The sequence below is a fragment of the Molossus molossus genome, unplaced genomic scaffold (assembly GCF_014108415.1).
Source record: "Molossus molossus isolate mMolMol1 unplaced genomic scaffold, mMolMol1.p scaffold_m16_p_1, whole genome shotgun sequence".
NCBI lineage: Eukaryota > Metazoa > Chordata > Mammalia > Chiroptera > Molossidae > Molossus > Molossus molossus.
The window spans coordinates 227,693,204-227,755,712 of record NW_023425344.1 but is presented as its reverse complement, the minus strand read 5'-3'; the positions used below and the strand labels follow the sequence as shown (position 1 = coordinate 227,755,712).

Sequence of the window (62,509 nt, the reverse complement as noted above, 5' to 3'; positions counted from 1 at the left end):
CCAGTTGGGTAATTTTTAAAAATTTGTTTTTTCCTTTATTGATTTGAGAGAGAGAGGAAGGGAGAGGGAGAGAGAAATAGAAACATTGATGAGAGAACATCGATCAGCTGCCTCATGTATGCTGGGGATCGGGCCCACAACCTGGGCACGTGCCCTGACTGGGAATGGAACCAGTGACCCCTTGGTGCATGGGTCAACACTCAACCACTGAGCCACACCAGCTGGGTCAACTGGGTAATTTTTAAACAAAGTGTGGTACATCCATACTGTGGAATATGGCTCAGCAATAAATAGGAACAAGCTATTGATACCCGAAACAACTTAGGTGAATGTCAAGGAAATTAGGCTGAGTGAAAATTGCCACTCTCAAAAGTACACATACTATGTAATTCCATTTAGGTGACATTCATGAGATAACATAATTATAGAGACAAAGAATTGATTACTGGTTGCCAGGGTTTAGGGATGGGTGGTGGCATGGGATGGATGAGAGTATAAAGTAGTGATACAAAGAATAGCACAGTTAGGTCTCTTGATTGTGGTGATGGTTATGCAAGGCTGCATACGATAAAATTGGATTGAACCAAAAACACACACATGCATGCACGTATAAGTGGTGAAATCTAAATAAGCTCTCTCAGTGTACCAATGTCAGTATCTTGGTTTTGATACTGTACTATAGTTGTGTAAGATGTTACTATTGGAGGAGGCAGGGGAAGCGTGCATGGGATGCTGGTGTACATTCCTTTCAACCTCCTGTTAATCTACAATTATTTCAAAATAAATAGTTAAACAAAAAACTTCATTAGCCAGGATTTATAAAATAAAAACATCTATTTAAAAGAAAATTATAAAGTATTACATTACTCTAGCTATAATTGTTAAATGGCTCAGTACAACAATAGTAAAAAGACTGTTTAAAGTCTGCAATTTTTCAAAATAGGATGCAAAAATAATATATTTGGTGGGATCTCTTAGTTTAAAAATATATGTTATTCATATGTATTATATATAAATATACATACATATGCTCACATGTACTTATACACCTATATGCATACACGTAGTATACCATAACTACCTATATTTACATACTGTATCTACATATATCCCATATCTATCTATATCTGTCTATCTAACTCCCTACCTATCTATTTATCTATCTATCTAGGTATGGGTAGGTAGGTAGATATGTGTGTGTACAAGTGATATATATAAAGAAATATACACTGCCTCTAGGTAGTGTTATTACAGGGTTTTTAGAGACCCCTAATTGCCTCAAAAGTCATTCTTCTATAGTAATAGAGTTTTTTGTTTGTTTGTTTTTATTTTTTTTTCTTTATTGATTTTAGAGAGAGAGATAGAAACATTGATGAGAGAGAATATCGACTGGCCGCCTCCTGCATGGCCCACTGGGGATCGGGCCCACCATCTGGGCATGTGTCCTGACAGGGAATTGAACCAGTGACCTCTCGGTGCATAGGCTGACGCTCAACCACACTGGCCGGCCAGTAATAGAGCTTTAATGGCACATAACCACCCAGAATGAAGACATTTCCCAGTCTCCCCAGCAGGTAGATGTGGTCATGTGACTGTGTTCTTACCAATGGGATGGTGTGGAAATGCTGTGTTGCTGATTCTGAGCTTTCCTAGGAAATAGCTGGCAAGAGTCCTTGGCCTTTTCCCCTTTCTCTGGTCTCTGCCAGCTTAGATGATAACAATGCAGGCCACGCTGCAGGGATGCAGATTAGTGAGCTGGAAGGAGTAGAACTCCTTCTCCTCCTGAGGCCTCTATGGAATACAACTCCCATACCAGCCTGTACATTTGGACTTCATGTACCCAAAGCAAAATAAACTTAAGTCTTGTTTAAGCCACTGTTATATTGGGGTTTCTATCACTTGCAGTCACACTCAATCCAAACAAGTACAAGAGTTATTTTTATTTTCATTTGTGTACTGTTCTGTGTTTTCCAAGATTTCTATGATAAACATGTCCCATTTCTAATCAGAAAGAAAAGTTATTTGTAAGAAAAATAAAAGTCTTTCATCAGGCCCATTTTCTCAACCAGGAGCATGATTTTTCCCCCCTAAGTATCCCTATTTCATAGTTTCCAAAATTAATTTGGAGAATATGGTGATTATGATGATAATTCTCAACTGGGGGAAGGAAGACTGACGAAAATATTTGTGTCTTTCTCCTTCTGTACTAAAGAATCTCCTTTAAGGCCATCGGATCACTTCCTTTTCCTGAAGGGCTTTGACTTAACACTTCGGCATGTGAATGCAGTACTGTTTTTATCCTTCTCTGATTGTTTTGGTGGATAAGTCATGTCTCTACGCAACCTGAGAACAAGTGCTATTGTAGTGGACACCTGTTGTTTTTGTTTGTCCTGAACACTCCCTTTCCTTTGGGAACTGCCCCTCCTCATCACATGTCATTCAGGTGGAACTGTCAATCCCAGGGCTTCCTGATGCCCCAAGTAGACCCTAGCCACGGGGATGGCACACCCCTCAGCTGCTGAGTCACCCTACTTCCAAGCTGATTGGCTGTGCAAAGCCATTCAGTCCTTCCCTGAAGAAAGCAGGTTTCTCTCCTTGAGATGATCTGTTATAAGAAAATCAGTTTGGGACTCAGTGGACAGTTTTCCTGCCTCATGGAGAAAGCTTGTCAGCGGAAGAAAGTCAGGCAACTCCTCCAAGAGAAGCAGAAGCAAACAGAGACAAGTTGTAGAGTGAGAGAGAAAGAGCAAATAGGTTGATTATTTGAGATAAGCTGATGTAAGCCCTTAGATCTAGCCAGGCCTGAAGATAGAGCTACCCTTGCACTTCTCAACAAATTACCTTTTGGCTTAACTTTTTGAGTTGCTAGAGCTTTGACTTAAGCTTCTCTTTTGTCTTCCTGGGATCCCAACCCTATTTTCAGCCAAGGTACAAGTTCATTATTATTTGATTGATTCTGCTAGACTAGAAGCTAATCTTGGTCTATACATGGATTTATATTTTTGTGGACTCTGTTCTTGAGATTCCCTGCCACTTGAATATAGTCAGTCGCTAGAAATTTGGAGGGAAATTCTAACGATAGACACAGGTAGTGGTACAGGGCACGTGATTAGAAAAAAAAAAAAATACGCCCTGGCCAGTTTGGCTCAGCGGTTAGAGCGTCGGCCTGCGGTCCGGAGAGACCCGGGTTCGGTTCCCGCTATGGGCACGTACTTCAGTTGCAGTTTGTCCCCGGCCCTGGTTGGTTGTGCGGGTGGCAGCCACTCGATGTGTCCCTTCACATCGATGTTTCTCTCTCTCTCTCCCTTCCTCTCTCTCCCTCCCACTCTATCTGTACAAAAAATGGAAAAATATCCTCGGGTGAGGATAAAAAAATAAATAAAAAAAAAGAAAAAAAAATACTACCCCATTGTTATTAGAGTTACAGATTAACAGATGCTCTTTATAGATTAACATATTCAATATGTAAAAATATTTAGAGCATCTTTTTTTTTGGGGGGGGGGGAGAGAAAGAGATAGAAACATTGATGTAAGAGAGCAACATCTATCAGCTGCCTCCTGCATGCCCCGCAACCTGGGCATGTGCCCTGACCAGGAATTGAACTGGGACCTTTCAGTCCATGGACATGTAGAGCATCTTTATACCAGCACCGTATTGGAAAACAGCCCCTGTACTAGTGGAAACTCATCCCTTACACTTAGAGGATTTTGCCTTTTAGATAAAGACTTTCATATTCCTTACCTCTTTTGGTCTCTAAACAGACCTATGAAGTCGGCTGATTCTGGTCAAGAGATCAGTTATCCCAAAATTGATAGGTCCATCCTCAGTGAGAATTGACCAAGCACATCGGTAGACAAAAACAAATGTGATTCTGCTATGGGAGCAATGTAGTTAAATGTTAAACGTTGAAAAGCTTGGGTTTGGAAGTCATATGGATCACAGTTCAGATCTCAGGTCTACCCCTTCCAACTTGTCTGTCAGTAGAGATGATGATAACGGTGACATTTGAAAGTGGTAGTGATCTCAAAGATTTAGAGACATTGTACTACTAGTGATCTTTAAAGCAGTAGGTCTGGAGTTTCACTTCCGGTCAAGATGGCAGTGTAGGTAAGTGCGGTATCGCATCCTCCCACAACCACATCAAAGTTACTACTAAACTACTGAACAACCATCATTCAAAACCACCTGAAATAGTGCTGAATGGAAGTCCTACAACTACGGAATTAAAGAAGCAGCCACATTGAGACTGGTAGGAGGGGTGGAGGCACGACACCCATGTGTGGCGGATAAAAACAGGAGGATTCCTCGGCTGGGAAGGTCCTTCCTGAGGACTAGGGGCCCCCCTCCCACACCAAGTGCCCTGCTCAGGGTTCCAGTGCCAGGAAGAGAAGTCCCCATAACTTCTGGCTGGAAAAACCAGCGGGAACTGAGGCTCAGGAGACACTAACTGAAATAAAGAATACACAGATTCAATAGTAGAGTAGGAAAAGCTAAGAAGCAAACCATCAATTTGGAATCTAAGGAAGCAAAAAACGCCCAATCAGAACAGCAAAAAGAAAAAAGAATCCAAAAAAATGAGGATAGTGTAAGGAGCCTCTGGGACAACCTCAAGCGTGCCAACATTCGCATCTTGGGGGTACCAGAAGGAGAAGAGCGAGAACAAGAAATCGAAAACCTATTTGAAACAATAATGGCAGAAAACTTTCCTAACTTGGTGAAGGAAACAGACATACAAATTCAGGAAGCACAGAGAGTCCCAAACAAGATGAACCCCAAGAGGCCCACACCAAGACACATCATCATCAAAATGCAAAAGGTTCAAGACAAAGACAGAATCTTAAAAGCAGCAAGAGAAAAGCAGATAATTACCTACAAGGGAGTTCCCATAAGACTGTCAGCTGATTTCTCAAAAGAAACTTTGCAGGCCAGAAGGGACTGGCAAGAAATATTCAGAGTGATGAAAAGCAAGAACCTACAACCAAGATTACTCTATCCTGCAAAGCTGTCATTTAGAATTGATGGCCATGTAAAGAGTTTCCCAGACAGGAAAAAGTTAAGGGAGTTCATCACCACCCAACCATTATATGAAACGTTGAAGGGTCTTTTTGAAGAAAAAGATAAAATATATGAACAAACAAAATGGCAATGAATACATATCTATCGACAATTGAATCTACAAACAAAATGAACAGGCAGAACAGAAACATTCTCATAGATACAGAGAACATTTTGTTGGTTGCCAGATGGGAGTGGGGTTGGGGGAATAGGTGAAAAAGGTGAAGAGATTAAGAAGTATAGATTAGCCCTGGCCGGATTGGCTCAGGGGTTGGAGCGTCGGCCTGCGGTACAGAGAGACCCGGCTTCGGTTCCCACTAAAGGCACGTACCTCAGTTGCAGTTTGTCCCCGGCTCTGGTTGGTCGTGCAGGTGGCAGCCACTCAATGTGTCCCTTCACATCGATGTTTCTCTCTCTCTCTCTCTCCCTCTCCCTCCCTCCTGCTCTATCTGAACAAAAAAATGGAAAAATGTCCTCAGGTGAGGATAAAAAAAAAAGAAGCATAGATTGGTTGCTAGACTGACAAACCTCAAAGGGAAGGGGGTTGGGTGGTAGGAAGAAATAAACCAAAAAACTTATATGTAACCAATGGACACAGACAACAGTATGGGAAAAGGCAGGAGGGGGGCGGGAGTGGGGAGGAAGGGGTCAATGGGGGAAAAATGAGGAACATCTATAATACATTCAACAATAAAGATTAAAAAAATTTTTTTTAAATAAAATAAAGCAGTAGGTCTGGATACTCATTACATAATTGAGATAATCTCTTTAAATCTCCATAAAAGGTGATTTGAATGTAGTTAATAAGGACCTGGTTGTGATTTTGAAGACTAGATAATTCAGAGGAAAGTAACACCAGCTTTTATTTCTATACCTCCTCTCTTTTAAGAATGAATCAGTTACCCCACTCCCTCCTATTTAAAAAAAAAAAAAAAGAATGAGTCAGTTTTTGTAACTCCCTCAGAGCATTCAAAACAGCAGCAGACCTTGCATTATGGGATGGCCTGGTCAGGAAGCCTGATGCCCTGGGTCTGAGCAGCTTCCCGCAACTCTTGGTGCCAAAGTGACACAACGGCTAACCTGCAGACAGAGGCTGCTGGTGGCTCCCAAAGGCCCTAGGCTCACCCTCTCCAACCCGGCTTTCCTCCTTCCCTGGAATAGTTTCTATCTCTGGTTGAATGCCTGTGGCCAGGAACATCCCTAGCAATAGTCATTGTCTAACTTCAGAGTGTAGTTTCAAGAACTGGTTCCCCACCAGAGTGGAAGGGGGAACTTCTCCAGCATGCTCTCTACATTGTACATAATATAGTGAATAGGGAGAAGCCAAGAAGTGAGATCAGAAAGGTCTTTCCAATCTGAGCTAATTTCCCTTTTGGGGGCTTGAATAATGAGAATCACAGTATCCTCCAATTAGTAAGCACCTACATCTAAACTCCCAAAACTCTACAAGGTAAATGTTAACATCTTCATTTTATAGTGGAGGAAGCTGAGGATCAGAGAGGTTAAGTGACATGCCCAGTTACATAGCTAGTGGAATAGAGCTTAGGTTAACCTAGATATGTCTGTCTCCAGAAACTTCCACAGTGCCTCCTAATTCCACAGCATCCATACTCTTCATGTTAGAGTGGGAGGAACGGCCTTTGGGGATCAAACAGGGGACATGTTCCCCCAAGTCTAAGACCTTCAGGATCTTGGTAATATAAGCTCTGTGGCCCTACCCTGTCACATGAATAAGAGGTAATGGATGAGGCGAGAGCCTATGTCAAAAGCTGTGCCCTGGCCTTGCTCAGATGCCCAGCACACACCTGCTGGTGCTGGGGGTGGACAGGGGAGAGCCCTGCTGGGTTCTGAATCACCCCTGCCAGCCCCTTCCCCGTGAAGGGTAAACCTCCCAGGGTTCCCAGGGCTCCCAGTCCCTAGCTGGGGTGGATGGATCTGCGGAGCTCAGTGACCAGTCTCACCCCGTGGGAAAGCCTTGGCCCTGGTCTGCCTGGGAGCCACGGTGGTGCCGCCTCCTGCCCACGGCTTGGCTCAGCAGGTTCCCAAGTGGTTTGGATTCCTCTCCCCCTCCACTCCTACCCTCCAAAGTCCCCAGGGAGTCAGGGAGGCCACTGGCAAAGCTGGTCCTCAGTCCCATTCCCCAAGCCCCCCCTGAACACCTTGGAGCCAAGTTTCCCCAGGGCCACAGGAGGAAACCCTTAAAACTCCCGAGAGTGCCCCTGTTCCTAGGTCTGTTTAGGGCTGGCAGGCCCCAACTCCACTCCACTGCACACTGAGGCTCCACTCTGGGCTGCACTCACAGGGCTTTGGGCATGGGCTGTTGTTTTTGCAGCTGCGCTGGGGCGGAGCAGCAGCAGGAAGGCGTCTCGGGTACTGACCAGTCTGAGAAAGCCCTGAGCCCCAATTCCCACTAGGACTGAGGCAGCCCCTTCAAGCCAGTGACTGTCCTGTTCCTGGGGAAAGGCCCCTGGGCCAGGCCCGAAGTATGGAGAGAAGGCAGAGAAAGAGGTCAGCGAGTAGGAGAGCAAGAGTTTAGGGGAGACCCCAAGTTTTCTCTGAGCCAGCCCTCCCCCAGCAGGCTGTGCTTCTTCATTTCCAACTGCAGCTGGACAGAGCTTCTTCCCCACCACACACACATCTGGGAGATCCTGGAGCAAGCTTCCTTAAAACAAACAACAAACAAAACAAAACAAAAATCTCATTTACTAGGGGCAAAATGTTGGAAACTAAAAAGAATAAAGATTACCCATAATCCCTTTACTCAAAAGTATTCATTGAGAACATTTTTTTTTGTTAATCCTCACCCAAGGATATTTTTTCCATTGATTTTTTTAAAAGAGAGTAGAAGGGAGAGAGGGAGGGGGAGAGAGAAAGAAAGAGAGAGAGAGAGAGACATCGATGTAAGAGAGACGCATCAGTTGGTTGCCTCCTGCATGTGCCCTGCCCTGGATGAGCCAGGGATGGAAACTGCAATCCAGGTAGTGCCCTTGAACAGTAATGGAACCCGTGACCCTTTGGTGCTCTGGCCACAACATACATTTTGATGTATTTCCCTATGATCTCTTTCCTCTTTATTGAGTTAAAATGTATATATAACATAAATTTACCATTTTAACCATTTTTAAAATTTTTATTTTAAAAATATATATTTTTATTAATTTTTAGAGAGAGAGAGAACATCAATGTGAAAGAGAAACATCAGTTGGTTGCCTCTTGCACGTGCCCCCATCAGGAATCAAACACGAAACCTGGGTATGCGCCCTGACTGGGAATCAAACCACCACCTTTTTGGTGTACGGGGCAATGCTCCAACCAACTAAGCCATACTGGCCAGGGCCATTTTAACCATTTTTATGTGTATAGTTTAGTGGCCTTAAGTACATTCACATCGTTGTGCAACCATCACCATCTCCAGAACTTTCATCTTCTCAAACTAAAACTCTGTGCCCATTAAATACTGGCTCACCATTCCCCCCAACCCCTGGCAATCACAGCCCTACTTTCTGTCTCAATGAATATGACTCATCTAGGAACTTCATGTGGAATCATACAGTATTTGCCCTTTTCTGTTTGGCTTGTTTCACTTAGCGCAATGTCCTCAAAGTCCATCTATATTGTAGCATGTGTCAGAATTTATTCCTTTTTAAAGCTGAATAATATTTCATTATACATATATATATCCCATGTTGTTTTTCCATTCATAAATTATTTTTTTCACATAATTAAGATTATACCATCAGCAGTTAGATATCCTGATTTTTTACTCAGATGCTACCATGACATTACAATTTTTTTCCTAAACATAATTTTTAGTGCTTATTCTTTACTTCCTTATGTGAATGGATATAACATAATACACTTAACCAATCTCCTGCCATTGGATACTAAGGTGTCTTCTTTTTCTGTTTGTTTGCAATTGTAAACGACACTGTAGAAATGTTTATGGGCTCTGCGGCAGCCCTGCCTGACTTCTGGCATTCCAGATTATTTCCCAAAGAAGAGGACCAAAAGTGGAATTGTTCATCAAGGTGATAAGCACTCCTCAGTCTCGACAAATAGCACCCTAAACTTTCTAGAAAATTATGCCTATTGCTTCTCCCATGAGCAGTGTAGGAAATACAGAGCCTTTTCCTTCCTTTACCACACATTCATCAAATTTCTGAGCGCCCATGTGCCTGGCACTGAGGAGCCAGGGGTGCTTGCGCTGTGCCTTCTCTTTCCCTGGAGAAAGGTAGAGACCTCCACAAGCAGGGATTTAGGGTACCCGACCATCCTCATGTGCCCCTGAGGCTGCTTTGCTCTGGTGCGCTGACCTGTCCAATCAAGGTGGTAAGTTCTTGATGGCCATGAGACAGAGTGGCTCGAGAGAGAACCAGCTTGAGCGGGGAGCCTACTCAGAGAAATGCCATTGCAGAGCCAGCTGGGTGCAAGGAAGCAACTAGTGGGGTAGGGGTGCAGGGCCTCCATCCTAAATGTGGCATAGGCTTGGCCCAGGACCACTCTTTGACCTTAGTGACCACTCAACCAACCTCATGCAGAAGGATAGTTGTGTAAACAGTAGCCATTTATTGAAGGCTTACTAGAGGCAAAGCCCATTGATTGCTCGCACAAACTCTAGGCCATAGACCCCTCTATTGTCCCCGTTTTCCTGACAAAGCAATCGAGTTTCTCAGCCCTTTGATACCTTGTTCAAGGCACACAGGTGGTGTGCAGTAGAGCTCGGATTCTTATTCAGGTGTTTCTAACTCTAGAGCTTGTACTGTGGACTGTTCTCATTTCCTGCTGCGTCTCACAGAGGCTCTGCTGGGAGCCTGAGGCTAGGGAAAAGAGAGAAAGAGCAGTGGACCAGTGATGGTCTGTGGGGTGGGATTTGGCTCTGCCCTTTCTTCCCAGCTTTGACAAATCCTGGGCTAGAGACCCCTGGAGACTGAGAAGGAGGAGTGCTTTATGCCCCAAGGGGACCTGGCTGGGGTAGGGAGGGGGCAGCTGGAGACCGCGCTGCACACAAAGAGCCTAATTGTGTTATAGACTCTGCTCTTTGGGAAAATAAGTATCACGAAGTCATCTTGTTTTGGACAATCTGGTGTCCCGGAGACCCAAAGCCAAAGAAAACATGGGCTGAGGAACCAGAGCCAGCAACGCTGAAGCCTGCAGGTGAAGCCAGCCTGGCACCCCGAGCAGCCTCTTTGTCCATGGCTCCTTGGGGTCCAGGCAAAGGGCTGGAGGAATTATCCCACGCACAGATGGTAACAGGAGCTCAGAGGAGTCAGAGCCCCTTGCTGAACTCCAGCAGTAGGGCCTGCATGCCGAGGGCCTCCCCACACACAGGGGGCCCTGGGAGGCTCTGAGACCTGCAGAGTCCATGGACTCCATTCTGGAGCATCGAGAGGAGCCAGGTTGGGGGCTGGCCAGGCCGCGGGCGGTCAGAGCACCCTACAAGGCAAAGGAAGGCAGCTCAGTGAGAACCCAGGCAGGGAGGGGTGATCTTTTTTTCCGGAACAGGATTCCCTGTGGGGCGCAGAGCAGAAGTCAGTGGGCTCCAGAGTCTGGGACGTGCCTATTTGACTCTGCTGGGGTCAAGAGGGCGGCCCACTGGCCTGGCCTCACCAGCCAAAGCCAACACAGGAAATGCCTAGCAGACCTCAACGTCCGGGCACCTAATTTATTCTGGCTGCCAGGGAGCACAGCCTCCCCAGGCTCAGTGTAGGCAGCAATGACAGCAGGAGGGGGCAATGGCTTTAGTGCTCAGGAGATGCACAGTCCCCCGGCCCATCCTCGTGGCCCTCTGCCCAGGCAAGAGGAGCAGGGGCAAACGCTCCAGAGGCCAGCAGGCAGCCGGCGGAGCCAGGCGTTACCCTGGCGGGCAGCCACCGGGGTGTTGTTGGGATCCAGTTTCGCACTCCTGCCTCTTGGAGGAGAACTGTCAGGGGTCATTCCCACCCGGACTCCCCAGGAAGGAGCCTAAGGAGCAGACATTTGTTAACGCTGTGTCGCCGCCACCGTGGTGATTAAGGCGCTATAATTGGCCTCACAGCCAGGCAGGGGCCGGCCCGCCAGCCGGCAGCCCCTAGGGTCTGCAGAGCAGGGGAGGGGGCCACCCGGGGAACAACGTGTGCTGTGACTGTTTGCACTGATCGGATTAGTGTGTGAATTGACACTCAATCCTCCTTAGTGATTTCCTTTCTGGGGCCCCAGCCAGGGTCAGAACTGTGGAGGTGGGAGGAGGGCAGGGAGGAGACCTAGGCCTTCCCAGGCCCCTTGGAAGCTGGGCAATAGCTGGGGCAGGCGAGGGTCTCTATCCAAAGTATGGCCTCAGCTTGGCCGAAGACCATTCTGCTGCCTCTCAGTGACCGCTCAGCCAGCCCCGGGTGGAGGGACTGGCCCATCTCTTGGCAGTAGGGACCCTCTTTCCCACATGCCCAGTGGTGGTTGGTACAAGTCAAGCCTTGCAGGTGCAGTGTGTACTCCCAGGCCCAGCATGGTGCCAGGCACAAAGGAGGTTTGCCAAGGGTATTGGCAAAGATCACTCTCCTCTTCCCCAGTTGGGCTGAGTGCCTTGTGGGAGAATCTCGGTGATTCCCTCCTAAGTTTGGGTGATCCTTGTGGGAGCAATTTTCCAAACAGTCTCGGGAATGGACAGCTCTCCAGAGGCCCCCTGGTCCATGTCCCTGTGCACATAAGTGGCATCCTGTAAGCCATCTCTGATGGGCAGGTGCTGTACTCGGCCGCATTCTTCCTCTCTGCACAGCACGTGTGCCCGCTCAGAAGGAACATAGGGTGTTTTCTTCCCTGCCCATCCTCTACGTTCTTTCAGTTTCACGGGTCGGCTCCCTTGGAGGTCCCAGGCAGGGAGGAGGTAGGCTAGGTGTCTAAGGGGAGGCTCCTGGGTCACGACCTTTTCAGAGCCTGTCTTGATTACACTGCAGGCTGAGGTGCAGGCTGAGCTGGCCTCCCACCCGCCTGTCCCCTCAGTCACCTCCTTGAGGGGGGTGCCCCAGACCTTCTGTGAGTAGGAACCAGTCTTGGCTACCCCAGGTTTTGGCTTCATAAAGGGTGTCCCCCTTCAGCTGGTAGACATGCTGGAGGCCAGGTAGCTCGAGGCTGCAGGGGAATGGAGGGCGCCTGCCCTAGGGAGCGAACACAAGCCCATCTGCTCAGCGTTAGGAGGCAGGGGTAGTGGCCAGCGCCCACCAATGGTGTTAGGTAAGAAGTGTCCCTTGAGGCTTAGGGAGAGGGCCACCAGGGCAGGAATGTATGTGCTCCACACATGGGGGCTGGACTGCAATCCTTCCTTCCCTCCTGCCAGTTTGGTTTGAAAACCCCTCCACTGCCAGCTGCCCAGCCCTGCCCAACCCAGGCCTCCCGGCCCCTCGGCCCCTGAGCATGAGCACAGCATGGGCTCCTGGGGACACCGAGGAGGGACACGCTGCATTCCAAGCAGACCCTGCACACTCTGCCCAGCCTGCTGCTTCCTTCTCATTCTTCACCCCTCTCTCCCATCTCTCCTCTCCTCGGGGTTTTCTCAGCCTCTCTGCACCACCATATCTACCCTCCCCGGGAAGAGGCTGGAAACTGTCAGGATGGAAATAAGGCCTGGGACAGCCATTAAACCTTTCTGAACCTCAGTTTTCTCATCTTTAAAATGGGAGTGAGGAATATTCACTCTACTTTCTGCCTTGGAAGGATATTAATGAAGTATTGTTGAATGAAAACTGTAGGACATAGTAAAGAATGTACAGAAGATGGTCTGGAAGGATAGCCAATAAATTTTAGACAGATGTCACCCCTGGGGTATGGGAGTGATGAGGGAGGAAAAGAGCAATACATGTGGAGAAAGGTCATTTTCACTTTTTTATTTTTATTTTTTTTATTATTATTATTTTTTATCTTCACCCGAGGATATTTTTCCATTTTTTGTACAGATAGAGTGGGAGGGAGAGAGAGGAAGGGAGAGAGAGTGAGAAACATCGACGTGAAGGGACACATCGAGTGGCTGCCACCCGCACGACCAACCAGGGCCAGGGACAAACTGCAACCGAGGTACATGCCCTTAGCGGGAACCGAACCCGGGTCTCTCCGGACCGCAGGCCAACGCTCTAACCGCTGAGCCAAACTGGCCAGGGCCATTTTCACTTTTTATTTTTGCATTTCTCTTCAGATAGAGCAGGAGGGAGAGAGGGAGGGAGAAAGAGAGAAACATCACTGTGAGAGAGACACATTGAGTGGCTGCCACCCCCACGACCCTAACCAGGGCTGGGGACAAACTGCAACCGATGTACATGCCCTTAGTGAGAACAGAACCTGGGTGTCCCGGGTCCGCGGGCTGACGCTCCAACCGCTGGGCGAAACCGGCCAGGGCTCACTTTTTACTTAATATTGCTTGGATTTCACTTCAACAAGAATGCACCCTTTCTTGTAATTAAAAATGTCAGGGTTCTGTCTTAAAGGGTCATTGCTCATTTTAAATGTTAACATAGGGTTGTTGAATGAATGAATGCATGCATGCATGCGTGCCTAGTATGCGACTGGCTCAGTACATGCGTTTCTTTTCCCCTGTAAGCTAACTCTGACTCCAGTTTTCTCTCCTCATTTATCCACCTTCTTTTCCTGAAGGGGTTGAAACAACATCACTTCCAACACAGCATAAGGGAATCCAGAAGTCCCAGTGAGGCTGCAGTAGAATGTGAGGGATGGCTTGGAGGCGGCACCCCCCGCCACGCCTCAGTCCCCGGCAGGCCACTAGGGCCAGCCTATGCAGCTCAACTCAGGACCTGCTTCCAATTACCCATGAAATCTGAGCTGGAAGAGACCTATTAAAGCCCCATTTAGTTTGATCCCCCTGGGGGCCAGGGATCTTTTCCAGCGACATCCCCCTCCTTGTCCGACTGGGACTCCAAGCCCTTTGGATGTTATCTCCTCCTGGGTCAATATTGTGACAACTCCAGCTGTGACCCAGGCCACCCTGGAGCCAGAGCTGATCTGGGCCTGTTGTAGTGCAGGAGGCCCCAAACCCAGCTCACTCCCTACCTTGGAGCTCCCAGAGGTAGAAGGGGGCAGCTACAGTAAGACCACCCCATTTCCAGCCAGAGCCCCATCTGACCTGTACCCCTCTTCCCAGGCTGGTCTGCAGGTCACCTGATTAACTCTGGGCCAACCTGGTCATCCCATGGGAAGCTCTTACTGGTAGGGACCATCTTTCACATATTCCCAGTCGTGCTTGGTACAAGGTCCCATGTTTCATAACACCCGTTACATAAGAAATAATAAATAATGCTGATTAATGACCTCCTCCTCTCGTCCCTGGGCTTGCCTGGGTCAGACCTCCCAGGGAAGGCACCGGGGCTTCAGGAGGAGGAGGAAGGGAGCCCAGCGTGTGGAGGGGCACCCGCCCTCTTTTCAGGTTTACCCCAAGCTCCTCTGCATGTCCTTCCCCGTGGCCACTCACTTGGGAGCAAGAGGAAGCTACCGAGAAAGGCAAGACAGGGTCCCAAAGTCCCTCATTAAAGGGGACCCAGCACCATGGAGCCCAAGGCTCCTCGGGCCCCCTGCCAGGGCCTCTTATGCTCAGAGAGCCTCAGCCCCCCGAGGACCACCCTGGAAGGGTCATGCCCACTGAACCGCCATCTCCCTGCCCTGCCCAGCGCCCCTCCTGGGCTGGAGGCCCAGGGCTGTACTCCAGGGACCAACTAGGACTGGGATGGGCCTTTGGGGGTGGTCTTCTGGGAGATTTGTGGCTTCTTTCCTGAATTTTGGAGCAGGGAGGAGTGAGGAAGCCGCTTTGGGGGCAAGGCTGGGGCAGCTACTTGGAGGTGAGAGGAGGGCAGCAGGAAATGGAGGGTAAGAACGTTCCAGAGGGAAGGACCCCAGGAGCAGTGCCCAGAAGTGTGCCTGACCGGTCCTCTCCCTAGACGCCCCCCTGGGGCCTCTCACGGCTGCAGAGCACAGAGCCAGGACAGTGGCAGGGGCTCCCAGCAGTCCTGCAAGCCAGTCTCCTGCCTCCTTCCCCTCCCGGCCCTGTGGGTGAATATGTCCTGCTGTTGTGGCCTTTGTCAACGAAGGGCGCTCCTTCCTTAGGTCTAGCCTAAACTTCCTTGCTGTACTTAAAAATTATTTTTTTCCTTTATTGATTTTTTTAGAGAGGAAGTAAGAGGGAGAGAGAGATAGAAACATCGATGAGAGAGAACATCAATTGGCCGCCTCCTGCATGCCCCCCACTGGGGATCAGGCCCACAACCTGGGCATGTGTCCTGACCGGGAATCGAACCGGCGACATCTTGGTGCATGGGTCGACACTCAACCACTGAGTCACACCAGCTGGACTCCCTTGCTGTAACTTTAAACCTGTGTCTTCTCATTCCAGCTAAAGTGGGTTCACATAAATGGGCCCTTCCTCAGCAATAACCCATTGCTTTGTTCCTTTAAAGTTCACTCCTCAGAGGAAAGAAGACCAAAACCCTGGCATTCTCTGGGTACCCTGGCCTCACTATCTTCACAGTCAGGACCCAATATATGCAGCTCCTCACAGGCCCAGGGAGTTCTCGTGTTGCCCTGGGGCCAGGAAAGAACCATTATCTCTGCTGGACCCCTCCTGAGCCCTCCTAGTCCTGGTTGCCAGATCATTAGGGAACAGGGGTGCTGAAGGCTGGAGGCCAGGGGCCAGGTCACCATGGGGCCAGACTCCTGCCACTCACAGCTGCTCAGCACCACGGCCTGACAAGCTCACAGGAATGCCTCCTTCATCTCGTCCAAAATCGGGATGCGGTGTGCAGCCCCTCCTCACTCCCCTGGAGGTTGGGGGCACACGGAAGGCAGACTGGCCTCGGCGCCCCCTTGCCCCTTGGCTGGGCAGAAGGAAGCACGTGAGGACATGTCCATCCATGTGTGTGTGAGCGCACACCTTCAACACACCCAAACACCCACACAGGTTCACACTGCACACACGCTTTGGCACATGGGCACAAGTAGGCAAGCACAGGTTCACATGCACACACGTGCACACACACGTGCACACACCCACTTTCACAATTTCCCCACACATGCCTAAACACACATATAACTCCCCATTCACATGCGTGCTTGTATCATCCTATGAACACACATCTATTCATTCACACACCGTGACACACTGCGTGTGCACTCACGTGGGACATTAATGGAAGGCTGTCAGCGGCTGCTTGGTTCAATGTGATGGAATATGTGATGGGAGTTGTCCACAAGCCACTGGCCCTGGGCCCCCAGAGGAGGTTTCTCTTCCATCTTTTGGGGCAGCCTCAGCCTTCCAAGGGAACCAAGAGAGGCAGGCCTTGCACAGTGGGAAGGATTTCAACAGGTGAGGGAGTGGTTGTACTTTCCAGGAGGAGGGGGTAGAGAGAAAAAGTTCAGGCCAGGTTTGGGGGAAAGCTAGGGGACCGTTTGATTCGAGGACAGGGTTCTCTGGCACACCTAGGAGATAAATAATGATACTGAAAAGTGAAAAGGTCTTTTTGTAATGGGGAACCATGGAAAATGTTTGATCAGGAGAGTGAGCTCAGACGGCTCGGCTGCTCGGAGCTTTATTCCCAGCGCTTGTGCTGAGGCAGCGCAGAGGGAGAAACGAGCCGATGGGGAGGAGCGGGGCATCTTCGCGTCCGACATAGGCCTCGAAGGACGGCCAGGTGTGCAGACAAGAAGGGACGGAGGAAGGACCGGAGGTGAGCCTGGCAGCGGGGGTGGGAGAAGGGCTGTGCTATGTCCCACGTGCCTCCGCAGAGCCAAGCACAGGTTGTCCCGGGAGGCTGAGCACAGTCGGCACCGGAAGCAGTCTGGGCAGCTATGACCAAGTCCACTGGGACATTCAGAACATAGCAAGCGAGCAGTGCTTGATGCCCCTGGAGCAGGCTGACCTGACCCCAGAAAGGAGAGAAGCTATTCTCGTGAATGAGTGAGAGCCCTGGGGGGAGGACCGAGGGGTGGCAGGGCCAGCCAGCTGACCTTCCGGAGGGATCCACTCAGGTCTCGGGGCACCGGGATAAAGAATGGGGACCACCTGGTCCTGATCCTTGGATACATCCCCCCCCCCCCCCCGGGCAACCTGACTGAAGACATTCCAGCGGCCTCCACCCACTGTGGCCCCACTACCCTGCTAGCTCTCCAGCCGAGGGACTCAGCGCTCCAGGCCCCAGCCCCACCTTGGCCCCACATCCAGCCTCCATCTCGCTAGAGCGGGAAACACCATATCCCAGCTGTCTGTCCCAAATCCACCTGGAGGCCAGCCAGCTTGGCTGAAGCCCAACCTCGGCCAGACCCAGGAGACACTGCCGGGAAGAGGCAAGGACTGGAAGGAAGTGACTGGGCCAAAGTCGGGCCCTTTCTGGGCCCTGTCCTGGAGGGTCCCCCTGGAACAACCACGGGCTTGTCGAACGCCCATGCTCCTGAGCCCCTGGTCGGCGGGGCTCCAGGCTCCAAGCCTTTCAGTGCGGTTCCGAAGAGGACAGGTTGCCGTGACAGCTGGTAGTTGGACTCCACCCTGATTACCAAAAGCCTGGATGGAGGCCAGGCCTTGAGCCTCACTTGGGACAGAAATTAACCTGGTCAAGAACCCAGAGTCACATCTTGTAGACGTGAAAGCTTGTCAACAGACTTACACAGCGACCCTCACTCTGAGAACAACGCCCTCCTGCCTCCGGCCCTCCCACCTTCCCAAGCCAACAGCTTGCTTCCCAAAGCACCAGCAGCAACAGCTGCTCGGCCCTCAGGACAGCCCGGGGCACCGCTGCCCCTGCGGAAGATGAAAGGAGGCTGAGCGGTGGGGTTCGGGGCTGCTGTACCCGCCCTTGTTCTGGGGGACAGGCAGCTCGCTTCCTCCAGACACCAGCCCCGCTGGCCCCGCACCCCTGAACTACCTCTTCCCTCCCTTCCCCTCTGCTAGGTCCTCACCCAATCAGCTCCCAGCCAGGAGACACTTTCTGCTGCCCATGGTGACTGGGTGCCCGATTTGCTTGCCACATTTCGTGCAAATTCTCTCTTTGCCCCTTTTGCCTACCAGAGAGAAGAGCCAAAGAAACCCAGAGTCAGGACATCAAGGAGCTGGACAGACAACCAGGAGACACAGCATCTGAGTCTGCCCCAAGGACACCTGGTGGGGGAGGAGGCACAGAAGAGAAGGCAAGATAGAGGCTCCCGCTCAGGTCAGGTGACTCTCACTGAGCAGGGCCACATGAAGGACAGCTTAGGTGCTCCTGTGGGGACAGTGGCCAGGACTGAGACAATCTTATGGGGGCAGTGGGCCGGCCCCTTCTACTGGCCACTGTTACTCTCGGACAGAAGGGCCTCCGGGAGGTGGTGGGGGGGCAGTTAAGGATGAGCTTCAGAGTCAGACATTCAGGTCTGCCCCTCACGGGCTGAGTGACCGAGAGCGTGTGTCTTCCACCTCTCTGACTCAGTTTCCTCCGCGAAAATGAGTCTGCTGCTGTCCCCGCTCTCTCTTCCCGGCACTTGAGTAAGTTAACATCTGCAGAGTGTTCGGCAGAGTTCCTGGAGCCTCATAAGCAACCTCTGGGTTAGACTAAAATCACTCTGTTCTGATCTTTGCTTTCCTCGTTTGTTAGCGGGAGATAATACATACGTCCCAGTGGCTGCGGGAGAGAGTGGCGCGTTCAGTAGATGTCAAAGCAGAGGCCCACTCCAAGTTTGCCTGCCCCAGGGACCAGGCCCCACCCCGTGTCCTAGCCCCACACCTCGCTCTGCTGCCAAGGCCCTCGGGCAGGCTTCATGCCCAGCTAGGCAACAGGTGGCAGGGCCAGGGAAGCACAGGTGCAGCCTCGCAGGGGATGTGGGGGTGGCCCCGATGTTTCCTCCAGGCACTGCTTCCCCCAGCTGCCGGCTGGCCGGGCTCTGCCTGGGAGGGAAGCAGCAAACACAGCCACGTGCAGCTGGGGCTGAGTAAGCACCGCTTCCTGCCGCCGCCGTCAGCAGCCTCGGCAACAGTGGCCAGTGGGTGGCTCACAATGCTCGCCGGGGCAGGGGCTCTGCGACTGGGCAGGGTCACTTCCCTGAATTGTCCTCGCCGCCAGCTTCCCCCAGCACACCTGGCCCGCCCGCCCCCTGGAGAACAGTGGGGTGCCCAGCCAGACCTAAGAACACCATCCTGGGTGGCCCTCAGCACCAGCCCTCACCGGACCAGGAGGCAGGGCTTGGTGGGTCACTCGCTCTGGGGTCTGGACACAGCACGAAGTTGGGACCCACAAGAAAGGCAGGCTGAGTCTGAATCGGACCCAAGCCCTCTGTGCCCTCAGGCAGGCGGCAAATGAGTGTTGAGAATGTGCTGGGCTCTAGCACCAGGACTGGGCTTGGGCCACCTCACTGGCAACATCTCTCACCATCTCGGTGGGCTTGGGGTAGGAGAGACCCCAGCAGACACCCGGCCAGAAGACATGCGAGTGGCCAGTACTAACATGGAGAAATGTGCCACTTGATGGCCTAGTAGCCAAGGAAACGTATCCAGAGCCACCCCTGAGATGTGGTTTCACAGCTCGGACAGCAGAGAAGTAAAGGCGGTAGGAGCAGGGCCGCCAGGCTGGGGCGCTCAGACACCGCAGGGCGGAGTGGAACCAGCCTTTCGGGAGGGCAACTTGACCGTGAGCTCCAAAGCCGTCCACCCAGAAATTCTGCTCCTAGGAACTTAAGGAATGAGAGCAGTCCGTGTGCATAAAGGTGCTCATTGCAGCATTGTCATCGTGGAGAAAAGGTTAGGTACAACCTACATGCCCAGTGATAGGAGGATCTGAAAAGAAACATGTAGCCCGTCAGTGGTATTTCCTGGGAGTACGACCATCAGGAATGGCGCCAAGCAGCAGCACTCACAAACTTTAAGGTACATAAGATATACCTGGGGGGTCTTGTTAAAATGGAGATGTTGGCTCTGGCCGGTGTGCTCAGTAGTTAGCGTGTCAGCCTGCACACCCAAGGGGCTCGGGTTTAATTCCCATCAAGGGCACATACCTGGTTGCAGGTTTGATCCCGGGTGTTGTTGGGGCACGTGTGGGAGGCAACCAATTGATGTGTCTCTCACATTGATGTTTCTCTCTCTTTCTCTATCATCTATCTATTGATCTATCTGTCTATCTATCTATCTGTCTATCTATCTGTCTATCTATCCATCTATCTATATATCGTGCTCTGCCTCCCTCCCTCTTTCCCTTCCACTCTCTCTAAAAATCAATAGAAAAAAATATCCTTGAGTGAGGATTCACCAAAAGAAGAAGAAGATTTTGATTTAGCAGGTCTGGTGAGATCTAAAATGCTGACGAGTTTCCAGGGAGGTCGATGCTGCTGGTCCCCAGATCACATTCTCAGCAGCAGGCTGTAAAATTTTACTACTGATATGAAAAGGCATCTCCAAATTATGATAAAATGCAGAGGAACATGCTACAAAATAATAGGATGCTATTTTTATACAAGAAAAGATAAGTATGCATAGAAAGAAACTAAAAGGGCCCTGGAAGGTTTGGCTCAGCGGTTAGAGCACCGGCCTGCGGTCCAGAGAGACCCGGGTTCGGTTCCTGCTAAGGACGTACCTCGGTTGCAGTTTGTCCCCGGCCCCAGTTGGGGTCATGCGGGTGGCAGCCACTCGATGTGTCCCTTTCACATCGATGTTTCTCTCTCTCTCTCCCCCTCCCTCTCCCTCCCACTCTATCTGAACAAAAGATGGAAACATGTCCTCAGGTGAGAATAAAAAATAAATAAAAAGAAATTAAAAGAATATACAACAAAATAGTAACAGGGGTTTCTTCTGGGTAATAAAATCAGGTGATTTTAAAATTTTTATTTTTCAGCTACAGTTTGCATCAATACTATTATATGTAAGTTTCAGGTGTACCTCACAGTGGTCAGACAATCATAGACTTTACACAGTGTCCCCCGATCCTTCCAGTACCTCCTGGCACCATTGTTATTACAATAGTATTGACTGTATTCCCTGTGCTGTACTTTACATCCCCCGACTGTTTTGTAACTACCGAAATTGGGTGATTTTTTTTAATCTTATTTTTATGCTAATTTGTATTTTCTGCAATAGATGTATATTGATTAATTAAAACAAAGAGTCTGGGTCTATACTGCTGGACCCCACTCCAAACGTGGGAGGTGGGTCTCACTGGACCGGGAAGCACGGCTGAGACCAGCTCTGAAAAGTGTGTCCCTTGGCGCAGCCCTGAGCTGAAAGGCCGGACCAGGCAGGGGCCTGGGGACAGTGTTCTCGGGGCCTGGACCACGAAGAAGCTGCAGCACGTAAGAGGCCCGCCAGGTAGTGGGCTAGCAGATGGGCTGTCCAAGCGGAGGCAGGCGCCGGCTGGAGACCGGGCCCTGACCCTGGAAGGCAGACATCTCAGGCTCTGGACGGTGACCCGTTCCCATTCCCTTGGTGTTTGTGTCTCCTTTGCCCTTTCTTCCCCCGAGTACCCACTGGGAAAGCAGGGTGGGAGCATGAGAGTCAGGAAGAGAGAGTCTCCCAAGGGAAGGTGAATCGGTCTCAAGGGCAGAGACCAGACTCCCCAGTGGCTCCTCCCGAAGCTCTTCTTCCCGACCAGCCTCCAAGGATCTGGGTCTGCTTCCATGGAGGACAGGTTTCCCGTACAAAGTGGAGGCTGCATCTCCTGCCTGAGGATGGGGCGGCTCTAGAGGACCATGGAGCCTGTGCTCAGGATATTGTGGGGCAACCTGCTGAGTGAGCTTGGGTGGGCCTTGCGACTTCTCTACCTGAGCTTTCTTGGCCATAACAGAGAGGACAATTACCTGAGGATCTTGTGGGCAGTAAATGCAGGTTCTGGGGAAATAATAGGTTCCTAGAAGATACGGAAGTGATTCAGAAGACATGATGTCATCTGGAGTATTTGATTAATAATTTGGGAGAATTGAACTTCCCGAAGCTTTCCTGACACAAAAGCTAGAGCTGGACGGTGAGAGAGTGAAACAGCAGATGTCAGCTTCCAAACCCAGCTGCACCTCCAATCCCACCCCAGGCCCTCCCACCCCACCCCGTTATACCCAGGCCGGAGCCAATCCTGCCTCTGGGGGTCTCGTAGACTGTACACTTGAAGCCCCAGTTATTACCTTTTAAAATATGTTTTTATTGATTTTTTTTTTTTTAGGGAAAGGTTGAAACATTGACGTGAGAGCGAAACACCAATCGGCTGTCTCCTGCACGCCCCCTACTGGGGATCGAGCCTGCAACCTGGGCATGTGCCCTGACCGGGAATTGAACTGGGACCTCTCAGTCCATGGAATGACACTCAATCCACTGAGCTACACTGGCTGGGCAAGGCCCCTGTTCTTCTCCAAATGAGGGGAGCTGGAGGCAGAGGAGGATCTTTGGAAAAGCAGCCAAGTGTTCTTTGACTCATAGGAGAGCCTGAGGCCCGAGGGGCCAGCTGGAGGTCCGCTGTCTGTCTGTCGAAGGCTCTGCTAGACTTTCTGTCTCCTCCACCCCTGGGAATCCAACCATAAGGGAAACTAATCTGGCTCCCCTCTGCACCCCTCACCCCCAACACAGTTTCCTTCCTGTGCTCTCTGGGGGAAGATGAGAGCTGGGAAGGGAGGGATGCTGCTGGGGAGGAAGGTCCAGCCCAGCTGGGCCACAACATCTGTACCCTTAACAGTGGCCTCTTCAGTCCAGCTTCAAACTGCACGGGGATGGGAGAGCCCCAGTTCTTCCCAGGAAACTGTAATATGACTCATTCCCCAGGATCAACCACGGAAGAATGCAGCCTTTTTTTTTTTTAAAAAAAAACTCGTATAGAACTGTGGAATTCATTTTCTCACCTGTATAAGGTAAAATGTGGAACAACACATATGTTGACAGAAAACTCCAAAATAATAGTTATTTAAACAAGGCAGAAGTTGATATCCCCCACACATAAAATAATTCTGAATGAAAGCAGCCCAGGCTGGTATGGCAATCCTGTAAAATTTTCAGGGATCCAGTTTTCTTGCAACTCATCCTCATGGTCCAAGATGGCTGCAGGAGCTCCTACCATCATAATTGAGTTCCCGGCAAAAGTTTGGCAGATAGAGAAGTCAGATATGCTCCTCCCTTTAAGATTTTCCAGAGGTCAAAGCCAACACTTCCACTTCCATCTAGAATCATAAAAAGTCCTAAAGGGGCAGGGATTAGTCAGAACTTAGTCATAGGCCATAGCCAGCTCCAACGAAGGTTAGAAATGAACTCTTTTATCTAGGTGGCAATTGGTCCCATCCCATCTCCTCTCGCAGCCACTGTCCTGATTCAGGGCATTCTCAGCTCTACAATAACAACAGATCCAGTCTTCCTGATTCAAGGCCAAATCCTTCACCTGCCCTGAGTTGTTTCTCTAAAATGCACATCTGGCCATATTGCTCCCCTGCTGAAGAATCTGCAACAGCTCTCCAGAGCCCTTGGAATAACTCTCAGCATGGTCTTCAAAGCACTTCACAACCTGACCCGTCTTCCCATCCAGCCTCATCTCCAGACACAACCCCTCCTCCACCCTGCATGCAGTCCAGCCCCTCCAGACTCCTCAACATCCCTGAAATAGTCCGAACTTCACCAAGCTTGCTACCGTGCTTTCTGCCCTTCGATTCCTGATCAGCTTCCATTCATCCTGTGAGATGCTGCACAAGCCTTACCATCTCCATGTGAAGCCTTCCTTGTCCCCCTGAGGACCTCCTTGGAAGTCCCTGGCGTGCTCTGCGTTTCACAAGCCTGAAGGCCCTCGAGACACGGGCCATCTGCGGTTCAGAGCCACTCACCTGGCCGCAATCGGGAGTCTGCAGCGAAGGCTCTGAAGGGCTTTGCTCTGCACAGACTTGGTGTTATTTAAGATAACGTTAAGCCTGCCCCGACCGGTTTGGCTCAGTGGTTAGAGCGTCCACCCACAGACCAGAGAGACCCAGGTTCGGTTCCCGCTAAGGACACGTACCTGGTTGCAGTTTGTCCCCGGCCCCGGTTAGGGTCGTGTGGGTGGCAGCCACTTGGTGTGTCTCTCACATCGATGTTTTTCTCTCTCTCTCTTCCTGCCTCTCTCCCTCCCGCTCTATCTGAAGATAAATGTGAAAATGTCCTCAGGTGAGGATTAAAAAAAAAAAAAGTCCTCAAGTGGGGATACAAATATATATGTATAATGTTAAGCCTCTCCCACTGAACTGGACGCTCCTCGAGGACTGTTGTCATCTTGGTGTCCCCAGCAGTGAGCCTGGGGGCTGGCGCTGGGGGGGGGGGCACAGCAGCTCTCCTGTCCTAGCTCTGAGTCCTCCTGAGTCACCGGGCCTGGCTCCTCCCTCTGAGGTACAGAACGACAAGCTGGCCGCGAGCCGACCCTCCAAGGGGTGACATCAAAAAGGAACAGACACAGGCCCTCCCCCAGATTCACGCTGCTCCTATCATGAGATGTTCAGTCTATAGTGTCTCCACTGACCTTCCAACCCACAACAGAGCAACATCATTCCTGACAAGAGCAGAAGCCCCTCGCCACCCCTGGGTTCTGGGCAATTGGGGTGAGCACCAAGTGGCACCTCCAGACCCTTCGCCCCACTGTCAGCTTTGCCACCCGAGAGAAAGCCTTTGGGCCCGACTGGCTGCTTCCCCAGACGCTGCAGCCCTGGACACGGTGTCCTGAGGGTGAGCGGATCTTCTGGCTCCTGTTTTCCTCCACCTCCCTCAGGCCCCCTCGGTGCTCAGGGAAGTCCTTCAGGAACTGCCCAGAAAGCGGGCATTGCTTTTTGTTCCTTTGGGGGGAGTAGCTAGAGAAGATGTTTGTCACAATAACACCTTGAAGACATGGCTGGGGCACGAGGAACTCCTTCTCCAAGAAGCCTCAGGCCCTGGTTCTAGGGCCCATATCCTTTCCCCTTTCCCAGAATCTTCCTGCTTTGGGGTGGGGCCACCCCTGGGGGAAGGGATGGGTGGTCAGGACTCCCAGGCCAGGGAGATCCAACATTTATTTTGATCACACACACACACTTCAGCATCTTCCCCATCCTTTATGTTCCCATAGTACTTTGTACTTTGACAGTGGTTCTTCAGATGCTAATTTATAGTGATATCTGTCTCCTTATGTGACTGGCACAGAAAAGGGGCCCCATGGGTGTGGGTGTCCTCCTCGCTCCCACCTTCTCCCCACATTCCCACTCTATGGAGGAGGGGTCTCCAAGGTTGGCTCTGTCCCTCAGAGGACAGAGGAATAACCTGCAAGCCTCCTCTGGGATGGTTTTCCTGCCACCCATGGTGACCACAGTGACCACTGTCCTGGTGACCATAGCAGGGTCTGCTTGAAGCTTGGTGGGCATGACCTGACCCACCTCTTTCCCCTCTCCCCAGGAAATGATCATAATAGCTGGAGTTATTAAGCATTTACAGCGTACCAGACACTGTGTTACGTGACCAACTTCCATTTTCTCATTTAATCTGCACCGCCAGCCTCTGAGATGGGTTACAAAGCTGAAGACTTGCCTGCGGCCACGCAGCTATGAAAGGCAGCTCGCATCCCCCCTGGCGGCCTCCGTGCACAGCCTCAGCTGGTCCCTTCTGCGCTTGCTGGCTGTGGGCACTTGCACGAGTGACTTCACATCTGAACCTCCGTCTCTGAACTTGAGACGTGAGGCCATGATACTTCCCTTGAAGGAGGTTGGGAGATTCCCATGTATCGAGTGTGTCAACACAGAGCCTGTCACACAGGAGGTGGAACATGGGCAGGAGCTCCCACCCGCCCGCATCCCTCAGGCCTCCCCACAGAGCGGGGGAGGAGAGGGTGACCTGCCATCCCCAAGCACCCAGCTGTCACAGGCGGGACAGCCCCAGGCTGTCGGCAGGCTCTCCAGTTCTCAGAAAGCTCCGTTCCACATCACAGCCGATTAGTTACAAATAGCTTCCTCTCCTCGTGTATCACTTACACAGCGGAGAGAAAGGGGCGATTGTTCCCGAGGAGGGAGGTCTCCCCAGCCCCTCTCACAGGGCAGCTGAGAGGCGCGATGGAGAGGAGGGTCGGGAGGAGAAGGGCATAGTCGCAGGAAATGCGGATGTGGAGGGTCCCTGAGGCTGGGAAAGGACCAGCTGAGTGTCCACTCCGGCGGGCAGCAGGCAGGCAGGGACCAAGGTCAGCAAGGCCCTGAGTTTGAGAGCAGGAGGGAAGGCAGTACGGCCCAGCTCGGGAGCCTGATCCTCGGCGGCAGCTCGCCCGGCTCAGGAGGCCTGGGAGCCAGAGCGCAGCAGGTGCCCGGCCTCGGGGGTTCTCCAGAGCTTTGGACACCACTGGAATCTGAACAAATGCCCTCCCTCAAGGCAGCCACAACTGGCCGGCCTTCCAGCCCCCCTGGTTTCAACACAGCCCCGGCCAGAGCCTGGGACGGCCTGGAAGGAAGCTCAGTGTCAGGGAGGCTGCTGGACGCGAGGTGCTGGGGCCCCAGAGCCTCCCTTTGCCCTTGGTGGTCCTCGACTCTGCTGCCACCACGAAGCCTGATCCCTCTACCAAAGCAAAGGGATAGAACACACAGAGTAGCCCTTTGTCGCTCCTCCTAGCACAGCTGAGACCAGCTGGTGCTTCCACGGCGCCCTTTACTACATACGACGGAGAACAAAAGGGAAATAATTACAGAAAACACAAAAAACCCAGCCCTGGCTGCCAAGTTCCTCGATGCCTGGGGCAAGGCCGTGGCACCTCCTCTGGTTTCCCTTGTTCACAGCCCTCGTGGCGGGTGCCATCTCGTTTCCCACCCCTGGGAACCACTCGGTCACCCGTAGCTTCTGCTCTTATCTCCCTTCCAACTGGGCCCCACCCAGGCCTCCCATCGGGTTCTGGTCTCTGGGCCGGGGCAAGAGCCTGTCCCCGGGGGCTGGCGGGGCTGTGGTGACCAGCCCAGGGCATGATTACACAGTAACAGGAGGTTGTCCTCCATGCTCTTGCGCCGCCGGAGAGGCCCACCCACGTTGCCTTGGACGTGGGCTCTAGGACAGCTGCCTCTGGAGGAGGAAGGACGTTTGGGTAAGGAATGGGCAGACGTGGGACGTTTTTTCCACGAGCAGAGGGGAAAATGCTCCGAGAATTGGCCCAACTCAACAGACATTAAGTAAGCCCCTACTGTGTGCTAGGACGGACAAGGTGCTGGGAATCCGAGGGTGAGCAAGCGCCTGCCTCACAGATCTTACCGTCCGCGGGAAGACAGACAAGCCCCTGGGCAGTGATGAGACAGGCCCAGGCGCCACGATGAAGCAGCAATTCAAGGTGCTGTGGGAACCTGGATGAGGGCATCTCCCCCAAGGTGGTGGCCATGGTGGCCCCTGGAGCCTGCCTGGGTGGAGCGCATGGAGGGAAGAAGAGGGACTCAGGGTTGAGGCTGAGTGGGGCCCAGGAGGCAGGAGGAGAAGGCAGAGGGGGCCGACCAAGCATCTTCTTGCCAGTGACTTCGGGTAGCAGGTGGCTAAGCATGTCCAGCCTATGAAGTGGAAAGGCCCTCAGCCCCCACTGCCCACTGCTGCTCTCTGCCAGCCAGGAGGGGGAGTCTAGCCCTTGGAATCTCTACTTCTCGCCCTCCTATCGCCACACCCAGATCTGGGGCTCAGGGACAGGGTCAGATGGAATGCATGACCCAGGGCTACCTGAGATACTGCTCTAGCACCAGATGCCAAATTGTTATCAAGAGAGAAGGCAAAGTCCAGCCGGTGTGGCTCAGTGGTTGGAGCGTCGGTCTGCGGCACAGAGAGACCCAGGTTCGGTTCCCGCTAAGGGCACGTGCCTCGGTTGCAGTTTGTCCCCAGCCCTGGTTGGGTCATGCGGGTGGCAGCCACTCGATGTGTCCCTTCACGTCGATGTTTCTCTCTCTCTCTCTTCCTCTCTCTCCCTCCCGCTCTATCTGAACAAAAAAATGGAAAAATGTCCTCGGGTGAGGATAAAAATTTAAAAAAAGAGATAGAAGGCAAAGTCCAGCCGGTGTGGCTCAGTGGTTGAGCATTGACCCATGCACCAAGAGGTCGCTGGTTTGATTCCCAGTCAGGACACATGCCCAGGTTGTGGGCACGATCCCCAGTGGGGGGCAGGCAGGGGGTGGCCAGTCAATGTTCTCTCTCATTGATGTTTCTATCTCTCTCTCCCTCTCACTTCCTCTTTCTCTAAAATTAATAAAGGGGAAAAAATTGAGAAGGCAAAGTCATAGTTGGGAAATAGTTCAGAGGGTCATGACATGAACAGGCTAGGCCAAAATGGGAAAATTAGTCAGGAAACCAAAAGTCAAGAAATTGGGATGGATTCAGGTGGGTGTTTCAGACTAAGGCTGTAACTAATGCAAAGTGTGGGGAGCCCTGTGCTTTGGGGCAGCCTTGGGAAGCAGGGGCTGGCCTGCTAGGCTAGCGTGCAGGACTAGAACTCATGGCTACTCAGGATGAGTATTGTTATGAACCAAATTGTTTCTACAACCTAGACCCTTGTGTTTACCTGTGACATGGTCAGCTCCAGGCTTGGGATGAGGGCTTCTCCCTCCCACATATCAACCTTTCAGAGTTTTTCAAACACCCAGTCTGTTCCAGCAAGGGGAAGACTCAGGAAAGGTTTGAGACATTGGCTCTACTTTCAAGGTATTTGCAATCTGGGTGGCAGAGAGAGTTTATGCTCACTGGAAAGAGCTCTGGAGAAAGACTAGGCTGATCCCCATCTCTGTTCCTTCCTTAGTAGTTAAGTGACTATGGGAAATTACTTATACTCCCTGTGCCCCCATTTATCCCATCTTCAAAATGGGAATAATTAAAACCTACCTCATAGGTTTGTTGTGAGAATTCAATAAGCTGAAGTGTTTAAAGCACCAGGCACACTGCTTGGCACATAATAAGTGCTCAATAAATATTAAGTCTCTCCCCAAAGCAACAACAAATGATTGTGATGATAAACAGTTAAATGCTGAGTTGTGAACACTGACTTGGCCAATAGATTGAGTACAGCACCTGAATCTACTAAGAGGCTTCAGGGACAGTTGAGGACTGGTCGCCTGGATGGTGATGGTGAGAATTCGCGTGTGTGCAGTATGTGTGGATGCACGTGCACATGCAAATCCCCCATCCTTCTGCTCCTCTGCTGTTGGCAGAAGCATGAGATTCTTTATTTTGTTTCATTCCATGATGACGAGGACTCTGCTCTGTAACTATAGTGTTTCTCTATCTCTAATAAGAATCAAAAGTTTATTAGAAATCATGCCTAACAACTACCATTTCCGCACCCCAGGTGCTTCAGCAATCTTCACCTATGAGGTAAGTCCTGTTATTATTCCCACTTCAGATGGAGGCAGCCAGGGCTCTGAGAAGTAAAGGAAGTGACTTGAGGTCATAGGGCTGGTAAGGACCGGAGCCACAGTTCCGGGGAGCAGAGCCACCAGTACACCTGCCCTGGACTGAATGTGAGCAAGAGGAAACTTCTATCGAACCCATGGACACTTGGGGGTCTTATTGGTTTCTACCACCTACCCTACCTAATTCATCTCAAAACCCAAGAAGCCACGTTTAAAAGGGTATGGTTCTCAGTTTAGTGACCAAAAAAACTGAAGTGCGCTTGTGGAAATTGCAGACTTTGCTCAGATACTGAGCCCCCTCCAGAGTGTATAAAAGAGGGCTGTGGCACCCCCAGCCACCCGTATCCCCACCGCCTATGAATGTAAACTTTGAGGGAACCTCCATACTACATGCTCAGCACCTGGGGCACTGCCTGGTGCATAGCAGGGCTGAAGCAATATGTGTCCATTGAAGAAATAAACGAATCAATACAAACACGAATATATATAGCCCTATACATATACAGTTACAGGTAGATATGCCCTATAAATGCTCAAAACATTCAGTGATAGACAAGCATATACAATAAATACTTCAATGCACACACTCAAACACAATACACACCTGTGTTCCCATATACAAATTCAAATCCAAAATAAAGACACACATGAACACATGCGTAAATATGCACAGACATTAGGGGCAAACATATATGATCCCTATATGCCCGATCACACATCTGCTCACCTCCATACACATGCCCAGCGATTCCCAGACACCCTCCACCATGACCCCAGGCCCAGGAAGAAGTCTGTCTGCTCCATTAGCCGGAGCACGTTGGAGCTTGTCAGAAGGTTCTTTACAGCCCCCACTTAGCTGGCTGGAAACTGGCCCCTGGCTCCTGGACCTCCGGGCTTGAGGTTGGCCAGGCAGAGAGGCAGCATCTTCAGCAGCCCCTCGTGGGTGGGCAGACAGGCAGTGGACACAGAGGTCACTGGGGTGAGAGCTGGGGTTGCCCTGGCCTTTCTGCTTCTGGTTGGAATGTGATCTGTAGGGGCCACCTCCCAGGCCTCCCTCCTCTCCCAGTCACCCACCAGCCTCAGGCCTGGGTCAACCCATGACCCCAAATCCTGCCAGGTTCTTGCAGTCAGGGAGCTGTGCACGAAGGGTGGTGGTGGTGGTGAACACTTGAGAACCATGGGAGAGCACACACAAATGCACAGAGATGCATGATCACACACAGAGCAACACACACACACAGACACAGAAAGATGTGCAAATTCACAACCCCACTGAAATGCACATTCAGATACACTTCCAAACACACACACACAATCACACAAGCACAGAGATACCAAGAGACCAGATCCACAAACAAGTGACATTTGTACATACAGGGTACACATCCAGACACTCAGACTCATAGCACAACTGAATCTTCACAGTCACACTTAAATGCCCACATACATGAACAGACATATACACACACAAACACAGGAAGACCAGTGTCAGCAGACCCCTGCCCAGTTGGAGCATTTCCTCCTTCTCCTGGGACCAGCAGGAAACCCTGCGCTAGGCCACTCTCTAATTTGCATGTGGTGGACTCACAGGGAGGGCCTGGGAAAACGGCTTCCCACAGGGGAATAGGCTGCCTGGCTTCTGAGTGTTCGGCCAGGAGGCCGGTGTATGGGGCAGAGCCAGTTCTGGTCAGGTGGCTTGGGTTCCATCTGTCAGTCACACACGCACACTTTTCCAGTGCATATGTATGTACAGTACATGCATGCAGGGGCACTCCTGAAACCTCAGTTTCTTCATCCTTAAATTGGGGTTAATAATCCTTTCGCCCCCGAGGATCGTGGGGATGGCATAGGTGGCCCTGTGAAGGGCCAGACCAAACTGCTGCCTTCCTAGTGGTCTGGGGCCGCAGTTTCTCCAGAGGCCGCTGAAGTCTTGAGCCTTGTTGGCAGACGTCGGACTCCACAGCCTGATCCCCACCCACGGCAGCCAGCCTAGGATCGCGGGAGAGGAGCTGGGAGCCGCACTCCGCCGGCGGCACTGGGTCCTGGCGCCCCGGGGTGAGCTGCGGGCCGGGCTCCCCGGAGCGCGAGGATCCGCGTGCGGCGCGCCCCTTCCAGCCCGGCGGCACGAGCGCTCGGACCCGCCGCCCCCGCCAGCCCGCGGCGCGGTGCTCAGCCGCTCCCTGGGAGCCTCGTCCGCGGTGGGCGGGGCGGGCCTGGAGCCCCGCCCCATTCACGGCTCCTGAAACCCAGTCGCCGACAAGCTCCAGTCCCACTAGAGAGCTGCTGTCGGAGCAGGAAGCCGCATCTTCACTGGCCAGCGGGGAGAAGACCTGGGGTCGCGCTGGGAGCCCGACGGACCTTCCCCAGGGGCCCGCCTGCCCCGACAGGCGCTTCGCATCAGGTTCCCCAGCCACAGACTTACCTGAAGCCTCCTGAGTCCCCAGGGCTTCCAGAGGATGCTCGGGCCACTAGCGGGGACCTCGGGGCAGTAGCGAGGGAGGCATCCAGCCCCCGGCTCAGCAACTCTCCTCCTGTACCAGGGACGCCCCCAGGGGGATGAGCATGGTGATTTTCCGTCGGAGCCTCCTGGCTTGGGACTTCTGAGAAGATGCCTGCCATGAGGCTGTTCACTTGCTTCCTGCAGCTCCTGGCTGGGCTGGCGCTGCCTGCTGTGTCCCCCCAGGTAAGACCCACCCCCACATCCCAGCCTGGCTCCCCTGGTCTCCCCACCCCCGGCACGCAAAGCAGGGCATTCAGAAGTCACAGACCCACTCCCAGGAGCGGCACCTCCAAGGATGTCCATACATTTCCCAGGAGTCAGGCTGGACCACGTTGTCTGGGAGGAGACTTCAGGCTGGGCTGTCCCAGACTTCAGCTCTGGGGTCTGTCTTGGTGGGGGCAGGGAAGCCACAGGGAAGGGAGGGAGGTTTCCTGTCTGGCCCCTGGAGCCAGAGTGGCTTTGCTAAAAGCATCTCTCCGCTAATCCTAGGCTGGTCCCTGGCCTTGTGGTCAGGGTCGAGGCCTGTGACCAGGCAGGCGCCCCCAGGACCTCTGACCTGGTCTGGTGGAGGGGAAAGCCAGCAGAAGAGGCCATTGGTGGGGAGGCTGGGCCCTGCCCCCATCAGGGCCCAGGCTGAACCCAGGACTCTCGGGTGGGCTGGGGGCAAGAGAAGAAGTCCTGCTGTCCCGTGTCTCCCTGGTGGGCAGCCGGAGGTCCCGCGTGCAGGGCCTGGGGAAGTGAGCAGGGCCCTTTTCCCAGGAGCGGGGGGAGTCTGGCCAGGAGCCAGCTTGGGCAGCGAAATCCTGACAAAGCCAATGGGCTGCCTTTCCACTGCGCTGTCCCACTGCCCTGGGAGTCCCCAGCCCCAGCCCAGGGGTGGGTGAGCTAGACAGACCCCTGGGGCAGAAAAGCTGCACCACCAGCCACCGGCTTGCCTACTGCAGGGCTGGCCAGAGGTGTAACGTTACCAGCAGCACCAGCTCGTGGCGCCACCCACTTCAGCCCCTCAGCTCCCACTAGCTGATCACCTCTCCCAGACTCTGGCACCCAGCCAAAGCAGGCTGCATAGGGCCCGGCTGGGTGGCCCAGGGGCTGGGTAGGAGGAAGACCCTGAAGGATTACAAGATCTTTGGGACACAGGACGCAAAGTGCTCCAAAGCCTCCAGATCCCACCCTTTCCAAATGAGGAAACTGAGGCCAGAGTGAGGGCTGGGATCCACCCAGGGTCCAGTGAGGTTTAGCTGGACCTGGAAAGAGACAGCTCTGAGACAGGGCAGAGAGTGTGTGCAGAGGGTGGGAGGGAGCTCGGGCGGCCCTCTATGCTCTTGCCCATACGCTCGGCCCCAGAGCACAGAGGCCCGTGGTGGTCCCCTCATCTCTGCACCTTTCTGTCCACAGCAATTGGCTTTGTCTGCTGGGAACAACTCATCAGAGACAGAAGGTAAGCAAGCCGGGTTGGTGCGTGTGCTCAAGCCCTCTCCTTTCAGGCCTCTCCGGAAGACGGGAAGGGACTGGCATGAAGAGTGGGTGCAGGATGGTATAAGTTGGGGAAAGTCTGCAAGCTGGCTGGTGGCCCTGACTGACAAAGTTGGCAGGGCTTGAGAACCCACCCCCTATTGTGACCCAGAGGCCTAGAAAGGTGCATTTCTGTGCCAGGGTCACCCAGAGAGCAGGGCTGGGGCCAGTATACCCAGGATTGGTCTCGTTGGTTCAGAGCCCCTTCCCAGCATGATGTCAGGGGGCAGATGAGGTCTTGGAGGGCAGTGTGGGCAGTGAGTGCCAGGGGCTAGACTGGTGGTCTGGGAGCTGGGTGCAGTGGGCAAGCGATCAAGAGAATCAGGAGGGGAGAAGAGACCTTCCCAGCAGCCAGGCCTTTTCATTGATTACAAACAGACCGAACATGAGTCGCGCCCTCCCTGGCCCCTCCACTCTCCACCCCGGGTTGCATCAAGAGGGAATCTTCAAAGGGCTAGCTGGTTGCCAAAGAGACATACGTGCAGGAGGCAAGATGCTCATGCCTGGCCCCCTGCCTTACTCCTCCCTCTCTGCCTCTCCAAGAAATGCAGTGAGGCCACACACCATTTCTGAAGCTTCCCACGGTGTGTGGAAGAGGGAGTGTGTAGGGACATGCACACGCACATACGTAATAGCCATTAGAACTGGGAACACCCTCTCTCCGCCGTCCTGCCTGCTTGGTAGTCAGCTCTCCTGGGTCTGGCCATGCTCTCATGCCTGAATCCCACGTCCCTTGGGCACTGAGAAGGTGGGAGAGGCAGCAGCTCCTGCCTTCATTGATGTCTCCCTCTCTCCTTGCTGTGCCTGCTGAGACTGGCACACTGGCATAATGCTCTCTGAGATTTTGGGAGGGACCCATCACCACCTCCACCCCATGTCCTTTTTGATGCTTTTAGTGTATTTCAGGCAACAGCTACTAAAGAAGTCTGAGCCTCAGTTTCCTCACCTGTAAATGGGAGCAGTAGACTGCATGACATCTAAGGTTTTTCTCGAAGATTGTAGGATTCTCTGACTCCATGGAGGAGACACAGGAGTATATATCTTCCAGGGACCAGGGTGAGGAGGCTTGGAACTGTTGATTCATTAGGGCATCCTAATCAATCAGGATGATTGTGGCCAGGGGAAGACCCATGAGCTTTGGACCCCAGTTATCAAAATCTGAAAATGCCATCCCCTCCTGCTAACACCAGACAAGGGGCGGTGTAGTCTGTACTTGCAGCCATGGATGCTGATTTTACTACTACTTATCAGGGTAACAGTACTGGGCGTTTGCTATAATTCTGTGCTGACCACGGGCTATGAACTAGGAAGGCATTTGTATTCTCCGGATTTTATAGATGAAGAACCTGAGGCTCACAGAGGCCCTTGGAGTTGCCTAAAGCCTTGGACACTCCTCAGCATGCACTGCTCATGGCTGAGCAGGCGTGAGCAGAGCGTCCCTGCGGCAGGTTGGCCGTGTGCCCCACAAGTGACTATGCAGAGGACACCTTCCGGGCTTGGGCTGGTGGCCAGCAGTTCTGCCCAGCCCTGTGGCCTCCCGGCGGCCTCCCCAGGAGCTTGCTGTCAGGATTGAACATTTCCCTTCTTGGGTCCCCTCTGTCCTGGGTGGCAGGCAGCTGGAGCCAGATAGGTTCACCCACAGGGCTGCTGAGAGCTGAAAGTCCACTCGTGGCCCTGGGAGCAGCCCTTGTGGGACAGCCTGGCCCTGCCCTGGCGCTTGATTGGGCCACCGCCTCGCACCCCAGCCCTGCCCTGGGGCGGTCTGGGGCCAGAGGAAGTGCTCTCAGGAGCAGCTGAGCAGAACTCTTTCCTGAGGGCCTCAGCCCACATCTGGGAGTGGTCACCACTTGCTAACTGGCCCCCTACCCAGCCGGCCCTTTGTTTCTCCCACACACTGGACAGTGGCCTCAGGGAATGAATTTCCCTTTTTCCTGGTGGCTCCCAGGTAAACCAGGCCCAGCTCACCTCCTTCTCAGCCTGTCCCCAACTCCATCCGGCCATGTGATCCAGAAAGCGGTGGATTTGACGGCCCGGAGCCTGGGCCCTGCTAATGCAGCCTGTGTGGTGGGTGTGGGGTGGGTGTGGGGTGAGGAAAGGAAATCCCTTCCTTTGCCGCCAAGGCTCAGCTGGCTCTGCTTAACCTGGCTGTGGCCCCAGCAGCCCAGCTGGATGGGAGTCTGCAGACTGGTAGGGGGCTGGGGTACCCCTTCTCTGCTGCTGTCCCCCTCCCTAGTGGCTGGTCTCAGAGGAGGATCTTGAGCCTTCTATGGCACTTTGTCAGCTGGCCATTCTCTGCTAGTATTTATGTCATCCAAGGTGGAGATTAAACGCTCAGAGTTACGTAGCGCTTAGGAAGATTTTAGACTAAACACGCGTTCGTGGCGTTATGATAGGGACGTGCCCCTCTGACCTTGCACTGCAGAGGCCGGCTTCCCTGGGCTTTGGGGGCTGCTTATGGGAAGAGGGGCTTGTTTCCCCTTTGGTGGTCCACGGAGAGGGTCCCAGTGGCCTGGAGAGGCAGAATGGGGGGAGAATGGTCTCCCTCCCATCCCTGGGCCTAGTCCTAGTGCCCGTAAGCAGACAAAGCAGAATGGAGCAGCAGACGCCCAGATAAGCATGGTTTATTGCCTCTGCGGCCTCCTCAGCCAGCTCCACGTGGACACACCGCCCCTTGGGTATTTTCCACCAGCTTTCAGTCTTTCCCCAGGGCCTCTGCTAGGGCTGACGTTTATTTTCCCTCTGAGATTACCCTAAGACTCACGTCCTTATAGGCTCAGTGGAATGGACTTTGACCCCTTCTGGCTCCTAGAAACGGCCGTGGAAGGAGGTGAGGGGCTAAGAGGAGAAGCATTGCTCTAGGGCAGAGCTTCAGGGTCCCCAGGTGACCCAACGCCCATGTCTTCTCTTACCAACTGAGGATAATCATGTGTAGCACAGGAAGACCCAGGGCCAGAGATGTTTCTCTGCCCATGGTCTCAAGGCTGGACTGGGTTGTGTGCCCAGAATCACAGACCATCTATCAGAGATGGGAGGGACCTTAATAACCATCTCTTCCCAGCCTGCTTCTTTTCCCCAGCTGAGGAAACTGCTATACCCAGAAAGGTTACGTGACCTCCCCAAGGTCACACAGTCACTATAGGTACAGGACTAGAAGCCAATTCTCCTGCTTCTGATTACTCACTTCCTGTGAGCCTCTCTTTTGGGGCCAGGCCCCAGGCCTTCCCCTAAAGGAGTAGCCTCTTTTGAGAGATTCCAGAGAGACCCCCAAAAGTTCCCGCTCATGACCACCAGGACATCGTAGGGGTCGGGGATGTCCCTGATAATCACTGAACCATCGTCTAATCAATCAGTCATTATTTAGCCTGTGTTTACTGGGTGCTTGGGTCCCTGTCCTCACAGAGCCTCGACTTTGTTGTAAAGGAGATAAGAGCACCAGTGACTGAGATAAGGCCAGCCCTTGGGGCCTCGTTATGCTCAAAGGAGGAACATCTGTTCATACTAGAAAAGTTGGAGAAAGCTTTGGAGAGGAGGCAGGGAGGGGGGCCTGAGAAATGGGTGGTAAGAAATGAGAAGTGGGGGAGGAACAGAGCCCAAGGTGGGGATTTGGTAATGTGGCCTGGTTGTTTAGAGGGCTGGTCCCAGGAAAATGAGGAGAGGGGACAGGCTGCCTGGCAGAGGGGTTGGCCCAGAGGGGGGCAGGAGATAAGGACTAGGACAAGGCTAACCCTCCCCGTGGGACTCTGCAAGCCAAGCTCGCAGACTGCATGGAACTGTTTTCTGCAAAGTCCCCAGGATTGAGGAAGCACCAGGGGAGGCCTGAGAAAGGCCCAGCGGGCCTGGGGGCTGCCAGGCACTCTCCCTGAAGCTCCAAGGGCACCAAGGCAGGTGTCGGTGCCTAAGTTGAGAGTACAGCAGAGAGCTCAGGACACTGAGGAATTCCATTCCATTGGGATTTCCAGCCGGCAGATAAGCTCACATCAGTTCAGAGCAGAGGGAGCTCAGGTAGGCTGAGGGCTTCCTGGAGGAGGAGGTGTGGGCTAAACCCGGCAGGTTCTGCAAGGCCTAAGGAGCCAGGACTGGGGCGTGAGGGGCAGGCCCCTCCTGACCTGACCCAGCTGACTGTGCCCCTCTGCAGTGGTGCCCTTCCAGGAAGTGTGGGGCCGCAGCTACTGCCGAGCGATGGAGAGGCTGGTGGACATCGTGTCGGAGTACCCCGATGAGATGCAGTACCTGTTCAGCCCGTCCTGTGTCTCCCTGCTGCGCTGCACCGGCTGCTGTGGTGACGAGACCCTGCACTGTGTGCCTGTGGAGACGGCCAACGTCACCATGCAGGTAGGGAGGGTCTCTTCCTCATGTCCCACCTGCCCCATTGTCCACACCTACTCAGAGACCCATAGCACCTACCCACCAGAAGGGACCTGGAGAGAGAAGGAGGGCAGGCCAAGGTCACAGGACTGCAATGACTCCCAGGCCGGGGCTCTTTCCACGCTGCACAGTGCCCTCCTTTTTGAGCCCACATCCCAGCTGTGAGCCACGCACCTCCTCCCTTATCAGCCGACCCGGCTCCAGCTGAGCCCTGCTCCGGGACCCAGGATATCGGGTTGAGGATGGAAAACCTTTGAATCTGCTCAGACTTAAGAAGTCCCTGTTTATACCAGGAGCATTTGGTGCCCTGAGCCATGCGCGCACACACACACACACGCTGGTTTGTGGAGCATTTACCGAGTAACGCCCAGCACTGTGCTAGGCCCTTCATAAATGCTACCTCAATATTCAGTCCTTCAAGGCAAGTGTTATTCCCATTTCACAGATGAGGAACTTGAGGCTCAGAGATGTTCTTTCCCTTGCTCAGCAGGTGGAAGAGCCGAGATTTCAACATATACCTCACTGACTCCAAAGCATGGGCCCCATTCCTCCCTGGTGCTGTGCTGGCGGCTGGGGCAGCGAGGGACAGGGGCCTCCTCAGATTCACAAGCCATTGGGAGGGCTGTTTGCCCCACACTCCAAGCAGAACGAGGGCATGTAGTCCAAAGGATGGGGGGAACATGGAGTCTGGTTATCCCCACACGGAGGGAGTTGGAAATCCACGGCCCAGCCCCCAAACCAGATCTCCAAACTTTCTCTCCCGCAGATCCTGAGGGTCAGCTCCGGGGAGCGGTCCTCCTACGTGGAGATGACATTCTCTCAGCACACCCGCTGCAAGTGCAGGTAGGTCCTCGGGGAGTGGCAGGGACAGGCTCCATGCACTCGGCAGCCTTAGCCATGTGGCTGCCATCCCTGCTGCAGGCCACTCTTCCTCCCTAGCTGAGGGAGACCAGGGAACGCGGGGGCCAGAGGCAGCTGTATTTTGCACTCCCATCAGCCCGTTTTTGCCTCAGGAGGTGGTCCCAGTGGTTTGAGCACAGCTGACATGAAGCCACAGGGGCAAAGGAAGCCTGGGTCCCCCCCGGACTTGCAGGGGCTCTGGGCACAACATCCCCCTCCTTGAGATGGGAGGCAGCTGCCACAGTCCTGGAAGAGACACTGAGGCAAGGATATTTCAAGCCTGGGCTCAGATCTGGGCCAGGCTGGCACCTGTGCAAGGGGACAGCTGAGCAGAGGAGCACAGGGAAGGACACGCTATGGCAGGAAGAGAGGGGCAGAAGGAGGGAGGCACTGAGGTTTCTGTACCATCACACCCCCACCAGCAGGGCCTCTGACCAGCCTGTTCCCAGGGCGCTCTGAACACTAGTTACCACGAGGAACAGGCTCAACCTACCAGCCAGGCCCAGGGAAGAGAGAAACAGGTGAGGTGCTGTCCTGGTGCCCCTGGCCTGTGGATGGAGGCACCAGACAAGAGGTCCCGAGCCCTGTGCTCAGTGGGAAGAAGGGACACCACCACCATTCACTGTGCCCCTTCTGTGTGAATGTGTTTTCTCAATGTTCAACTCTTCTCATTGTCAAATGAGAACTAACTGAGCACCTACAATGTGCTAGGCACTGTCTCGGTGGTTGGGATAGAGTGGTGAACAAGACAGACAAGGTCTCCGCTCTCATAACACCCTGGGAGGTACGTACTATCGTCAGCCCCATTTTATGGATGAGGAAACTGAGGTTTGGTGTAGTTATGTGATTTGCCACAGATTATGATTGATCCCCCGCCTGTCTAACCCCTAAGCCTACCCTTTTTCATGCAACCTCTCAGGGCCACTCTCCAGGAGACCCAGCACGGCCCTGGGCTTGGCTCTGCTTAGTGTCCAGGGTTCTGGCCGCCCCTCTTGGACTGAGCCCAGGCTCGAGGCCCTCTTCACTATACCGCTGTCAGGGGCCTGCCTCAGCCCATTTTCTCCCCTTCCTGCCAGTCCGGTTTAGTCATACAATAATCATTCAGTAATGAGCCCTCCCAGGCACAGTGCTAGACAGTGACCTTTCATGTTCCACGTCACGTTTGCCCTAAAAAGCACTCTGTTGGGCAGGCAGGCGAGGAACTGAGTCTCCGTGGGTGTCTCTGACTTGCCCCAGATGGCAGAGGCATGACCAGGCAGTCCAAGCGGCCCTGGTACCCTATCCTGGCTCCCAGAAGACAGCCAGCCTAGGGCCACATTCCCCAGCCATGCTACCCCCCCCCCCCCGTTTCCAGGGAAGACTGAGGCCCTGTCCCCTTCCAATGGGCTGACCAACAGGGACACCTTTCTTCTCGCTTCTGGGCCAACAGTCACAGCTCCAGAGGCAAAGCCAGGACATGCCTGGTGACCAGCGGCTGTGCTTCCTCCCCTCACTCCATCCCTCATCCGCTCCTCCTGTGTTGCCTGCAGCATCACACGTCCCAGGAGCGGGGGTGGCAGTTGTGTACTGACAGGCGGCCTTCGCTGGCAGCCTGTGCTCAGTGGGAAGAAGGGGCACCACCCACCACTCTATGGCCTCGTCCACTGTCCTTGAGGAAACCGAGTGCACCCTGGAACAAATAGCAGGAACAAGAGAAGAAGTAAACAGAGAAGGCAGGAAAGAACAGGCTTACAAATCTCCAGATTTGATGCCAAGGAGCTGAGAAGTGCAGAAGGTTATGGAAAGGGGCCCAAGGGAGAATTCGTCTCTCTCTTGGTGGGGTCACCAGAGTCTGGAGTGGGAGCTGAAGCCCAGAGGCCTCTGGCCATCTCTTCTTCACTAGCTCTCTGCTACCCCCTAGTGGCTCCAGCGCCGACTGCAGGGCCAGGATTCCAATGTTGGAGGGGAGGTGTGTGGGTGGCAGAGAGCCCCCACTTGTACTCTCCTGATTCTCCCCTGCCTCTCTGTTTGTTTCCCTAGGCCTCTGCGGGAGATGATGAAGACAGAAAGGTAAGTGGCGTGCCTGAGGCTCCAGACCGTTCTCGGGCCTGCCAGCCCCTGTCCTAGCATGAGAACCCTCCAGCTACTCTGTCCTGACGCTTTTGGCTTATTGCAGGAGGAGACCCAAGGGCAGTGGGAAGAGGAAGAAAGAGAAGCAGAGACCCACAGACTGCCAGCTGTGAGTGTGCTGGGGGGGGCCAGGGATGACAAGGAGGCTGAGCCAGAGGGGAGCCCCCATCAGCAAGGGTTAGTGGCGGGGAAGGAGGAAAGCAAGTCCCAGAGCAGTCTTGGGGGTCAGAACAGAGAGCTGCATTTCTAGATTCTAGGGCCCAGGAAATATTAGGGGACCTCAGCTCTTGTCCTGACCTAGCCCAAGTCTCTGTGTGGCTTGAGCAAGTCATGTCACCTCTCTGAGCCTGTTTATCTTTCTGCGTAAAATGACAGGCCAGGGGCCCATCAAGCATTTCGTCATTCTAGAAACATTTACCAAGCACTTAACTGTTTGCCGGGCATACCAGTGAACAGACCAACAAGACTCTTGCTCTTAAGTGCTTATCTTCTAGTGATGAAAAATCCAACAGCTGGAAACATATCAGGCTACTTCCTAGAGGCCTTGGGGAAGGAGAAGCGGCCCACTGGCTCCCGCGGCCATATTTCTGCCCCCGCCCCCGCAGGGGGTTTGGGGTCCACTCACTTCCTATTTCCCTCTCAATGTTACCTGTCCACCTCGGCTTCACACCTGGCGGTCCAGGTTAGTCCAGGCCTGAGTGTAGCTGGGAGACAGGAATTAGAAAGGGCAAACCCAAATCTGTGAGAGTAAATAGTAAAAAGAAGTAATATTTCACGTCTCCAGTAACTCAGTCACAAAACAGTTCCTTTCCGCTCCAAGACTCCACGAAATCATTTTGGGCCATAGGACTGGAGCTGACCCAAGTCTTGCCCTGTGGGTCCTCCCCTCCATGAGTGGAGAACCCCCTTCCCGCTCCATGAAGGCAGGAATTCTAGGAAAGTTCGTCCCCTGAAGCAGGTGGCCCTCGTTTTCCCCTGGCCCCAGCAGCACCTCGGGCCGAGCAGGCCGGGGGTGCAGGGCTCCCGCACAGGCGGGCCCAGAGAGAACGCGCCGTGCCCCCATCCGCCAGGGCAGCAGTCTGCGGACGTCTCACTTGGGAATCTCCTGAAGGAGTTGCAAAAACCCATGTGTTCCCATGCTCATTTTTTAGTTAACGTTGAACTTTTCCATCAAAATTATAAATAGTCGCAAAGATATCATTTTTGGCATGTTATAAATAGTAATGTTTTAATATAACACCACTAGATAACTCTTTGGGTGCATCCTAGGGAATAAGGCATTTTAATTTAATACCATCATCTACTTTAAAAAAAATGTTTTTATTGATTTTTTGGAGAGAGAGGAAGGGAGAGAGAGATAGAAACATCGATGTGAGAGGGATACATTGATCAGCTGCTTCCTGCAGACACACCCCCCCCCACCCCCCCGCCACTGGGGATCAAGCCTACAACCCAGGCATGTGCCCTGACCAGGAATTGGACCGGGATCTCTCAGTCTAAGGGATGACGCTCAATCACTGAGCTATACCAGCTGGGCCCATCATCCACTTTAAGCAGAAATGGACAGCCCGGCCAGTGTGGCTCAGGGTTCTAAGTGTCATGCCATGGACTGGGAAGCCCTGGTTCAATTCTCAGTCAGGGCACATGCCCAGGTTGCAGGCCCCAACCGCAGGGTTGTGCAGGAGGCAGCCAATTGATGCGTCTCTCTCACATCAATGTGTGTCTCTCTCCCTCCCTCCTTTCTACTCTCCAAAAATCAATGGAAAAATATTCTCAGGATTAACAACAAAAAATGAACAAACAGCAACAAAAAATATAAATATGAACACTCTCCTTTAATAGTAGTTGCATTTTTTTTTTTCTTTATTGATGTTTTAGAGACAGAGGAAGGGTAAGGGAGAGAGAGATAGAAACATCGATGAGAGAGAACATCGACTGGCCACCTCCTGCATGCCCCTCATTGGGGATTAGGTCCACAACCTGGGCATGTGCCCTGAACCAGAAATCGAACTAGTAACTCTGGGTGCATGGGTCGATGCTCAACCACTGAGCCACACCAGCTGGGCAGTAGTTGCATATTTTCATCGCTTCTTTTTTCCTTGAACTTATATTTCCATTTCACTTCCCCCACAGAATTTCAGCCTAGTGTACTTTTTTAATGTTCAAGTCTTTTATACATCACCTTGTCATATGTATCTGCTATAACAATGGTATATACATTTGAATGATTTTAAATTTCCTGTAAATATAAACTCTAAATGAAATTTTCTTCTCAGATTAATTATCACAATAATTATTAGTAGTACCAATCAAAACAGCACAAATACATGTAGGGAGCATGCAGGAGGCAGCCAAATGATGTTTTGCTCTCACATCAATGTTTCTGTCTCCCTCTCCCTTTCTCTCTCTAAAAATCAATGAAGAATTTGTTTTTTTATCCTCACCCAAGGACATTTTTGCATTTATCTTCAGATAGAGCGGGAGGGAGAGAAGGAGGAGAGAGAGAAACATCGATGTGAGAGAGACACATGGAGTGGTTGCCACCCACACAACCCCAATCAGGACCAGGGACAAACTGCAACTGAGGTACGTGCCCTTAGCGGGAACCAAACCTGGGTCTCTCCAGTCCAGAGGCCGATGTTCCAACCGCTGAGCCAAATCGGCCAGGGCTAAAGAATTATTTTTAAAAAGAAGTACAATCTATCTCATTAGGGATGCATCTCAATGAGACGGATGTGGCTACCTCTTTCAATTAATGAACCCGTTAATGAATGTTACCTCCCGCCAGACTGAGACAGGATTCAGCATTCATTCCGTTGCTGCTCACCATTTTTTATAGATGTAAAGGTTGAGATACCATGCTCACATGAATAAGTAGAAGGACTAGATATCTCTTAGTTACTTGAATTTGTCGATATAAGAACCATCCAAACTGTAGAGAATTTTTTAAAGTTTATTTGAGCCAAACCGACAATTGCTGGGAAGCAAAATCTCAACAGGTTGAGAAAAGGCTCCAGAGACAGGCCGTTATGCAGCTTGTTTTATACATTAGAATCAAAGGATTCCGAAGAAGGGTTGCTTGAGCCCTGGCCGGTTTGGCTCAGCGGTTAGAGCGTCGGCCTGCGGTCCGGAGAGACCCGGGTTTGGTTCCCGCTAAGGGCACGTACTTCGGTTGCAGTTTGTCCCCAGCCCTGGTTGGTCGTGCGGGTGGCAGCCACTTGATGTGTCCCTTTCACGTCAATGTTTCTCTCTCTCTCTTCCTCTCTCTCCCTCCCACTCTGTCTGTACAAAAAATGGAAAAAATATCCTCGGGTGAGGATAAAAAAAAAAAAAGAAGGGTTGCTTGAAATCCACTGGTGCTCGGTAGGTTAGGGAGGCAGGAGAAAGCAAAGTGGGGACATCTCTGGGACTGGATGAAAAGGAAAAGGATAGATGAGTACTTGTTTTACATGGGAGGGTGCAGGGTAGTTCACAGGTGACATTTACAGCACCCAGATGGTGTACCAGGAACAAGGGAGCAATGAAGGGTCTGGAATTTGTGCCCTGAGGGGCCGGGAAAGGGAGAGAACTCTGACATTTCAAAGGTATGTTATCTTAGATGCTGAAGACATGAGGCTCACTGACGTAAAGACAGAACTTTGTCACGGGAGCTGCAGGCCTAGGAAGTGACTACCCGACTCACTTTTAGGAAGGTTCCTGTTCCGCCACCTGTGTTACCTTCAGTCTCGGAGTTTGTAAGGCCCACCGCGCAGGCTTCCGCTGAGCTGGTCGGGTTTAGTATGTGGCCCCTTTTCCTTTCTTCTTTTTTCCATTTATCTTCAGATAGAGTCGGGGGGTGGGGGGGAGAGAAACATCTATGTGAGAGAGACACATCGATTGGTTGCCTCCCACACGACCCTGCTCAGGGCTGGGGACCGAACTGCAACCGAGGTACGTGCCCTTGACCAGAATCAAACCTGCAACTCTTTGGTCCAAGGTCAGTGCTCTAACCGCTGAGCCAAACCAGCCAGGGCTACGGCCCCTTGTTCATCCACAAATTCCTTCCAAGTCATTTGCCAAACACCTCAAGGTGATCTGCTAACAGAAATTACTTCTCATGACACATTAGCTGACAACTGGGTTAAGTTGTTCTTTAGTTTTGTTGAAAGCAACAACTTGGAAACCACGTGACTTTCGAAAAGCCTTGGTTACCCAGCCATTTGCCATATTTCCTTTCTCAACACGTACACCAGTATTTTGAGTTGTTCTTTAACCGGTGTCCCCTGGATACTCTTGCCTTGGGGCGAAGTATTGTCACAGCAGTCGGAGTGGCAGCATGCTATGCTCCAGGTGGAAAGGGGATTGATTGTGAACTCTCAGGACGGTGGGGAAGCCCACCTTTCAGGAGGCAGTTTTCAGGTGGAGAACTGAAAATGGATTTTTTTTTAATATGTTTTCTTGATTTTTAGACAGAGAGGAAGGAAGAGGGAGAGAGAGAGAAATATCGATGAGAAAGAAACATCGATCGGCTGCCTCCAGCACACCCCCTACTGGGATAGAGCTTGCAACCCAGGCATGTGCCCTGACTAGGAATCGAACCGGTGACCTCTTCGTGCATGGTTCGATGTTCAACCATTGAGCCATGCCGGCTGGGTGAAAATGGATTCTTTTAAAACCATCAATACTCATCTTGGACAAGTTTCATGTACATTTAGGGGTACCTGTACCCTCTTTTGAAGACTGCTGTCCTAAAGTAATCAGAGCTATTAGTGTATGGAGCCAGACTCGGTTCATGTCACTGACTAGCTGTGTGACCTTGGGCAAGTTTCTTAACCTCTCTGAGCCTCAGTTTCCTTATCCTTATGCAAAAGGATAATAATAACAATGCCTTCCTCATGAGATAACGTTAAGGAGAGAAGAGGTGCTTAGCACAGGGCTGGGCACCCGGGTGTGGGCTTGGTGAAGGGTCGCTCCTAGCTTCTCGTTGGCCTTGGTGCAAGCAGAGATCCAGGCATGCTGCGACCTCCCTGTGCTCCCTGTCCAAGCTTCCCCTCTGGGTGTGTCTCCCCTCCCATAGGAGGGACCCTACCCTCCACAGTGTGCTAATACCCGCTTTCTGTGTTTGGTCTCTGGCAGGTGCGGTGATACTTCTCCCCCGAGGTAACCAGCCCCTTGGAGGAGAGAGACCCCACACCCGGCTCCTGTATTTATTATCGTCACATTCTCAGTTACCTCCTTGCTGGCACCAGCCCTCTATTTATTAGCCAATTGTATCCCTGCTGAATGACTCATCCCCTCTAAGACGAGGGACAGGGAGGGACAGGACCCTCAGGAATTCAGTGCCTTAAGCAGAACGTGAGAGAAAGGCGGCAGCCACAGCCTGTGTGTGCTCCAGCTTGGGAAGAACAAGACCTGTGACTTTGTGAAGGACAAGCCAGGCCCCGGGGGTCTCCAAGAGGCTGGAGAGGGAAGAAGAGAAGTGGGGGAACCCACCGCCTGTCCCTGGGCCTTCGAAGCTCCTGCCAGGATGGGGTGGAGGAACTTGCTCTGGCCGCCTTGGCCCCAGCTGAGTGGGGAGGCAGGCAGGGCCCTGTGGCTCCCCTCTTCCTGGCAGCAGCTCTGCACCCTGGAAAGCAGAACAGTCAGCTCTGGAGAACAGTGGTTGCCCGGGGCCTTTGCCACTCCTAGCCCCCTTCGGTTTCTCCTCTCATCTTGCCATTGCTTGTACCGGCACATCGTCCTTTATGGCCAAGGAAGGCTCCTCCGTTCCGCCCCTCTCAGGGACACAGACGATGAGTGGGCCCCAGGCTGGACTTGGAGCAAGCTTCCCTGCGCGGCTGTCTGACGGCCAAGCCAGATTCTCTTGAATAAAGTTATTCTAGTCTGGATCGGCCTCTCCAGGGAGTGTGTCTGCCCGAGCAGCGAGCAACCGCAGAAAATGGAAGCAGGATAGAAAAGGGATCCTGGGCCCCAACGCTGCCCTCAGGTTGGCTCCAGCCTCTCCCGCAGCTTCCGGGAGTGCCTTCCTCCCAGCTGCTTTGGGCAACAGCCCTGAGGCCCACTCTCCCTATAAGGAAGGGTTCCCAAGATGTAGTCTTGGCCCCAAAGCTGGTGGATCCTGGCTCCAGTGTCCCCAGTGTCAAATCCAAGAGCGCAGTCCCGTCCCCCTCCCCCCAGGGCTACCCCATGGCCTGGCCCTCCGGACCCTGAGTGAAGGGGAGCTCCTGGGCTCCCCTGGCCTCAGCTGGCTCGGGCTGCCAAGTGCAGGGGTCCACAGACACTGCCGGGTCTCCTCTTCCTTCCCATCTTCCTCTGCCTTCCTCCTGAAGGCCTTGGCATGAAATGAGAAAAAATGCTTTTTAAATTTTTTTCCATCTTAACCCCCTACTATCAGACTCCCATCCACCTCTGGTCCAAAGGTATATCGTTTTATTGATCTATGTATTGTGGGAAGGGGAGGTCCCCATTCATTGCAGGCAGCTCAGGACGAACCCATGGGGACCCAGGGGCAGGCTCGCCCTGGGCTTTGAAGGGAAGCTGTGGACAGTCCCGTGGGTAGGGTGGGTTGGCCTTGCTCAGGCAGCTGCCCTTGGCTGTCTGTCCACGGAGGCCTGGCCCCCTGGAGGACACGCTGGTCAGAATGTTCTTCTGGCTGGTGGTTGCAGCAGGGGTGTGGGCCAGCCCCAGGGAACATACTTTGCAAAACTACGCTTTCCTGATCTCTCCTCTTGGGCTACAGCCACTCGGAGCCATTGCCTTTGACAGACTGAGCTGAGAGCAGTGCCCCTTCCCCTCGGCTTGGTCCCAGGGACAGCTCAGTCCCTGTAGCATCTCCAAGGCTCTCAGCTTCCAAATGACCCACAGGGAGATCGGCCTTCCTGCCCAGGCCGTGGAGCCCAGGAGAGAACTGGACCGAGACCCGGGAGCTCGTGGAGGCCAGAGCAGTGGGAATGAGGAGGGAAGGAACTGACCACACTGGCAGTGCTTCCAGAGCAGCTGGCCCAACGGGCCCTTTTCTTTTCTTTCCTTTTTTTCTTTATTGATTTTAGAGAGAGAGGAAGGGAAAGATAGAAACATCGATGAGAGAGAACATGGATTGGCTGCCTCCTGCATGCCCCCCACTGGGGATCGGGCCCACAACCTGGGCATGTGTCCAGCCGGCGACCTCTTGGTGCAAGGGTTGATGCTCAACCACTGAGCCACACCGGCTGGGTGTAAAGGGCCCTTTTCATTTGCTCACTGTATGCTTGTGGAGCACCACCTGCGTAGCTGACACTGTCCTGGGCGCCAAGGATCCAGTGGGGAACAGGGCACACGGATCTGCTCTCACAGATCCTGTATTTGAGTGGAGAAACAGGTCATAGTCATGCGTTACAGGATACTGAGTGGACTTGATTGTTGCTCAAACTGGTGACTGGACCTAGAACTAAGGGGAAAGAGCCTTGAGTACCCCACACTCTAAAACAAAGAAGAAACAATTGGGGGCTGAACATATCGCCTACAGGATTTATTAAGAGATGGCTGAAGTAATTCTGCTAGGCCCAAACTTCACCTGGGGCCCCGTTAAGGCCCCTTCATAAGCAGAAGACCAGGAAGGGGGAAGGGAAGGAGGGAGGCGAGGTCGCTGGAGACCTGGGTTGCTGGTGCCTCACCCTCCTTTCTGTGAAGCTGGGTTTGCCCATGCGCTATCTGAATGGGAACTGGGGGGGTGGAGAACGGAAGAGTGACGGGTTAGGGAGAGGGGACACCTTGGGGCATCCAGCAGGAGTTTCCCACAATTGCTGAGTGGGGGTATCGGACATAGAGCTGAAAAGGAAGCACATCAGGGAACAGTGCTATGTATGGGTGGCCCTGCAGTGCACCAAGAGAGTTGGCACCTGTCCTGGTAGGCACAGTCATCGCCAGAGAAGAAATGGCCACAACTAAGAGGGACTTTCCCCCGCTTCCTCCTTCCTGACCCTGTGTGAAAGAGGGAAGCGGGGAGGGGTACAGGGACAGACCATGCCCCTCTCAGCTCCCCTGAGCCAAATCCAGGCTCTGTCTTGGGAAGAAAGAGGTGTTATACTTAAATTGGATGGACCAGCCTAGATGGGACTAGACCATAAATAAATTAAAGTGACAGGAGCACTAGAAGATCTGCCCAAAATGCTATTAAGAGACCAAAAAAGTAGAAGCAACATAATTTATCTGAAAGCAATGATGAGAGAAAAGGAAAACATGGTTTGTTTGTACTTTCACTGTTTGCTCACTAAACAAGTTACACATGTAAACAAAGAAATTGGTAAGTCATCACCCAAATGTGGTTCTGGCACATCAGATGCGGCCTTGAATTCTTTGACATTTCTCCCAGAGAGGGAAGGTCTCGGTTCCCTCTGTTTGCATCTGAGTTGATCTGGGTTTGTTTTTGTTTTTTTTTTATCCTCACCAGAGGACATTTTTCCATTTTTTGTTCAGGTAGACTGGGAGGGAGAGAGAGAGGAACAGAGAGAGAGATAAACATCGATGTGAAAGGAACACATCGAGTGGCTGCCACCCGCACGACCAACCAGGGCCGGGGACAAACTGCAACCGAGGTACGCGCCCTTAGCGGGAACCGAACCCGGGTCTCTCAGGACCGCAGGCTGACGCTCTAACCGCTGAGCCAAACTGGCCAGGGTGATCTGGGTCTGTTTTGATCAATAGAGTATGGCAGAGGAGACCCTATAATAGTTCCAATTCCTTTCAAGAGAACTGGTCTCTTGGAACCCAGAGCTGCCGTGTGAGAAGTTCAGCCATCATGAGGTCACCACGTTGGAAGGAAAGCCAAGATAGCCATACAGACGTGTGGGGGGAGGTGTCAGCCAGCCTCCAGCTGTTCCAGGCTCCCAGCCGTCACAGTCATGTCAGCGGAAGCCCCAGACCCACGGAGCAGACAGCTGTGCCGTTTGATTTCCTCACCTGTAGAATCTTGAGATGTAATAATAACAAACTGTTCCGCAGCAACAGAGGCCAAATGGAAAATAAGGAAAGGGGGTGAGACAGTGTCTGGGGGAAGGTACTCTAGACCAGGAGGTCACGGAAGTCCTCTGTGGAGGTGACATGTATGGTGAAGTCTGAAGGACAGGAAGGAGTTCACTCCAAACAGAAGAACCGCTGATGCGAAAGCCTTAGAAGGGATCCCAGTGTGGCTGGAGCATGATGGGCAAGCGTGGAAGGGACACGAGCTGTGATTGATGTTAGAGGTAGGCAGGGGGCCAGATCATGAAGAGGTTTGCAGGGTTGGGAGTTTTAATTTTATTATAATGCGGGGGGGAAATTGGGAGGGGAATGAAGTGAAATTACATAGATTTTTTAAAATATGCTTTTATTGATCTTTTAGAGAGAAAGGAAGGGAGAGAGAGATAGAAACATCTATGTGAGAGCGAAACATCAATCAGCTGCCTCCGGCATGCTCCCTACTGGGGACTGAACCCACAACCTGGGCATGTGCCCTGATCAGGAATCGAACTGAGACCTCACAGTCCACGGTCAACGTTCAATCCACTGAGCCACACCAGCCGGGCGATATTACACATATTTTTGAACGATCACTCTGCTTTTCGTGTGGAGAATGGATCCTGGGGGCACAAGACTCGAGGAACAAATACCACTTACAAGACTGTAGCAGATCCAGGCAACCAATTATAATGGCTTGGTTTAGGAGAAGTAGTGGAGATGGAGAGAAGCTCTGAGATTGGTCATAATTTCTGGGGTGGGCTGGTTACCCTAATAATTCATTCATTCTTGAGTGTTTGTTTATTTGTTTATTTTAAGTCTCCTAGGAGCAGGCCTTTTGTAGTAGATGCATGTGTGAGGGGGCAAAATAGCATATGAAAGTCCTCCCAGTTTCTCACTTACTAAAAAAAATTACACTTTGCAAGAAATAAGGAGAATAGGAGAGAGGCCTTAGCTGAAGAGACTAAGTTGATCTGTCTAAGAACCGAGAAAGAAGGCGAAGCTGGAAAAAAAGACCTCAAGGCTAGATCTAGAGAAAGAGCTTGGGGTACTATAGATTTAAAAGCTTCTGATGATTTAAGACAACTTGGGAAGTGAAGAAAGGGTTTTGAAAAGTGCTGCTACACTTCTCTCATGTTGAAGTTCCTAATATTCTTCGAGAGATGCTCAGTCAATAAGGCAGAGACCCAGCCCAGTGGAATACCTGGACTAGTTAGAGTCACAGAGAGAGATAAGACATGGTCTCTGATCTTACAAAGTTAGTCAATGGTATCAGTTGCCCAGGTGATGATAAAAGAAGGAAGGAAGGCACATAGCTGAAGCATATGCAGATGAAGTGCTAGTAAAGAAACCTGAGATCTCTGACGGGACTTACACACAGGGAAAATCAGGGCTGGCTTTGCAAAGTCAGTGGCGTTTGAGTTGTGACTCAAGGAAAGATGGAGTGCGGGGAGATAAACAGAGAAGGTGTTCTAGGTGCAGGCAACCCGTTAACAAAGACCCAGAGGTGGAAAACCCACAGTTGTATAGGGATTTTCAAATGGTTCAGTGTTGTTTTTTATTGATTTTAGAGAGAGAGAGTTTTCATGCATTCACTGGTTGAATCCTGTATGTGCCCTGATCAGTAATCGAACCCAAAACCTTAGCGTATTGGGTCAATGCTCTAACCAGCTGAGCGACCCAGCCAGGGCCTCAGATGGTTCAGTTTTGATACTTAAGTTATGTGAAGCAGACAAGTGATAGATAAAGCTGGAAGGCGGCTGAGCCCTGGATGCCATCCTAGGTTTTTAGGGCTTTGCTAGGCAGTGGGAGGCACTGAAATTTTTTAAGCAGGAAAGTATTTTAATCAGGAAAGTGTCATGATCTTGGAATTCAAAGCTGAAAGCGGAGTTACAAAGACTCCATTTCCACCTCCTTATTTTACAAGCGAAGAAGTTGAGGCCCAGGCTTATCCAAAACCATGAAAGTGAAGTGAGCCAGAATTTTAAAATGTACCAGTAAGTGACTGAAATGGACTTTCATCGGATTTGCCTCTGAATCTGCCCCTCGCACATCTCTCCCTGGGTGAGGAGCGGAGCAGAGGAGGGCGGGGTCAGCTACAAGCCTGAGAAGCAGGCCAGACATCTGCGAGGTGGGGGGACAGAACAGGCCCCTCTGCAAACTCTGGTAGGACATAGGGTTCCAGGCGGCGGGGACAGAGCCTTGGAGTGAAAGGTGGCTCCGTCAGCACGGGCCCAGCAGCTATCTTCCTAGAGAAGGCTGACCCTTCCCTTTCCCCAGGGAAGCCTGAGAGCTCCCCCGCCCTGAGTGGGCTGTGGCTGAGGCCCCGAGGGCCTGGCCCCTGCTGGCAGTCTGTGGGCCCCACCTCAGAACCTCGAGGCCCCAAGCCAGGAAGACAGTGTGCTTCTAGCGCCCGCGGTGACTTCACTGCTGGACAGGCAGGGAGGAGGTTAAGGGCAGCCTCCCCGCGTTGAGCCCACTCCTGTTTCTCCCACTGAGAGGGTGTTACTTGGTGACAGGCACTCTGGAGACTCAGCCCTGTCCTCAGTTGGACTCAGAGTAGGAGTGACCCCACTTCCCTGCTCCAGGCCCCGCCCCCAGGCGCCCCGCGGCCAGCCGGGACACCCCTGAGTGGCCGTGGGCAGCGCGGTCCCAGCCTCCGCTCACAGGCCGCGCCGCGGGCTGGCTGTTCAGACTGTAACGGTGGTATCTTCCTCCTTGAGCTCTATCCCTGTCTCTGCCACGCCCTCCTTCGAAGCCCCGGAGCCTCTCGCTTGCCAACAAGCTGGAGGAAAGGACTTAGAGGGTGAGCGATCTACCCAGGGAACGTCAGCCCACAGGGGCAGGGCAGCCCAGCCGCGGAGCCGGGCCTCCAAGGCTCTGATCCGCTTGCAGACCCAGGGCCAGCCTTGAGGCTCACCGACTCATCATGCTGCGGGAGGGGCCCAGTCAGAACCCGGGGGCCACCCGGGCGCCCTGGAGCGCCTTCTCACCAGACATAGGGGGCTGTAGGGAGTACAGCCAAGTTCGAGTCCAGATCAGGAGACTCTGGGTGCCCTTGGACCCTTTAGACATCAGCCCCGGCCGAGCAGGACCAGCTCCAGCGGCAAAGGCTCCCTGTGGGCTGTGCCACCCAGAACCTTCACCTGGATGTGTGCGTAGACTTTCCTGCCATCCTGCCCCTTTCCCTAGAACCAAACTGTCCCATCTCAGGAAAGGACTACTTGTTCTGTGGCGCTAATAACAAGCAACTCTTAGAACCAGTTATAAACCTGGTTTACATCATCGCTGGTTTCAGTAACCCTGCTCCTGAACCACGTGCTCCATCAGTAACTACTCACCCCCTGAAAATAACCTGTCAGCAACGGCCTCACTCAGCTGACGATGCTCCTAGGTCAACCGACTCCTCAGTGCTCTGCAAAGTGACTCATCCTGAACCCCACGCTTCCCCGAAGCCTACTTGAAGCCTACTTGAGACTCTCGGCTGTTCCTTGCTTAAGCAAACAGTAAACTCAGCCTCCTGTTGCAGATACTGACTGATTACATCTCCCTTTATTACTTCCTCCCCCAAATCTTTCTTATAATCTATCACAAATTCTTCCAGAATCCAGAGAATTCTGTATAAAGTTGACCTACGCCGGGGCCAGAAGTCCCTTCCTTCTTATTCCTCTGTCCTCCCCCAACATCCCAGCTCCATCCTGGACCCGTGTAAAGCGTCCACAAGACAAATAAAACTCTCACTTGATAAAGCGAATCACTTCCCTTGGCATTGTTTATACGATGTTGCATTATGTCAAAAAACTCCCCCCTCCCACCACCAGGCATGAAGACAGGGAGAACAGAAGAGCTGAAGGAGACATGCTGCCACGCATACACCCTATCTGATACCTAAATGAGATCGTAATATTCTCATTATTTTATAACTTGCATTCTAAACTTAATATACTATAGACATTTCCCCCATGAGGCCAAATATCCTCTACAATGTGATTTTTAAAAATATATTTTTATTGTTTGTTTGTTTTTTTTTTTTTAGAAAGAGAGGAAGGGGCCCTGGCCAGTTTGGCTCAGCGGTTAGAGTGTCGGCCTGCGGACCAGAGAGACCCGGGTTCGGTTCCCACTAAGGGCACATACCTCAGTTGCAGTTTGTCCCCGGCCCTGGTTGGGTGGTGCAGGTGGCAGTCACTCGATGTGTCCTTTTTACGTGATGTTTCTCTCTCTCTCTCTCTTCCTCTCTCTCTCTCTCTCTCTCTCCCACTCTATCTGAACAAAAAATGGAAAAATGTCCTCGGGTGAGGATAAAAAAAAAAAGAGGAAGGGGAAAAGAGATAGAAACATTGATGTGAGAGACACATCCATCGGCTGCCTCCTCACGCCCCCTACTGGGGATCCAGTCAGCAACCCAGGCATGTGCCCTGACCAGGAGTAGAACAGGGATCTCTCAGTCCATGGGACAAAGCTCAATCCACTGAGCCGCATCAGCCAGGCTACAATATGATTTTTTTTCTTTATTGATTTTAAAGAGAGGGAGGGAGGGAGAGGGAGAGGGAGAAAGAGAGATAGAAACATCAATGAGAGAGAACATCGACTGGCCGCCTCCTGCATGCCCCTCACTGGGGATTTGCCCCACAATCTGGGCATGTGCCCTGATGGGGAATCAAACTGGCGACCTCTTGGTGCATGGGTCGACGCTCAACCACTGAGCCACACTGGCTGGGCTACAATATGATTTTTTTAGTACTGAATTACATTGCATCATTTGGCTGTCCTATAATTTGATTAATTGATCTATTTTTGGATATTTAGGTTCTCTTTTTTGTTGCTGTTATAATAAATAGTGCTATGAAGAGCATTCTTGTGGATGTGCCTTTGTGTATAGAAGTCTCTCCCATCATAAAAATTGCAATAGCAGCAAAAATCAAGCCAATCCCCCAATTGCACATGCTTCCTCCGGGGCCTCCCAATCTTGCTCTTGAGTTGTCTCCACTTTCTGTCTTTCTTAGCATTTCCATTCACTACCATAACACAGCCCTGCTAAAGTGACTCCAGTGACGTCCATGGTACCATAGCATTTTGTTGTTCTTAGGATTAAACTCCCAGTTCTGTCCTTTCCTTAACCTGGAAGCCTCCATGAGGTCTGACCTCTGCCCACCTTTCCAGCCTCATGTAATGCCTATTTCTCTACAGTCGAACACACTTGTCTTTTCTTAGTTCCTGCAATTTGCGGTGCCTCCTCAGGACCTTTGCTCATGCTGTTTCCTCTGCCAGGAAACCCTGTCCCATCTCCCTCACCCAACCTCTCAACCTTGCTGACTAACAAACATGCATCATCCAGAACTCAGCTCAAAGGCATTTCCTCAGGAAAGAATCCCAAACACCCCTCTACATCAGACAGCGTCTGGTGCACCATAGATGCTTATGCGGCACTGTCTACTTCCTTATTGCACTAATTACTGTATTCTGAAAGAATAATTTTCTAATGACATGTACATAATTTAAAAATTTTTTTTAATTTTAAAAATTAATTTTTTTATCCTCACCTGAGGACATCTTTGCATTTATCTTCAGATAGAGCAGGAGGGAGAGAGGGAGGAAGAGAGAGAGAGAGAAACATCGATGTAAGAGAGACACATTGACAGGCTGCCACTCACACGACCCCAACCAGGCCAGAGACGATCGCAACCGAGGTACGTGCCCTTAGCAGGAACTGAACCCGGGACTCTCTGGTCCACAGGCGACGCTCTAACCGCTGAGCCAAACTGGCCAGGGCTAAACATTAATTTTAACATCACGAATATATACCAATTTACTCTGTACTTTAACAACATGGAACATTGAAAGGAATTGTGAAGCTTTATTTGACCACTGCCTGCTCCCTCCCCCAGTCCAGGTCCCTGCTTCAGCTCCCTGGATGACACCACTGTTGGGAGCTGCTCGTGATCTGCATCGTGGCTTAGAGCTTGGTTTTTGGACCCAAACTGTCAAGGCTTGATTCCTAGTGCTCCTACTTCCTAACTGTATAAGCTTAAGCAAATTAGTTAACCTGTCTCTGCCTGGGTTTTCTCATCTGTAAAGTAAGCATTAATCATAGTAACGGACAGTGCAGTTTTAAGATTTACATAAGATGTTTCATGTTAAAGTGTTTAGGAAATATGCCTAGATATTCCTAGCAACAGAAAAGCTTTTTTTTTTTTTTTTTTTTTTTTTCAGCTTGCAGAGGGCAGGTCTTGAGTCTTCTCAGCCTCATAATTTCATGAGCCTATTACTTATCATAAGAAATCTATCCATCTGTCCGTCCATCTATGCTATTGGCTCTGTTTCTCTGGAGAATCCTGATGAATACACTATAATGTAGAGATGCTATTTGGTACTGTTTTGTGTATTTAAAATATAAATATAGCCCTGGCCAGTTTGGCTCAGCGGTTAGAGCTTCCGCCTGCGGTCCGGAGAGGCCCGGGTTCGGTTCCCGCTAAGGGCATGTACCTCGGTTGCAGTTTGTCCCGGGCCCTGGCTGGTCGTGCGGGTGGCAGCCACTCGATGTGTCCCTTTCACATCGATGTTTCCCTCTCTCTCTCTTCATCTCTCTCCCTCCCACTCTGTCTGTACAAAAAATGGAAAAATGTCCTCGGATGAGGATTAAAAAATAAATAAATAAAAAATAAATAAAAATAAAATATAAATATATTACCCTGGCTGGTATGGCTCAGCGGTTGGAACGTCGGCCTAAGGACCAGAGAGTTCCGGGTTCGGTTCCCACTAGGGGCAAGTACCAAAAAAAATAATAATAAAATAAAATATAAATATAAATGGCATCATATCATAGGTAGCATTTGGAAACTGACTGTTGTTATTCGATAATATGTTTTTGAGATCATACATGTTCATATACATAGGTTTAGTCCTGGCTTATTCTTTTATTTTTATTTATTTATTTATTTATTTATTTATTTATTTATTTATTTTTTATCCTCACCCGAGGATATTTTTCCATTTTTTTGTACAGATAGAGTGGGAGGGAGAGAGAGGAAGGGAGAGAGAGAAACATCGACATGAAGGGACACATAGAGTGGCTGCCACCCGCACGACCAACCAGGGCCGGGGACAAACTGCAACCGAAGTACGTGCCCTTAGCAGGAACCGAACCCGGGTCTCTCCGGACCGCAGGCCAACGCTCTAACCGCTGAGCCAAACTGGCCAGGGCCTGGCTTATTCTTTTAAAAATGCTTAATAATAATAATAATTCACTATGTGAATATACCACATTTTATTAATTCATTTTCATATTGATAGTTTATAAGATATTGAATTTGGAATCTTTTCCAATTGTTTGATATCTCAAGCAATACTGCAATGACTATCTACATATGTATATGTCAAAGGTATGCTGCAGTAATAAACAAAAATGTTTTTCTAGATTAAATATCTAGAATTAGAATGGATATATCATAGATTATGTGTATTTTCACTTTATTTTATTTTATATTTTTTAAAATTTTTCTTAATCAATTTTTAGAGAAAGAGGAAGTGAGAGAGAGAGAGATAGAAACATGCATCGGAGAGAACCTCAACTGGCCGCCTCCTGCATACCCCCTTCTGGGGATCAGGCCCACAACCTGGGCATGTGCCCTGACCTGGAATCGAACCTGCAACCTCTTGGTGCATGGGTTGACGCTCAACCACTGAGCCACACTGGCTGGGCTGTATTTTCATTTTGTATGGTTTCCCACCAGGAATTTTTTTTTAGTTTACTATTTTTTTATTTTTAAACTTATCTTTATTGTTGAATGTCCCTCATTTTTTTCCCATTGACCCCCTCCTTCCCACTCCTGCCCCCTCCTGCCTTCCCCACACTATTGTCTGTGTCCATTGGTTATGCAGATATGCATAGAATTTCTTTGGTTTATCTTTTCCCACCTTCCCTCTCCCCTTCCCCTTGAGGTTCACCAGTCTAATAACCAATTGCACTTCTTAATTTCCTCACCTTTTTCACCCATCTCCCCTGCCCTCTCCCATCTGGCAAGCCACAAAAAGTTCTCTGTATCTATGAGTCTGTTTCTGTTCTGCTTGCTCATCTTGTTTGTAGATTCAGTTGTTGATACATATGTATTTATTGCCATTTTATTGTCCATATTTTTGTTCTTCTTCAAGAAGACCCTTCAACATTTCATATATTACTGGTTTGGTGAACTTTAGCTTTAGCTTTTTCTTGCCTGAGAAACTCTTTATATGCTCTTTGATTCTAAATGATAGCTTTGCAGAATGGAGTAATCTTGGTTGTAGGTTGTTGTTTTTCATCACTTTGAATATCTCTTGCCAATCCCTTCTGGCAAAGTTTCTTTTGAGAAATCAGCTGACAGTCTTATGGGAACCTTCTTGTAGGTAACTAACTGCTTCTCTCTTGCTGCTTTTATTTTTATTTTTTATATAAATTTTTTATTTATTTTTTTTGTTACAGATATTTTACCTTTTTTACCCCATTGGCACCCCCTTCCCCACCCCACCCCCACCCCATCCCCGGCTTAGTTGTCCAAGTCCATTGATCATGCATACATGCATATAAGTTCTGTGGCTAATCTCTTCCCATCCCCCACCCCCTCTTCTGAGGGATGTCAGTCTGTGCCCTACTTCCATGTGTCTGGGTCTACTGTATTCCTCAGACTGTTATGTTCATTATATTCCGTATATAAGTGAGATCATGTGGTATTTGTCTTTTTCTGCTTGGCTTCTTTCACTTAGGATAATACTTTCCAGGTCCCTCCATGTCGTCTCAAAGGATAAGAGATCTTTCTTTCTTACCGCTGCATAGTACTCCATTGTGTATATGTACCACCGCTTTTTTATCCATTCGTCTACTGATGGACACTTGGGCTGTTTCCAGATCTTAGCTATTGTAAATAGTGCTGCTATGAACATGGGGGTACATATATTCTTCCTGATTGGTGTTTCAGGCTTCTTAGGGTATATTCCTAGCAGTGGGATCACTGGGTCAAATGGAAGTTCAATTTTTTTTTTTTTATCCTCACCCGAGGATATTTTTCCATTTTTTGTACAGATAGAGTGGGAGGGAGAGAGAGGAAGGGAGAGACAGACAGAAACATCGACGTGAAGGGACACATCGAGTGGCTGCCACCCGCACGACCAACCAGGGCCGGGGACAAACTGCAACCGAAGTACGTGCCCTTAGCGGGAACTGAACCCAGGTCTCTCCAGACCGCAGGCCGACACTCTAACCGCTGAGCCAAACTGGCCAGGGCTGGAAGTTCAATTTTTAATTTTTTGAGGTAGCACCATATTGTTTTCCACAGCGGCTGCACCAGTCTGCATTCCCACCAGCAGTGTATTAGAGTCCCCTTTTCTCCACACCCTCGCCAACACTTGTTGTTTGATGATTTGTTGATGGCAGCCATTCTGACAGGTGTGAGGTGATACCTCATTGTTGTTTTAATTTGCATCTCTCTGATGATTAGTGATGTTGAGCATTTCTTCATATGTCTTTTGGCCATTTGTATGTCCTGTTTGGAGAGGTGTCTATTCAGCTCCTCTGCCCATTTTTTAATTGGGTTCTTTGTCTTCCTTTTGTTGAGTTGTATGAGCACTCTATATATATTGAAAATTAACCCCTTATCTGATACATCATTGGCAATGATGTTCTCCCATACAGTGGGTTGCCTTTCCATTTTGATGATTGTTTCTTTTGCTGTGCAGAAGCTTTTGAGTTTGATGTAGTCCCATGTGATCATTTTTTCCTTTGTTTCTGTTGCCTTAGGTGATGTATCAGTGAAAATTCTGCTCCGTATGATGTCCGAAATTTTGTTGCCTACATTTTCTTTTAGAATTTTTATGGATTCACGGGTCACATTTAAGTCTTTTATCCATTTTGAGTTTATTTTTGTGTATGGTGTAAGCTGATGGTCTAGTTTCATTTTTTTGCATGTAGCTGTCCAATTTTCCCAACACCATTTATTAAAGAGGCTGTCCTTACTCCACTGTATGCTCTTGCCACCTTTGTCAAATATAAATTGAGCACATTGCCTTGGGTCCATTTCTGGGTTTTCAGTTCTGTTCCACTGGTCTATATGCCTGTTCTTGTGCCAGTACCAGGCTGTTTTGGTTACAGTCACTTTGTAGTATAACCTGATATCTGGTATTGTGATCCCACCTACTTTGTTCTTCTTTTTCAAGATTGCTGTGGCTTCTCTTGCTGCTTTTAAGATTCTCTCTTTGGCCCTGGCCGGTTTGGCTCAGCGGTTGGAGCATCGACCTGCGGTACAGAAAGACCTGGGTTCGATTCTCACTAAGGGCACGTACCTTGGTTGCAGTTTGTCCCCGGCCCTGGTTGGTCGTGCGGGTGGCAGCCACATGATGTGTCCCTTCACATCGATGTTTCTCTCTCTCTCTCTTCCTCTCTCTCCCTCCCGCTCTATCTGAACAAAAAATGGAAAAATGTCCTCGGGTGAGGATTTAAAAAAAAAGATTCTCTCTTTGTCCTTAACATTTGGCATTTGATGATGATGTGTCTTGGTGTGGACCTCTTTGGGTTCATCTTGTTTGGGACTCTCTGTGCTTCCTGCACTTGTATGTCTGTTTCCTTCACCAAGTTAGGAAAGTTTTCTGTCATTATTGTTTCAAATAGGTTTTCAATTTCTTGCTCTCTCCTCTTTTTGGCACCCTCATGATGCGAATGTTGGTACACTTGAAGTTGTCCCAGAGGCTCCTATGCTATCCTCATTTTTTTGGGATTCTTTGTTCTGATCAGGCGTTTTTTGCTTATGTTTCAAATCGGTGGTTTGCTTCGTAGCTTCACCTACTCTACTATTGATTCCCTATAAATTATTCTTTATTTCAGTTGGTGCATCCTTCATTTCTGACTGGCCCTTTTTTATGCTCCTGAGGTCTTCACTAAGTTCCTTGAAATTCTCACTAAGTTTCTTGAGCATCCTTATAACTGTTTTGAATTCTGCATCTGTTAGATTCCTTATTTCCATTTTGCTTAGTTCTTTTCCTGGAGTTTTATTCTGTTCTTTCATTTGGGACATGTTTCTTTGTCTCCTCATTTTGGCTGCTTCCCTGTGTTTGTTTCTATGTATTAGGTAGAGTTGCTATGTCTCCTAGGCTTGCTAGGGTGGCCTATTATAGTAGGTGTCCTGTAGGGTCCAGTGGCACAGCCTCCCTGATTACTCCAGCTGGGCCCTCAAGGTGAACCCCTCATGTGGACTGTACACCCTTCAGTTGTAATTGAGTTTTGATTGCTGTTGGCACGTCAGTGGGAGAGATTTACTCAGGGTGATCAGCTGCAAGAACTGGCTGTGCCCACTGACCACTGACCTCTGACTACCTTGGATGATCAGCTGTGCGGAGTTCACCACACAGAGCAAGACTTACTTCAGCAGGGCTCTGGTACCCACTGAGTGTGTTGCTTGTGGTGATGGTTGGGTGGTGGTGCTTCGACAAGGTCTAAAGCTGTCCACTGGGTGTGCTGGCTCTGGAGGAAGGTCAACCTCTGCCTGTGTTCTACCTGGGGCCACCCGGCATAAGTTACAAAGTGATCTATAGATGGCTGCTTCTTGTGCTGGTCTTGGGATTCCCAGGCAAAACCAAGCTATGAACCAAGGCTGGCTTCTTCTAGTGCCAGGCCTGGGGCCACTTGGCTAGAGGTATGGGGCTTGCTGAGGGCTATTTGTTTGAGAGAATATAGGAAAATCTGAAGCAAGAGCCAAGACAGGGTAATCCTATGGTAAAGCCACTAGAAACAGCTTGGGTGAGCCTCAAATTCGGGTGGGACAGACAGTGTGAGCAAGGTTGCTGGAGTCCCAGAAAGGGCTCACCAAAGGACAACAGCCTCCGCCAGCACATTTGTCCGGGAAAAAGCCACCTCTTCAGCACTTGCCCCAATGCCAAACAACTCAGTTCTTGTTGGTACGTCTCTGGTGCCTTTCAAGCTGCCTCCCCTTTCAAGCTGGAGCCTAGAGGGAGCAAGTCTGAGTAAGTCCATGCGTGGGCCCTTTAAGAGAAACTGCTTGGGACTCCAGAAGCCCCAGCCTCCCTCAGCAGTTCCCACTGGTTTTTACAGGCAGAAGTTATGGGGACTTCTCTTCCTGGTGCTGGAACCCTGAGCTGGGGTGCCTGATGTGGGATGGGGACCCCTTGCTCCTCAGGAAGGACTTTCTCAGCCAACGTACCCTCCTGATTTTTATCCACCACACGTGGGTGTGGGACCAGCTCATCTACCCCTCCACCCCTCCACCTCTCCACCCCTCCACCCCTCCTACCAGTCTCGATGTGGCTTCTTTAATTTCGTAGTTGTAGGACCCCCACCAGGAATATTTAAAAGGCATTTCACTTTCTACCTGAAGGTCATGCTGATATTCTTTGACACTTTCTTCTAAAAATCTGTGGTTGTGGTTGTTCTCTCACTCTCTCTCTCTCTTTTTTTTACATAGAATGTAAAAAGGGGAGGGAAAAATAGAGAGAGAACCATCGATGTGAGAGATACATCGACCCCTACTGGGCTGGGGATGAAACCTGCAACCCAAGTGAATGCCTTTGACCAGGAAATGAACTTGCGACCCTTTGGTCCATGGGCTGATCCTCTAACTGCTGAGCCAAACTGGCCAGGGCTGTTCTTTTTTTAAATTAGAATTTTAAACTTGGATTTATTTTTGTATGTGGTGTGAAATAGGGATTACCTTTTTCTCATAAATTAAATCATTTTTCCCAACACCTCTCATGAATAATTCATCCACTGGTTTGAAATGCCTTCTTTATCCTAAGTCAAACCCTCTACATGCACAAGTTTACTTCTGGACTCTATTCGATGCTTATCATCTACTTAT

General features: G+C 51.2%; 1 protein-coding gene across 1 annotated transcript; it reads left to right on the top strand.

Moving 5' to 3' along the window:
• Positions 1-31,633: 31,633 nt before the first annotated feature.
• Positions 31,634-46,131, top strand: PGF (placental growth factor). The gene is made up of 8 exons (XM_036272380.1): positions 31,634-31,736; positions 31,876-32,018; positions 33,234-33,276; positions 37,486-37,682; positions 38,482-38,558; positions 40,635-40,664; positions 40,771-40,833; positions 45,840-46,131. Exons 2-8 carry the CDS (start codon positions 31,944-31,946, stop codon positions 45,865-45,867), a joined length of 513 nt encoding a protein of 170 aa, XP_036128273.1. The 5' UTR covers positions 31,634-31,736; positions 31,876-31,943; the 3' UTR covers positions 45,868-46,131.
• Positions 46,132-62,509: the final 16,378 nt, after the last annotated feature.

Coding starts and splice junctions, on each gene's coding strand:
- PGF (XM_036272380.1), top strand. CDS start 31,944: ATGCCTGCCATGAGGCTGTTCACTTGCTTCCTGCAGCTCCTGGCTGGG. Junction 33,277..37,485: donor CAACTCATCAGAGACAGAAG/GTAAGCAAGCCG, acceptor GCCCCTCTGCAG/TGGTGCCCTTCCAGGAAGTG. Junction 38,559..40,634: donor CACACCCGCTGCAAGTGCAG/GTAGGTCCTCGG, acceptor TTGTTTCCCTAG/GCCTCTGCGGGAGATGATGA.